Source organism: Camelus ferus, chromosome 23 (assembly GCF_009834535.1).
Source record: "Camelus ferus isolate YT-003-E chromosome 23, BCGSAC_Cfer_1.0, whole genome shotgun sequence".
NCBI classification, from domain to species: domain Eukaryota; kingdom Metazoa; phylum Chordata; class Mammalia; order Artiodactyla; family Camelidae; genus Camelus; species Camelus ferus.
This window is the reverse complement of record NC_045718.1, coordinates 24710174-24763057: the sequence shown is the minus strand read 5'-3', so window position 1 is coordinate 24763057 and position 52884 is coordinate 24710174. Positions and strand designations below refer to the sequence as shown.

Genomic DNA, 52884 nt, shown 5'->3' with positions numbered 1-52884 from the left:
CACCGACTGGGGTTTTATTCTGTTCAGCTACAATCAGGTCGGAGGATAGGTTCCAAATTGCCCCTGTTTCCTGAAGCATCTGTTGCTTGCCAGCATACCTCTTACAGATAGCCACACTGCTAGGTTCTGTGACGGGCAGAACAGTGCCTCCAAAGGTGCCTGTGTCCTAATCCCTGGAACCTGGGAATCTAAGTAAGTCGCATGGCAACGAAGAATTAAGGATGCAGGTGGGATGAGTATTGACAATTGGCTGACTTTAAAATAGGGCAACTATAGTGGATTATCCAGGTGGAACCAACGTAATCACAAGGGACTTTGAAAGTGAAAGAGGGAGGCAGAAGAAGGGAGAGTCAAGGGAAGAGTAGTCGGAGAGCTGCCATGTTGCTAGCTTTAAAGATGGAAGAGAGAAGCCTCAGAAAGCTGGGAAAAGCCACGGAATGGATGCTTCTCTGGAGCCTCCAGACAGGAATGCAGCCCTGCTGATACCTTGATTTTAGGACTTCTGACTTCCAGAACTGTAAGTATAATTTTGGGTTGTCTTAAATCACAAACTTTGTGGTAACTTACTGCGGCAGCAGTAGAAAACTGAAGCAGGTTCTTAGTTACAAGCACAAGAAACTGAATGACTTTTGAGTAGAGGAGGTTTATTAAAAGATTTATTAGATGGCTCACAGAATCTCTGGGAGGGCTGCGGGACAAGCCCTGGGGGCTCCATGTCTGAAGCCACACCGCAGTTTTCCTGGGGGACGTCATGCTGTGAACTGCAATCGCCCGGGGGCTCAGCCATGGAGCTTGCCCTGCGGATAGCAACACCCAACATGGGGTTTCAAACGCTGTTCCTAGAACTGCAGCCTCTCTCTGGAAACTGAATGTAGGTGCTGTTACGTATCATCCTTTCTAGACGTAGATTTTGTGCAGTCTCCACTTCCTTGGGTCGTTAACTTCTAATCAAATGCTGGAATCGAGATGTCTGTCCTGGCTTGGTGTTCATGCTTATACCATAGCTGTGAGGGAGGTTGAGAAAGTGAGTATCTGGCACAGCTGTTTTTTCTGCTCTGCTTCCAAGGTGGTGGATTCCTTACATAAGAAGGTGATTCAGCTGCGGGTTCCCAAAAAGAATGACTAATGTCTACCACGGCATTTACAGTTCTAAAAGGGGAGAGATTCTGTCTTCCAGGGTCTGATTCAGTCTCTGAGATAGATTCTGATTGCCTTGCCTCCGTCCTTTGCTGGCCCCTGTAACCAATTACTGTTTTAGGTGAGTAGAGATTCACTGGTTAGCTGGTTTTGGTGGAGATCGTTGATTGACAGCCTTTTATGGAAAAATGTAGGTACCCAAAGGAAAAGTGTTTCAGTGTCCGGAAAAAGTGGAAAAGGAAGCAAGCCAGTATGATAAAAAGATCTTTTGATTGTACCTAGACCCATCTGAGTTCAATCCCAGCTGTAATGCCTGCTAGCTTGCAAAGTCTGATTTACTCAAATGTACCTGCGTTTTACCAGAGGAGTTGAGAGTCCTGAATCTGGTGCCAGATTCCCTGATAGGTGTCCAGGTTCTGTCACTGCTGCTAACTGGGTGATGTTTCAGTGTTCTCATCTGTAGAATGGGTTACAAGCATAGCACTTCATGGAAAAGTTTTAATTAATACGTGAGTTAATAAATGAGCTTGAATAGTGCCTTGCACATAATAACCATCATTAAGTATTATTATTTTAATATAACTCAGACACAAAGAACGGAACTTAAGATTATTTTTACATAACTGATCTCATCTAGTTTTCATACTGTTATTTTTGCTAATGGTGGTGGGGTGTGGGTGTGGGAGGGGAACTGAAAATTGCTGGTAAGAGGTAATTTAAATACCATCTTTTGGATACAAATTCAATAAGTTTAAAACTCAAACTCCCTATGAAACTGTCTCCCCTTCTTCATGGGGTCTCTCCCTCCTCTCCTTGCCTTCCCTGAAGTGAACGAGATGCAGGAAGAAAAGTCGATCATCATGGTGGTGGGAAGGAGTGGCATTTGGGCTGCCTTCTGTGTCCTCTCAGATGTCCATCTGACGGGTGTGGCTGGTCAGAGCTTGCCCGTGGGATCTTGAGCTGGTGGCCTTTGAAGGATGGCTGGTCCTATCTGTCACCTTCCCCTGAAGAATTCTCACCACAGCCTCTAGAAACAAAGTCCCTTGCTCATGATCGCCCTTCATCCTGACTCCAGGCTGCTTGGCTTCAATTTTCCTGGAATGCCCTGAATTTCCATGTTTTCCCTCTACGTTTTGTAGTATGGGTTACCTCCCTGTACCATTCCCACACTATTAACCTGGCACCATGTTGAGAACAGCGTGTAAAATGCCAGTCGTCTTTAAGGAGTTTGTGTTTTTTAAAGACTGTTCTTTTGAGAAATAAGGAAAAGGTCCCTCTGGACTTGGATTCCCCTAGGCCTAACTGGGTGCTTCTGTTCCCACTGGCATCCCCATCCCAAGATTTTGATCCTTAGAGGAGAGTCGGGATGCCGGCATCTGAGCTTCCTTTTCTCTGACTCTCTCCTCTCCTCTCCAGCTCCCTCAGTGACAAAGGTTTTCTTTCCTCCTTCCTCTGAGTTGAGAGTTGTACTATATCTTGAATTCTTTCTGGCTTTGTTTCCCTGCTTTGTCTCTCAGGCATTGGGTCTTTGTATTTCAAGGAAATCCCTTTGAGTTTACAGAATTCCATTTCTTCTCAACAAAACCTGGTGATCCAAACTGAAAATGGAAGTAACAAATAAAATTGGCAAGTTAAAGATGAACAGTAACTTCTTGGTTCTTTATCCCTCTTCTGAAAGTGTTAAGTATTCTTGATTTTACTGGATGGGGAGCAGGGAGGCAAGTTCACCATTTTAATATTTTCACAGTATTATCCTTGTTCCATCAGCTATGCAGCGGATACTTGGTAACAAGCTATTCTCGTTATTTTATGTAAATACACTTGTTCAAATGAAACCAATAATAATGCTTAGCTTTATGTGTAAGTGTTGGAGTTGCTCTGCAATATGGTAGAGCCCTACACCAGTCATTTATTCCTTCATTTATTCACTCAACAAATATAGATTGATAGCTTGCTCTAAGCATTTCATAACTTCCTTTTTAGAATTTAGGCCAAATAGTTGACATTGCTTGTAACAGTGAAATTTTCTACAAAGCACCCCTAGATTCTCTAGTAACTAAGTGCGATATGGCTCAAGATCAACCACATGTATACCAAACCTACCCATTAACAAATAATAATTTTTCAATGTAGTGTCCCGGTTGAGTGAGGTTCAGTTGCTTCCTCTGCCCCCTGCTCAGTGTTAGCTAAGCATGAGGTGAATGATCAGGTTGTTGGCAGTGGCCCTGTAGCTCTTTCTGCCTGACCAAACCCAGCCCAGCACGCTGGCCAAGTTCACTGATCTCATGTTGGTTTCCTTTTTCTTATCACCAGCCCTGGCCGAGAGCTCTGACATTGGCCTCGGCGGCAGAGGGTTAATGGCAGTGATGAGTTATACCAAATCCAACGAGAGGTATGCTTGGATCACTGATTTTTGGAGTGGGAAGCCATTGGTAGAATTGATGTCTGTAACCAAGGAGGAAAGTCACTGCTCCAAGTAGCAGAGTCCTATGTCTTTTGGACCCTCTGTTTTTTGTTTCTGCGTAAAGCATGGAACCAAGCTCATTGAGAAAGCAGATAATTGGCAATATCTTGGTTATACTATGAATATCATGTATAAGAATATAGGTGAGTTGACTATAAAAGTAAACTTCTATAACAATTTTACCAGTTCTCAGTAATGATAAAATTATAACCAATTTTCCAAAGATCATAAGACTTTCTTTTTATGTGTCAAGGAGATTTTTTTTTAACTGTTTGGCTGCATGTGAAATGGCATTTTTTCATGTGCGAAAGCAGCTTTTAAAAAGATAGCAATAGATAGGTCAAGATAAAACTGAAGATGCTGGCTGTGCAGGAAAATGTCACATGTAGCCAGACTAGCTGGTAAGATGCAGAAGCTTCTTAGAGCTCTTGAATCCTTGGAAACAGTCCTAAGAAAACACCTCGGTAGCTCACCTGTTGTGACATGCCTGCTGTGAGGGCTATTTCCTTGGAAAATGATCTCAAGTTACCTATACTTCTGGGGCTACTAAATCAAATGCCTGAGAAACTTTTTGGAACCAAGATGACTGAGGCATTTTCCAATTTTTGAGCTGATTCTGTGTAGCATACGTGTTCCTAAAAAGCAGGTTTAAACTATGTGTTTATCAGTTTAATCATTTTCAGTGCACTAAGGGATCTTTTTTTTTGTTAACTTTTTATTGAAGTGTTAGTTGATGTACAATATAAGTTTCAGGTGTACAGCATAGTGATTCAGTTGTACATATATATATATTCCTTTCCATACTCTTTTTCATTATAGGCTACTGCAAGGTATTGAATATAATTCCTTGTGCTACACAGTAGGTCCTTGTTGTTTATCTATTTTATGTATAGAAATGTGGGTCTGTTAATCTAAAGGATCTTATTTTTTAGAGGAACTCCCAAGCAGTTATCCAGAGCAAAAATCATCTTTCACTCTACAACCTAATCTAGCTTATATATATATGTGTGTGTGTATATATATATATATATAGTATATATATATAATTTTTTTTTAGAAAGCAGGACATACCTGGTTTATATTTCACAATATAAAAGAAGGTTTTGAAAATGCTAGATTTGTATTTATTAATGTATAAAGTGCACAGATCTTAACAGTACCTTTTGATGTGTTTTAACAAAGGTATGCACCTATGACTAACATCCCGACAAAGATGTAGAACATTTGCACAACTTGTAAAATTTCCTTCTGTGCCTTTGCACTCAATCCCCTTCCTCCCTCCAACCATTGTTCTGATTTCTATTCCCATAGTTTAGTTTAGCCTAATCTTGAACTTGCTGTCAGTGGAATATTCTCTCGCATCTGGATTTGTTTGCTCAAAATGTTTTTGAGATTAATTCGTGTCGTTGTGGATATTAGTACTTCATTCTTCTTTATTGCTGTACAGCCTTCCATGTGGTGATTACACCACTGTTTGTTGAACCAGATTTCTATCGATGGGCATTTTAGTGTCCAGTTTTTGCCTCTTATAAATAAAGCTGCTATGAACATTCTTATAAAAGTCTTTGTGTGGAAATGTTTTCATTTGTCCTGGGTAAGTTTTTAGGAGTGGAACTATTGGGTCTTAGAATAGGGATATATATAATTTACAAAGAACCAAAAAATGATTTTTTGTGATGGTTGCTTCATTTTTCTCTCCCACCAGTAATGTGAGAGTGCCAATAGTTTCACATGCTTGTAAATATTTATATCGTCAGTTTAAAAAATTTTAGCCATTTGAGTGGTAGTATTTCCCTGTGGTTCTAATTTGAATTTCCCTGAAGGCTAATGATGTTGACTACTTTTTCATGTGCTTCTTGGGATTTATAAGTCTTGCGTTTCCTTTTTTTTTTTTTTTTAAAGTATTTTCAAGCTTTGCCTATTTAAAAATTAGGGTCATCTTTATTATTAATTTGTGACCATTCTTTGTACATTTTGGATATAAGTTATTTCTCAGATATATGTGTCACAAATATTTTCTTACTTTCTAGGTTTTTTATTCACTTAATGTGCCCTTTAAATTTTTAAAAAAATTTTTAAAATTAGTATTTTTTAATGTCCCTTTGAGCAAAAGTGTTTTTTTTAATTTTTTGGAGGGGGGAGGTAATTAGGTTTATTTATTTACTTATTTACTGGGGAGTGAACCAAGGACCTTGTGTGTTCTAAGCATGCCCTCTACCGCGGAGCTATACACTCCCCTACAAAAGTTTTTAATCTTGATAAAGTCGACTTGATTTTTTTTTTATGATTAGAACTTTAAAAAAATCTTGTTTACAAAATATTTGCCCATCCAAGATTGTACAGATAGTTTCTTGAATTTTCTTCGAGAGGCTTTAAAGTTTTAAGTTTTATGATCAATCTCTAATTTTTGCATGGTATGAGATAGAAGTTCAGACTACATCTTTTTACACATAGATTTACATACTTTCCTAGCACCATTTGTTGAAGACATTCCCCCCATCCAACTGCACTGACACATTTAGTCAACAGTCGGTTTTCCATTTAGCACTGATCTATATTTGGACTCTATTCTGCTCTACTGATCTATTTGAATATCTATACATTAATGTTACACCATCTTCATTACTGTAGCTTATAGTAAATCTTGCAAGCAGGTAGTGTAGGTACTTTTAATTTTATTCTTCTTTTTAAAGATTTTTTTGACTATTTTTAGTCCTTCTCATTTTCATATAAACTTTTAGAAAGAATAGCTTGTTAATTCCTATTTTAAACAAAAGCCTTGTGGGGTTTGAATGTGATTACTTTAAATCCAGACATAAGTTTTGGGGGGAAAATGCCATATTAACAAACTTGAGTCTTCCAACCCATGAACATTACATATCCCTTCATTTATTTAGGTCTTTTAAGTTTTCTCAGCATTATTTTTTTAAACATTTTTTTGAGTTATAGTCATTTTACAGTGTTGTGTCAAATTCTAGTGTAGAGCACAATTTTTCAGTTACACATGAACATACATATATTCATTGTCACTTTTTTTCGCTGTGAGCCACAAGATCTTGTGTATATTTCCCTCTGCTATACAGCATAATCTTGTTTATCTATTCTGTATATGCCTGTCAGTATCTACAAATTTTGAAATCCCAGTCTGTCCCTTCCCACCCCTTGTCCCCTTGGCAACCACAAGTTTGTATTCTATGTCTGAGTCTGTTTCTGTTTTGTATTTATGTTCTTTTTTTTTTTTTTTTAAGATTCCACTAAGTGAAGTAAGCCAGAAAGAGAAAGAAAAATACCATATGAAATCGCTCATATGTGGAATCTCAGCAATATTTTATACTTGTCACTATAGAAGTCTTTCACATTTTTATTAAATTTATTCCTAAATATTTTTTGATCATATAATTGGCAATTAATAATTTTTAGTTTTATTTTTCAATTGTTTGCTGCTAGTATATAGAAACATAACTGATTTTGTCATATGGACCCTGTAACCTGAAGTCTTGCAAAATTATGTTAGTTATACTAGCTCCTTAATAGATTTCTTAGGGTTTTCTGTGTACAAAACTGTATCATCCACAGATACAGAGAACAAACTAGTAATTACCAGCAGGGTGAGAGGAGGGGCAGTAAAGAAGTAGGGGAGTGAGAGTTTCAAACTATTAGGTATAAGATGGGCTCAAGGATGTACTGCATGTCCCGGGGAATATAGCCAATATTTTGTAATAACTGTAAATGGAAAGTAACCTTTAAAGATTGTATAAAAATTTTTAAAAAGTTAAATTATGTCATCTACAAATAAGGACAATTAAAATTTTTCTTTTCTAATATTTATACCTTTTAGTTTTTTCTTGCCTATTGCACTGGCTAAAGACTTCTAGTTCAGATCTGGCTGGTGTCAGGGCATTGGTCAGTGTTGGGGGAAAACAAACCCACACATCTGTTGTCAGAATTGTTGGTGAAAGCAGAGGAAAGAAAATAGTAGTTTATTTCTATGCCCTTTAAGCATCTATTTAAGATGCTGCCTTTCTAGTCCTAGTTTTCCAAATTAATGAATTTGAATTTTGTCATATGTTTATGCTTTTAATGAGATGCTAGTATGATGAAGTACACTGAATGACTGATCTTGCATTCACAGGAAAAGAGGCTATTGGTCATGATGCATTATAATCTTTATATATTACTAGATTTGATTTACTAATATTTTGTTAAGGATTTTTGTGTTTATATTCCATAGTTATGGTATGTACTTTTCTTGCAATATTCTTGTCAAGTTTTAGTATCATGTTTATCCTGGATTCATAAAACACATTGGGGCATTTCTTCCTTTTTTTCTGAGTTTGTATAAAATTAGTATTAGTTCTTCCTTAAATGTTTGATAGATAGTTTCATTGCTGATTTCTAAGCCTTGCAGATTCTTTTTGGGAAAGTTTGAATGTTCCCATACACAAAGTTGTATGTCTTTAACATTTACAGGGCTGTTCAGATTTTTTTAAATTACTTTTTTGTGTCAGGTCTCATAATTTGTGTTTTTAATCAACTTTTTTTTATGTCATCTAAGTTGGAAAATTTACTGGCATAAAGTTGTTCATGGTATACCCCTATTATTCTCTTAAGGTCTGTAGTCATGTCCTTATTCCATTCCTAATATTGGTAATTTGTGGATTTTCTTTCTTCCTTTTTATTTCTTAATCAGTCTTGATAGTTGATCACGTTTAAAAAACTTTTTCAAAGATCTAGCTTTTAACTTTAAAATTTTATCTGCTGCTTATTTATTATTTCACTGTTTTATACTCTTTTATATTTTTTTTCTCATTTGAGTTTAATTTGTTTTTTCCAGCTTCTTTACATAGAAGCTTAGACCATTATTTTAAATTATTTCTTCTTTTCTAATATAAGCATTCAAAGTTAGAAGTTGCCCACTAAGCACAATTTAGCTACACGCCACAAATTTTGACTTCATTACCATTTTGCTTGAGATGTTTTCTAATTTACGTTTAAATTGCTTCTTTAACTTTTGGATTATTTAGAAGTACGTTTGGTATTTTCCAGATTCTGTGGTTTTTCTCTTGGTAACTGATTTCTAATTAAATTTTGCTGCAGTCAGAGAAATAGTCTGTGACTAAATTCTTTGAAAATTTTGAGATTTATGCCCCATTATATGGTCCTTCTAAATATTTGTTACATGTGCGCCTGAAAAAATATTTTATGCAGTTGTTACGTTTTATAAAAATCAAGTAGATCTAGTTGGTTGATAGTGTTGGTCACATCTTCCATGTCCTTACTGATCTTCCCCATTTGGTACATTAACATAGTGACTGAGAGAAACTCTTGTCTATAGATTTGTCTTTTTCTCCTTCAGTTTTGTCAGTTTTTGCTTCATGTGTTTTGAAGCTCTGTTACTAGGTGTTCACACGTTAGACTGACATATGTTCTTCATGAATTGACACTTTTATCATTGTAGAGTGGCCCTCTGGATCTCTGGTAGTTTTCCTTGTCTTGAAGTCGGCTTTGTCTGATATTAATATAATCAGTAAGAAAATGATAGACTTTTAAATGCCCTGTGTTCATTTCTCTCATCTGCCGACGTAGTGTCCCTCCTGTTGTCCTTTGCCAGGCAGTGTTGGTACATTGGTGGGGGGTTACAGATGGTACCAGGTACTGCTGATCATTGCAGTTTACTTAAAATTGGGCAGTACTGAGACCAGTGCAGGACCTGGAACACAAGAAGTTTATTGGTCTCAGCCTGTATGAATAGGATGACTTGGCTTTATCTACCTTTGGAAATGTTTTTGATCTTTGCTTCCACCAAGCTGCTAGAGGTATTATTTTGCCCCAGAGAGATTAAAACTGAGGAAGTATTTTCCAGTGGGATCAGCTTGCTAAGAACTGGGGAGTCTATTTTTCTTCAGTTGTCTTTACTTTCAAAATTTTTACATAATAGAGGAATTCTGTGGCATTTTGATTTGAAGAGATTGAAGATTCCCTGGTCTGGGATTCCAGTCTGGGAGTCATGAGAATGGTATATTCTTGGTGTTTGAAATTCCAAATATATGACTTAAGGCAATTTTAGTTCTATCACCGCCCCTCTCCCAAACAAAGGTAGTGATGTTTATCATAACCTATAACTCATGGAATTTTGTAATTGGATATGACCTTAAATATGATCTGCTCCTACCCAGTTATTTTACGTATAAGGAGACTGGGACTTCGGGAGGCTGAATGATTGACCTAAACAACGTTCAACGTTTTCAGAGCAGAGCTGGAATTTGAACCCTGGCTTCCTGTTACCAGTCTAATGTGATTTTTACTCAAATGTAGAGAACATTTAGAAAGATTCTAAGATTCCAAAATAATGACTCTATACAAATTTTGACGAATAAGATGTTAAATGATTTAAAACATTTAAAAAAATGCTGTTACCTGTTCCATAGCTGGGTTTAAATTGAAAGAGTATGTCAGAAGAGCCCCATGAATCCTTGTCAAGTACCAAATACTCGTATTTAAAGAAGGTAATTCTTTTCCTCTTTATGTTTGACTTAACAATATCAATTTGCATAGCTTTCAAAGATTACAAATGTTTCATTTGATCCTCACAAACAGCACTGGAAAAATAATACCTAGTACTTAGTGCTCGCTGTGTGCCAGGAACTCTTCTAAGTGCTTTGTGTCTATTTACTTTGTCCTAAAACAGCCCTGATTACTGTTATTTCCCTCATTTTATAAATGAGGAAAGCAAGACACAGAGTTAAAGTAACTTGCTCAAGGTCACACAGCCTTGCGGGCGAGCTGGAAGTGGCCCTAGAATGGATACATTTAGTCACGTTACCATGGAGCTGCTTAGGTAAGCAGGGCAAAGGTATAGATTGTTCTTTGTCTTTTTCCCAGTGAGGTTTTGTTTTTTCCCCCAGTGCTGCTGTTCACCTGGGACTCTTTTCCCAGGTATATTTTCTAAGGCCACATGATGCATTATACAACTTGGCACCTGGCCCTGTCTAAAGGCATTAAGGAAAATGTTTCTCAAGGTATTAATAAAAATCATAAATTTTCTTGTAGTTAAAATGACATCTTGAAATTTTTTGACTTTGCTATATTTGAAATTTCAAATTACAGCAATTAAACCCTTAGGTAATTCATCTTGTTTTCTACTCCTGCTTTATTACAAATAGCTCTTTCCTCTGTTACACTATTCAATTTGCCAGAATTTTGGGAAAAAAATTGTAGTTTCATATTCTTTCTTTATATGCTGAAGAAAATCAAGAGAATGAGAAGACAAGCCATAGACTGTGAGAAAATATTTGCAAAGGACACATCTGATAAAATCTGTTATTTAAAATATACGAAGAATTCTTAAAGCTCAACAATAAGAAAACAAACAACTGAATACAAATATGGGCCAAAGACTTTAACAGACACTTCACGGAAGAAGATACACAGATGGCAAATAAGCATGTGAAAATGTGCTCCACATCACATGTCACAGGGAAATGCAAAGTAAGACAACAATGAGATGCCACTGCACACCTACTAGAATGGCCAAAATCTGGGATTCTGATAGCACCTAATGTTAAGGAGGATATGGAGAAATCGGATATCTCATTCATTGCTGGTGGAAATGCAAAATAATACAGGTACTGTAGAAGACAATTTGACAGCTTTCTTACAGAGCTAACCATATTCTTACCATGCAACCCACCAGTTGCATTCCTTGGTATTTATCCAAAGGAGTTGAAAACTTCTGTCCACAACAAAACCTGCATATGGATGCTTATGGCACCTTTAATCGTAACTGCTAAAACTTGGAAGTAACCAAGATGTCCTTTAGTAGGTGAATGAATAAGTAAACTAAAATACACCCAAACAATAGAATGTTACTAAGTACTAAAAAGCAATGTGCTATTAAGCCATCAAAAGGCATGGAGGAAACTTTAAACACATATTAATGAAAGAAACCAATTTGAAAAGGCTACATACTGTATGATTCCAATGCTGTGACATTCTGGAAAAGACAAAACTATGGACACAGTAAAAAGATGAGTGGCTTTTAGGGGAAGGGGTGAATAGGTGAAGCACAGGATTTTTTTGGGTAATGAAAATGCTTTGCATGACACTAAAATGATAGATACATATTCTGTACAGCAGCAGGAGAACAGTAGTGTGAACTGTGGACTTCAGGTGATCATGGCGTGTCAGTGTAGGCTCATCAGTTGTAACAAGTTTACCACTCTAGTGGAGGATGTTGACAATGGGAGAGGCTATGTGTGTAGGGGTGAAAATCTAAAACTGCTCTAGAAAGTCTTAAAAACTGGATACGAGCAGAAAAAAAATCTCAGTTATGAGCAAAACTAAGTCACCCATTGGATGTAACGTAGATAGAAAAAATGAGGATGGGTCTGAGTGAAAGACAGAGGTTTGCAGGTGGAGATAGTTCAGTTTTTTATTTTATAATGTTTATTTATGGAGCACTTACTATGAACCAGGTACTATATGAGTATTTTATAAGTTAATTTCTACGACCACCTTAGGAAGTAGATACCATATTTGCCCCATCCTGTAGATGCGGAAACTGAAGCTTAGAGAGGATTCAGCAACTGGAGTCTTATTAATAAGAAAGAAACAGCTGGGACTTTTGAATCCAGATCAGTCTGGCTCTAAGAGATGAGCTCCTTACTATGTTGCCATACTGCCTATGAGACGTTTGTGGGATCATCTTGGACAGATGTCCACGGGGCAGGATAAAAAAGTCTGGAATCCAGGATTGGGAATAAATTCTTAAGTAACTATGGAATGAAAGTGGCCATTGAGTTGGAGATGAACTGAAAAGAAGACAAAGGCTTGACACTGGATAAATTTAGGTGAGAGAGACACTTCATAATAGAGAAGACGAGGAAATGTGCCAGCGTAATTGGTGTGCAGGCCCAGAAATGCGTTAGTCATCTGTTATGGATGAGTTGTTACCCGTCTCCAATCAGATGACCCACACCAAGACAAGTCTAACAGACAGGATTTTACTTACAGTTGTCTGTACACAGCAGCTGTCTTATGCACGTTAATCATTCTCCAAGCCGTCTTCTGTCTTTTGGGGAAAATGCTGTGGAAAAATACTTGAATCTGGATATGCACTCACTATGCACCAGTGCTGTATGGAAAATGCAGTATTAGAGCCCTGGTCTGCTGAAAGCTCGGGGGTCAGGGCTCTGTGGCCTTGATCTTAAGATAATAACATAAAGTGTGAAAGCAAAGAATGCAACTTTTATCTGGTTATGTTCTGTTTCTTTACAATTGTTTAGTCTTGAATGTCAGTGAAGCCCCGTGACTTTTTCAGCCTCCCACCTCCCATTAAACTAATCCAGACAGTTTTCTTTATTTCTCTGTGCTGTTGTCATTTTATATAGAGATTCAAGACAGTCAAAAAACAGCACCCAAATCATACTTTTTTCATCTATCCTATTTTTAAAGAAAATTTTTATATCCAAAAGCATGTGAATTTTGTTTCCAAGAAACAACCTGCAGTAAGTTCAACCTTCTTCCTTTCTACTTTTCTTCTTGCAAAGAGCTGCCTTGGGTCAGAGTCCTGGGTTTCATCGTAGTTCTGTCAGGGACTAGCAGTGTGGCAATGGGAAAGGTACTCAGATACACTGATCCTTAATTTCCTCATCTGTGAAGTGGGGATAAACCAGTGCTTTAGATTGTGAAGATGCAACGAGCTGTATCTTCCATGTCTAGCAGGTCCCCCGGTCTATAGTCGGCATCTAGTACATGCCTGTGTTTCATCTTCTCTCCCTCCCTTTGTAACTTCTACTGCTCTTTGTTTTCTTCCTGCTGGGAGAGAACTGAGGCCAGTCCTTTCGTCTCTGGGCTGGTCTTCAGTAGAGCATAGGAGTATTTTCTCTTGATTCTGCCTCTTTCTTTGCTCTCCATTGCAGCCCAACCTGGCCTCGTGCCTCCTGGTTTGAGATCGTGCTCCACGTGCCTGTTACCTATTTCTCTCAGATCTTTTATTCCTTCCCCCATTTCTCTACTTTTTAGAGCAGGCTCAAGGATTGTGACATCTAAGAAAGGAAAAACAATACATATGGATAGTTAAAAGGGTGGGATCAGATTGTCCTTTGAAAGCCTCTGCTGCCATTCTGCATATGTCTGGAAACTGGGAAGGGCACAGTCTTTGCCTGGAAAAGTAGTTCTGTAGCGTGGAGATCTTCAGCCTTTTTTGTGCTGAGGTGGACATTTGAATGACATTCTCGCGCTTAGCATCCTTCCTTGGAGGCAGAAGTAAGATGGGTTGCAGGTTATGGACAACCCTAGCTGTATCTTCTCCATATTCCTCCCAGTTTCTCTCTTATACAGGAAATGCAAGTGAACTTGAGACGATTGTGGGCACAGCCTTTAATCTATCCCTGTGTATTTAAAAAAAAAGTGAATCGTCTTCCCTGCTTAGTACTTTTTAGTAAGTTTACTGCCTCTTCATTTACTCTGGGTCTCAAAACTGCAGTTGGTTGGTGGCAAATTGCCACTTTGGAAAGATCTGTTCATTGTCTATAAAATCAGATGGTCAGTTTGGTGATTTCCAGGGTTTCTTTGAGCGCTAACATTCTATGTTTTCCTCACATTGTGCCACAAGGTCCCAGATCATATTGGTGACGGATGGCCAGCCTGCTTCTGAAAGACCTGGTATTGTAGGGTGGGTTGTGTCCTCCCAAAAGATTCATTGGAGTCTTTACACCCAGTCTCTGTGAATATAATCTTATTTAGAAATAGTGTGGGTTTTCTTTTCTTTTTTTTGGATCAAGTTAAGGTGAGGTTATACTGGATTAGGGTAGAACCTAATCCAGTGACCGTGTCCTTGTAAGAAGAGGGAACTTTGGGCTTGGACACAGACAGGGAGAGAATACCGTGTGAGCATGGTGGCAGAAACTAGAGGGGTGCATCTGTGAACCAAGGAACGCAGAGGATTGCTGGCAACTCCTGGAAGCCAGGAGAGGGGCATAGAACACATCCCTCCTCAGCACCTCCAGAAGGAACCAGTTCCCCTGACACTGTAATTTCAGGCTTGTAGCTTCCAGAACGGTGAGACCATCCGTTTCTGCTGTTTTAAGCCACCCAGTTTGTGGAAACTTACAGCAGCCCCAGGAAACTTGATGTACCTGGCCAACTCTGGCTTCAGTTGATCCCGACCAGTGTGTCAAGTTCTGTGTTCAGTCACCCCTTGCGTGTGCTCTGTGACAGGACGTGTCTCTGCAGGCTTGTGCCTGAGCATGCGTCCTGTGCTCTGTGGGCCTGGTTGTCCTGGCTTCTCCCCATGGGAATCCTGCCGTCTTTCTACGGTGTTTGCTTTTTGATTTGCCTGGTAACTGGTTCCCATAACCAGCTCCTCTTATGGTCCTTCTGTAAGAGTGACTTCAAACCTAGGTTGGAACTGAGATTTTAGAAAACTATTCTTGGCTTCCTTTAGCTGATGTGATTTTAATTTATAATTTTCATGTCAGAGTGATCACCAGGAATTTTTTTTTTTCAAAGACATTACCCAACAATCTTATGACAGTGTCATTTTATGCTGATGGAGTAATTTGTCCCTTAAGAGAGCGCTATTTCTTGAGTAATTATTTTGGGTGCTAAGTGACAGGCTCAGACTATTTTAGGCTTCTGTGGCCTTGTCTCATGACACGCATCTACCTTGAGGATAACGTGGGTGGCAGGTCTTGCCCGTGACTCACTCCTCTTCCAGGAGCTTGCTGCACTATTCATGTCTTTAGCAGACAGAAGCATATGACAAAGAGGGCTTGGAACATTTGCTGCCAGTGGGATTTTTATGTAAGACTGGCATAAAAGGTTGTCCTTGTTCCTGACTATGCATCTTTTCACTCACACTAGACTTTTTGGTGACAGCCCAGGAAATTCACTAGATGTGAAGAAAGATGTGATAGCCAAGAATTACGTTTGATAGTTTTATATAAGTCTTCCAATGTGAAGCTGCTTCATTTAAACTAACATGGGTTTATATAAAGTTATCTTCATTTATGGTTCACCAAATGCAGACTTAACCAGCTGTGTATTATTGTGTACTAAAAGGAGTAGAGAGACATGGACTACTTAAATTTTATCTTAAAATTTTTAGGAAAACCCTTCTGACACTTGCAACACATAACACGTTTTCAGGGTGATGACAAATGCGTTAAAATAACATTCAGATCTTTTAGCTTCTCCCTTGTCCCCATCTTTGCCTAAAGTGCCTGACATCGCAGGATCTGTTGTGTATGCCACCTCACCTTTCTGGGGCCTGAGCTGTAATGACAGATTTTCCACAGGTTCTCTGTTTCAAACCCACAGCTAAAGTGCCAAAGCTTTCCAGGGCTTAAGAGACAGAAATGCTACTTTAGTAAGGCTGCGTTTTGAATATACAAAGCTCTGTGAGGACAGGCACGGAGTGTCCGTTGCCTGTAAATGGTCAGACTTGTAATTGTTACCATCTTCCTTTCATATATGAAGAAACTGATATTCAGGTAGGTTCCATTACTTGCCCCAAAATATTTAAAACAGCAGCAAAACAGGAAGATTGCTCTGTTCCAAAGGCCCACTGATTTTATATCAAGAGTTTGAGAATCTGCTCTTACAAAAAAAAAAACACATTTGGACAAAGTCAGAGTGTAATGCAATCCTACTAATTAATGGATTTTTTACAGTTTTGGCCTGTCCACAATTTAATTACTTTACTGACTATTAGCTACAAACCTTTTAGCTCCTTGGAGGTTTTTAAAAAGTGAAGAAAACCTCAAGCCAAAGAGCCCAAAGCAAAACACACTGTTTTTGCCTGATAATGACATTTTCCAGACGTGGTTTTTCCTGCTGTCAGAGTGTGATAAAAGGCTTGGGTTTATAACTTGACCTAAGCCTTACCTTGGTCTTGCCCAGCAGAAATATGTGTTTAACTAAATTGACAACAGATCCTAAAGCAGAAAGAAAAGTCAAGCCTCCAAAAGTCTAACCTCCAAAGTCAGTATTTTGTCCCCATAATCTGCAGGTGTATAAGGACCACAGACATCAGTTAAACATCAGTTTTTCCAGTTTTCTTTCCTTGGCTTCTCAGATGGCAACTGCTGGTTTCAGTTTGGGGATTTCCTCATTCAGAGCTGTTAAGAATTTTAGTTGCTATTAAGAAGAGAACTCTGAAGATAAAGTTTATTGATTCATTACTGCATTCATATAGAACACTAATGGAATTTTGAATGGCAGGAAATGTAAGAGTTAATGGTTCTTACACTCAAAAAATGAGAATTTGTGTATAATGAAAGTAATACCTAATATTTGTGTGGTACTTTTCAGTTCAAATGGTGCTTTCATTGAATTCCTACAGTAATCCTATGCGATGGCTGAGTTGTTGAGCTACAGTGATACCCAACACACACACACACACGATCATATGTACACACAGATACATACACATATATGTTCAGTTTTCTCTCATATAAAAACATCCTAATTCTGCCATTTCTGTCTTCAAACTGTTACCCCTACCTCACACTTTATTAATTTCTAAAATTCTTGAAAAGGTAACCGTGTTCCCATGATTGCTTTCAAATTCCTTACTACCACTCCATGAAATCCGTTTACTCTTTACCATTATAGAAAAGCTTTTGGTACAAATGACATTGTTCACATGCTGATACCCACTTCGGAAGTGTCCACATCACTTGACCTCAGTATCTTCTTTCTGGTAACATATATGAGAAGGCAGGCGAGTGAGAGTGGTTGTTGTTTAGATCACCTTGCATCAGTTTTAATTTAGGAAAAAATAAGTAAATTTTTTGCAAACGTCAGTACTTTAACCTTTATTAGTGACAGATCACTGGAGACACACCTGACAATTGACTGGAACACATTAGTGTTTAATGACAACATGATTGGGAAGGGCTGATAGGTTAGGTGTTCAAATGATTGTTGCATTGATTTGGATTCAGTATTAATAACCTTAGAGTTACTTCCTGGAGAATTTTGAATCAACAAAATTAAATTATTCCCCACCCCCCCACAAAGGCTCTTTCATTTATCTACCTATTTATCTTACAATTAGGTAAAATTTCTGTTCTTCAGCATACTGGATGGAAGGGGCCCTGTTCTCAAATTCTGAGAACTGAGCAGTGAGAAAAATCATTTTCTTGGGTCTTAATGGTTTTAGGTATCCAAGAGTTCTATATTACAAAGAGCAGCTTCTAAGGGAACTAAGCTATCTTTCAGGTATTAAAGAGACCTCTTCATGGATAAATTCCCTGGGAAAGTAAATGTCTGGAACCTGGAAAGAATGAACTGAATAAAATGCCACACATTACCTGGAGTTGCTATGTTAAGTTACAATATCTTGAATCTTGGCTAGGAAAAGATTAGACATTTATGTAAATCAGGGCAGCTTAAGTCCTGAAATATTGTATATCTTCTCACAGTGGCTTTTAAGATAGCTTTGAATTTCATGATGTCAGTGATTATAAAATCTGAATGGAAAAATAATGTTCTCTATGGATTTATAGCAAGCCCATTCTTTTATTTTTTATAATTCGAAGTACATACTTCAGTCACAATGAACTATTAGATCTACTTTGTCTTCAATAATTAAGACTCCGAAGGCCAAAATTTAACCTAAAAATATACATTGATTCAGCTCATATTTACTAATATTACCTTTTCCCCTCCCAGCTATCCCTATCTACCTCTATTTTTAGCTTATTTCAGTAAAAGTACGCAACAGCCCTCCTATAGCAAACACATCAACTTACCTCAGCAACTTGTATTAGAAGCTTTTTAAAAGGAAGGAACCACGCCTTACACTTCTATTCAAGTACTTTTAACACAGTTGATATGTAATAAATAATTTGGAAAGTTTTTGTCCCATCAACAAGTAAAACATTTATAGGAAATACAGATTTCTATTAAAGAAAAAAGTATTCATTATTCCTATTAACCAGAGATAATACTGGCTATCAGCAGTTTAGCAGGAACGAGAGGGTGGCAAACTTTTTCTGTAAACAGACAAATAATAATTGAGGCATCTCAGGCCCTGTGGGCTGTTTCAGCCACGCAGCTCTGCTGTTGTGAAAGCTACCGTAGGTGATAGAAGACAAAGTAATTCATAAACAGTATGTGTGACTGTTCTGATTAAACTTTGTTTACAAAAACAGGCTAGTTGGATTTGGTCTGCAGGCTGTAGTTTGCTGACCTCTGTATACCCTATCCTTTAAGCCCATATATGTGTATGGAGTATAATAATACATATGTAACATAATATATATAGTGGTTTCTTAAAAAGTGATAGTCATAAAGAGATTACTAGGTAGCCTTTCACACACTGGAACCTCTTGGGATAGTCTGTCCTACAGGGCATAGATATTCAATTGCCCCAAAGGGGGCAAATTTTGTTCTTTAGGAGTGGAAAAAATTCTTAGTTATTACAATGATTGGTGGCTCTCCAAAGTTCAACTCTGCCCAACAAAATCTTATCCCTTAGTGTTTGATTTGGGAGAGGGGAGGAATAGGTAAAAATGTCTAAAATGTCTCCTTGGGAAGGTAATAATGAAGAAAAGATTGAGGAGTTCTGCTGTAGGGATGTGAACCTTTGTCTTTGATTAGTGTATTTTCCATTTCTATAGTGTGTAGATAACTGACAAATTATTGCAAATGCAAATAATTTTTGTCTATAGACTTGCAAATGATTTCTGTACGGTGGAGAGAAACCCCACCCCCACTCCTCATCACCAGGAAAAAGCCATTTTATGTCCATGTGTACATTTATCTCAGTGTTCATTCATCCCATGTACATTTGTGGTTCTTTACTTTCTCCTTTGAAATTGGTTGAAACTCTGGCCTGATTTCCTCATTTAGTAACAGTGAGTTAAATAAAAATCTCTGACAGGTGTATATGTTGTATCTGTATGAGAGTCACAGGTTTACTTTTTCAAAAAAATGTAATTAATAATTTCCACTGGTTTGTAGCAGTTGTTTTTCACTTGACAGTGTATCAAAACTCTTCCCACATCACTATATATATATTTTTAACCTTTTTTATTGATTTATAATCATTTTACAATGTTGTGTCAAATTCCAACGTGAAGCACACTTTTTCAGTTACACGTGAACGTATATATCTCTGTGAGCTACCATAAGATCTTGTGTATATTTCCCTGTGCTATACATATTTTAAAAGTTGTAAATACTGTATTACATGAACATTTTAAAAATGATCTTTCACTGTTGGAAAACAATGAACAATCATTTTATGAGCAAGCATAGATTCCTCTCTTAAAAACACAAGAATATGGAAAGTCACAAAGTGTGTCGGAAGCCTGTTACTTAAGTATTTTGGCGTACTGCTTGTTTGCTTTTCAGTTCTACGTTGACTTTTTCGAGGACGTGGGCCAGTGGACATAAAGGCCAGTGCTATTTTCATGGCTCTGTTTGTTGACAGAAGGTTGCATGTGTTGCTACTATGAATCTAAGATCATTTTGGGGAAAGCACTGTGCCCTGGCCTCGTGAGAGGGACACATGAGGCGTAGGACACTGAGTACAACCCTGTGCTTTACTTGGCTCAAAGTTCCTGGTGGAGATTCCGGTTTGGCTTGCAGTTTATTTCAGGAACATGGAAAGGCCACTGTTTTCCTGGGCTCTACGTTACGTGCACCTCTGGGTGCACAGACCCCAGCTTCTAGCTCCTATAGAAATGTTTTCTGTTTTTTAAAAAGTTTAAAATTTAAGCCAACATTTTCGAACTGCATTTTCTCAGATTTTATCTATCCTGTTGAACTCCTTTGTTAAGCCAGCTTCCCTCCGATGCCCGCTCTGGCTCTCCCTCAGCTTCTCACCATCTTTACAATTGCCAAGTGCATGGGCAGCAAGTGCCAATTCTCAGAAAAACTTTTAATAGTTTAGAGTTTTTAACTTCCTTTCAGGAAACCAAATAAATCAGCGTGTCATACACAGAGGGGAAGGCAAAAGGTAAAGTCAATTTTACAAAGTGGATACTAGTTATAGGGTCATAGTGAGGTGGAAGTCACCTCCCCTAATAGCCTATAAAACAAGCCACTGTTATAAATCTGCCACGGCCGTAGAGCCAATCCAATAGTACTTTTTTCTCATTCTGCTACAAAAAAAAAAAAAAAAAAAAAAAAGCGGAGTGCAGCACTTTTAAGATCAACCAGCACTTTGTAAGAGGATACCACATTACATTCAGAGGCAAGAAAGATAATCTAGATTTCTGATTTTAAACTGAAGATCTCTGATTTTAAAACTTCTAAATTTTACCTTCTAGTAAAATCTATTTAACATTTAGGGATGTACTCCTTTGAGAAGTGTCTAATTCCTTTGGTAATCTCTCTGCCTACAGTAGCATCTAAATGAAACACTTGCTTTTTAATATGATAATGGGGTTTTATATAAATGCACCTTGAAAATTAGTAACAAAATGACAATTGCAATAAAAATTTGAGCAAAGAAACTAATCCTAAAGTCAAAATGCATGTTATAACATACTCAACCTCACTAACAAAACAATTGCCAATTAAAATGTGTGTGTTTGTGTGCGTGTGTGTTTTAACATCTTAACCATTTTTAGGTGCACAGTTCAATGGCAAAAAAAATACCTCCATATTGTTGTGTAACCATCACTGTTCTCCATGTCCAGAACTTTTCATCCTTTCCTCAGCCCCTGGTGATCACTCACCGTTCTACTGTCTTCTGTCTCTGTGAATTTGACCACTGTACATAACTCCTGTAAGAGAAATCATGTAATATTTGTCCTTTTGTGACTGGCATATTTGACTTAGCATAATGTCCTTAAGTTTCATCCACGTGGTAGCAGGTGTCAGAACGTCCCTCTTCAATGTACTTACTCATTTCCTCTACTACCGATCTTGTAATTTATATCATGTAAGTTAATGTCGAATGTCTTAAAACTGATGTAGGACTGAATGAGAAGTCACCCAGTCCAAACACTTCATCTCAGGCTAGGATTTCTCAGGTATCCAAGTGTTTGTTTAGCCCAGGAGTTCTCAGCGTGATTCCCTGGGTGGGCCCAGCAGCATCAGGTGGGAACTTGTTAAAAATGCAAATTCTCAAGTCTCTCCCTGCGTCTACTGAATAGAAGCTCTGAGGTCAGGCCCGGAATCTGTGTTTTAACAAGCCATCCAGGGGATTCTGATACTCTGGATGGAGAACCACTGATTTAACCTTTGTTAGCTGGTGGAGGGAGACATTAGCTAATAGAAGTGATTTCAATATTTGAATGCCTATTGAATGTGCTTGAATATCTCTAAGTGATGGGGGCACTCATAGCCTTATAAAGCAACCCAGTCATTTTTGGGAAACTTTGATTTATATTGGTCTGAAATCTAAATCTGACATCTTCTTAAGCATCGCTCATATTTAGCTTCCTGGCATCACAGGGAGGAAATCACATCTCCCTCCCACATGACAGTCTTTAAAATATCTCAATATTACTACATTTGCCTCTCCTTGCTTGTCTCTTATCCAGGCTAAAAGTGGCATGACTTCTGAGCCCTTTCATGGTCTGGCTTGCACACAGCTAAACACAATTCTGTTTGTTTACAGTTCTCTTTAATGAGCTCTGCACAGAGCTGAGTGCTGTGGTTTAAGATCAGACAAGCTAGAGTGGAGTGATGAATAATTTCTTGCTTCCAGGTACTGTACTCCCATTAATCTGGGCTAAAATGGCCTTGAGCTGGTTGGTTTTTTTTTTTTTTTTTTTTGTGGCCACGTTGTTAATACATACAAAGCATATTGTTAACAGAAGTTCTTTATTGTTTTTCACCTCTGTCTTGGTCTTTTATTTTTTTTTAAACAGACGCTAATGCTATATCATATCTTCTCTGTTTTATACCTGTAGGGGCAGTTCCTTGGATGCAAGTGTGTAACTAACTCTTTTATTATATTTTTTCTTATTTGTTCCTTGACCATCTGATGATTAACTGACATAATTTACTCTTTGGGGGTTATGTATCTCCCATCCCTTGAAGTATGTCCCAGATGGCATAGTAAATACTCAATAAATAATTTAGAAATATTTTATTGATGTATTGACAGAAATTTTCAATAAAAGAGGTCATCTTGAGTTCTATACTGCTTACATTATAGTCAACAAAAAGAATATGCAACTGAGCATACAGTAGAACCAAATACTTACGGTTCATGTTATAAGAAAGATACACTATAAAGATGAAGAAAATACATGAAACACAGATGTATTATGGTGGCAGAATGGGATTTTATTTGGCCAGACAATAGCAAGCCCTCTCCATGCTCTTGGTAGATGGCAGTTTGTATACGTGGGGTGGGAAGAAGGAAAGTGTATTTATATGAGGTGCCAAGAAACTTTCAGAAATCAGAGAGGTTGAGTGCCTCATCTCTTCCTTTTTGAGGTTTAATATTGTTAGAACATCTCTTGACCTTATGGACTGAGGTGCTTCAGTGAAGTCATTGGTCAGGAGAGGAAACCAGATTTCTCCAGCCCAAGAAGGAAGTCGCTATGAAGAAGGGAGTGGGGGAGGTGGTTTAAGCTTGTGAAACATGTCTCAAATAAGGTCCTAGATGGGACAGGAAGACTGGTTTGGGGTTGCTCATTGAACCCTCACAAAAACTCTACAAGGTAGGATCTGAATATTATCTCTGTTTTTCACGACAAAACTAGGCTTAGAGAGGTTAAGAAATTTGCCTGAAGTGAGAATGGCAGGAGGTAACTAACAGCTGGGACTTAAACTTGTCTGTCTCCAGGGTGCTTGCATCTCACCACTGCACTCCATGTCCTATCTGAGATCTTTATATGGCTTTTCTCTTCAGTTGACAAAATAAATGCAAGTTGGTGTTAAGGATTAAGACAAATAGTCCAGTGAGAAAGGTACTGGCAATTAGAGGAAGAGAACCTGAAATGGGCCTTGAGGTTTCCTGGCCTCCTGTGGGAGGGTGATGATTATGTGAAGTAATCCACATTCTTGCCTGACTTCTGGAAATAAAAAAAAAAAAAAAAAAAGAAATTTTCAAGATGCTTGCCTAAGATTAAAGGTCATTCTGTGGCCATGTGTAGCTGGGTTTTTTCCTATGAAAACTTGATCTTTCCGGACCTTAATGATCTCATCTGTGAAACAAGAGGGTTGTACTAAGTCATTGTTTAAAGTTCTTTCCATGCTTTAATGTTTAATGTTCCAGGAATTTATAAGCTTTTTCTGGTATTTAACCTTTGACCTCAGCCTCTTTAGCACTGTGATCAAAACTGATCGACTCAACTTGAAGATTATGTGACAGGTGAGGAAGCTGGGACAAAGGACTTAAGGATGGTTATGAAGCAGGGAGTATGGCAGCAAAAGGTTTTACAGCAATGTGTTAAATGGAGTTGAAAGGGAAAGATTCAGGATCTCAGAAATCAATGGGTAATTCCTCAGAAAAGGCTGACGTTCAGAGAAGGCTTTCAGAGGGATTACACAGAGAAATGGATGAGATCTGGTTGTGCCTTAGATGTTAGCAGGCTGTAATTAGACTGACCAGCGTGAGTTAGAGGAAGAGATTAGGCATCACAGGGGTGTATTTAATGCGTGGCTGTCTGGCTCCTGCATCTCATAAGCCCGAGCCTGTGTCTCTGAAGCTGGTGTAGCTGCAGACTCCATCACCAATAACTCTACTCCCAACTACACAAAGCTTTCTTAGTCTTAGTTTGGGTGAACCAAAGAATAGACACTAAGTAAAAGTAAAAAAAAAAAAGAAATCGCAAAAACATAGATAGGAGCAAATGGTACCGAACGTAAGTTTGTAATTTGTTGGAGAGAGTCACCACTTTCTTGTCCTCCTCTTTCTTCTTTTTGCTCATCCACCCATTTCTTTCTCCTTCCTTTCTCTTCAATTCCTTTTCCTCACCTCTTCATTTTTTCTGCCTCTACTCCCAGCACTTATAACACCATGTTTAAAAGTCCATGCCAGCCACTGTGGCCGACACAAGACAGAGGAGGCAGAGTTCTGTTTCTCACGTTGCTCTCAGACAATGAGGGAGACAGACACACAGAGTGTGGTGAATCAATTTCAGAAGAGTCCTCTCCCTGGTTTCTTTTCCTCACCCCCACCTGGTCTGTGCGGCCTCATCCCAAAGCTGCTAGTGTTCTCTCCCCCTACCCCCCTTCTAAGGCCTGCTCTGAGGGTTAGATGACTAATGGCTAATGATTTTCCCTAAACTGGGAGAAAACATCGCCTAAGGTTCACTGTGTCATATATCAAGCAAATTCCAGACATGATGATCACTCACTAGCTGGGGCTTCCTTTGCTTTTTATTAAGACAGGTTCACAGAGGGTTTAAAAAAAAATCACTTTTAGCATTTGGTCTTTTTACTGAGTAGTGATGGTATTTCCAGGACTTTACAGAGTACTTACCATGTGCTAGGTACTGACATGTTCTTTCTAATTCTTGTATTATCACTCCCCTACCATCAGTTCATAGATAACTCAGAGAAGTTAGGTGACTAGTCTAATGTAAAACAGCCAGAGGTAGAATTAAAACATAAATCTAACTCAAAAACCTATGCTCTTTTCACAACCTCTGTGCTTTAATGACAAAGGGGTTCCATGCAATCCTTTTTTTTTTAAAATTGAAGTATAGTCAGTTACAGTGTGTCAATTTCTGGTGTACGGTACAATGTCCCAGTCATTCTATACAATCTTTTTATTCCTCTTCAGAAGAGTTCTATTTCCGAGTACTGTTTTTTTGTTTACTTTGGTTTTGTTTTTGTATTTGTTAAACTTACTCATGACATACAGGGTATGTTTAAAAAGCTAAGTTACTAGCTTTGAGATACAGCTGGACCCCTTCTAGGTTATACGGTGAGTCTCTGATCTGTTTTTGTCATCAACTGTGAACTCTACTGTGGTATTCAAGTTAAATTCTGATTAATTAGAAAAAGTCCGAGAGTGGTATAAGTGCTTAAAATTAAGACCTTTCCTCTTAAAAACTGACCAATGCTTACTTATAAAAACACAAAATAAAGTACATTGTATGGTTTTATACTTTAATGTTCATAATGCAAAACATATGAGGACTTACACACATTAACAAAAACAAAAGGCAGTTGTAAGTGTTCTTACTGCTTAGTATCATATACAAATTTAGTGTATATTCACTTGACTTATAGAAGTTTCCAGAAAAAAAAAAAACGACTTTCATATTGTATAGCTTAAACATAACGTTGTGAATTTTATAACCAATTCAATTCAAAAGACTATAAGAGAAACCTAATGGATTGTTTGTTAATTTTTTGTATCTCAGCATTGATGTATCATTCTTGCTGCATTCCTATTAATTTGCAATGAGAATATTATGACGATATGCTTTTGTTACAAATCAATAATAATAATAACAACAAATAATCAATAGAGGAAAACTTAATATTGAATTGAGATGAATTTTAATAGATTGGGACATTAATTTGTACTCATCCTATCATGGAATTTGTATCAAATTATTGAATTTATGCAAGTTGTGTCCATACTACAAAAGACCCTCATTCCATGTCTGTATGGTGCGTAGATATTAGAGGCAGCGTTTAAACAGTGCTTCCTTGAACCTCCCTGGGTGTCAGCTCTCTCATCCGTAGGAATAGGTTATATTGCAGCACAAGAGTGCCTGGCAAGTAACTAACATTCAGAGTGGCTTTACTATTATAATTTATGAACCCTATTTTAAGAGCAGGAAAATTATTAGTAATGTTGCCTCTAACAACTGCAGTTGAAGCCAAACACACCAATGGTCAGAGCTATTCAACCTGTTTAAATGTAGACCTACTACAGCCTACAATCCATGAGAGAGGTTTGGAGAGAAGGACTCTGACAGCATTTGACGGGTGGGATCTTCTAAGAAGGGAGAGCAGGGGAAACATTCAGATGCCAGTCATCAGTTAAGCTCTTCATTTTCCAGGTTTTCCAGACTGTCAGTCCAGGGCGTGTTTAGGAAGAAACTTCAGTGCTCCATCCAATGAAACTTTAAAAATATTACATAACCTACCCTCTTCTTGGAGATTCACATTATTCATTTGCATAGCAAAGGCTTAGAGATATGCAAAAAAGAAGCCTGTTTTAACTTAGTTTCACCCAGCTCTTCTCAAACTTACAAATGAAGGCCTTTTAAAATATACCACCTTTAAATAGCCTGTACAGTTAGTCCTCCATGGAACACATCTAGAGAAATGCTGATATAGGGAAAACTCAAAACTCTGCTGCTTTTCCCTTTTAAAAACCCGTGGGTTTAAGACCAATTGTGCTGACAAATGGCCTCCCAAATTTACCTTTCCATACGTATTCAGGTGTAACAAAAACTTACCAACCATGAGGTAGCTAGTGAGTTCATAAAACCCAGATAAGGAGATGAGAAGCCATGTACATGCCAAATATGTCTCTATCTAATTTATTTTTTTGAATGACTTTCTTTCATTCTTCCTGTTCTTGTTCTTTCTTTTCTTTCCCTCCAGTTTTCTGGAGATACAGTTGACACACAGCACAGTAGAAGGTTATGGTGTACAGAATAATGATTTGACTTACATCACAAAGTGATGATCACAAAAAGTTTAATGAATATCCATCATCTCATGTAGATACAGAATTAAAGAAGTAAAAAATTTTTCCTTATAATGAGAACTCAGGATTTATTCTCTTAACAACTTGCATATATAACATAGAGAAGTGTTAATTGTATTTATCGTGTTGTACGTTATATCCCTAATACTTACTTACCTTATAACTGGGAGTTTGTACCTTTTGATGGCCCTCATGCAGTTTCCCCTCTCCTGACTCTCCCCTCCACCACCTCTGGTAACCACAAATCTGATCTTTTCCTGAGTTTGTTTTTGAAGTGTTATTGACCTACCACACTGTCTTAGTTTCTGTTATACAACATAGCAATTCAATATTTCTGTACACTTCAAAATGATCAATATGGTAAGTCTAATTGTGATATGTCATCATACAGAGATATTACATAGTTATTGACTGTGTTCCCCACATGCCACATTTCATACCCATGACTCATTTATTTTGCAAGTGGAAGTTTTTACCTCTTAATCTTCCTCACTTATTTCTTTACTCCCCCACTCCCCTCCCCTCTGGTAGCCACCTGTTTCTTTTCTGTTATCTAAATTCTGTTTCTGTTCTGTTTGTTCACTTGTTTTATTTTTTAGATTCTACATATAAGTGAAGTCAAACAGTGTTTGTCTTTCTCTATCTGACTTATTTTATTTAACATAATACCCTGTAGGTCCATCCATGTTGTCAAATGGCAATATTTTGTTATTTTTATGGCTAAGTAATAAATACACCATTGTATAGATATACTATGTCTTCTTTATCCATTCATCTGTCAATGGACAATTAAGTCACTTCCATATCTTAGCTATCGTAAATAATCCTGCAGTGAACATAGGGGTGCATATATCTTTGATAATTTGTCATTTTTTTTCAGGTAACTACCAAGGAGTGAAATTGCTAGATCATATGGTAGTTCTATTTTACTTTTTGAGAAATTGCCATACTGTTTTCCATAGTGGCTGCACCAGTTAACATTCCTACCAGTAGTGCACAAGGCTTCTCTTTTCTCCACATCCTTGCCAACACTTGTTATCTGTTCTGTTTTTTATTAATAGCCATTCTAACAGGTGTGAAGTGATATCTCACAGTGGGTTTGACTTGCATTTCCCTGTTGATTAGTGATGTTGAGCATCTTTTCATGTGTCTGTTCACCAGCACTTGTTTTCTTTGGAAAAAGATCTATTCAGATCATCTGCCCATTTTTAATTAGGATGTTTGTTGGGTTTTTTTTTTTTTTTGATGTTGAGTTGTATGAGTTCTTTTTATATTTTGGATATTAACACCTTATTGAACATACTGCTTGCAGATATCTTCCCCCATTCAGTAAGTAGCCTTTTTTGTTTTACTGAGAGTTTCCTTCACTGTGCAAGAGCTTTTTAATTCAATGTAATCCAATTTGTCTATTTTTGCTTTTGTTTCCCTTGCCTGAAGAGACATATCCAAAAGCATTACTAAGACTGATGTCAAAGACCATACCGCCTATGTTTTCTTATAGACGTTTTATAGTTTTAGGTCTTACATTTAAGTCTTTAATCCATGTGGGATTTATTTTTCTGCATGGTGTGAGAGAGTAGTCTAGTTTGATTCTTTTGCATGTAGTTGTCTGTTTTCCTCAATACCAGTTATTGAAGAGGCTGTCTTTTTCCCATTGTACATTCTTGCCTCCTTTTTCATAGATTAATTACCCATATAAACATGGGTTCATTTCTGGACTTTCTCTTCTGTTCCTTAATCTATGAGTCTGTTTTTGTGGCAATACCATGCTGTTCTGATACTGTAGCTTTGCAGTAAAGTTTGAAATGGAGGTTGATACCTCCATCTTTGTTCTTTCTCAAGGTTGTTTTGGCTATTCATGGTCTTTTGTGGTTTGATACAAATTTTAGAATTATTTGTTCTAGTTCTGTGAAAATGCCATTGGTATTTTGATAGGGATTGGATTGAATTTGCAGATTACCTTGGTAATATGGTCATTTTAACAATACTAATTCTTCCAATCCATGAACATGGCATATCTTTCCATTGGTTTGTGTTGTCTTCAGTTTCTTTCATCAGTGTTTTAGAGTTTTCTGAGTACAGGTATTAACCTCTTTAGTTAGATTTATTCCCAGATATTTTATTCTTTTTGATGTGATGATAAATGAGGTTGTTTTCTTAATTTCTTTTTCTGATAGTTTGTTGTTAGTGTATATAAATGCAACAGATTTCTGTAATTTGTATCCTGCAACTTTACAGAAATCATTAATGCACTCAAGTGTATATATATATATATATTTGGTGATGTTTTTAGGGTTTTCTACGTATAATATCATGTTATCTGTAAACAGTGACAGTTTTACTACTACTTATCCAATTTGGATTCATTTTATTTCTTTTTCTTCTTTGATTGCTGTAGCTAGGACCTCCAATACTACACTGAATAAAAGTGATGAGAGTACGCATCCTTGTCTTGTTCTTGATCTTACAGGAAATGCTTTCAACTTTTCACCATTGAGTATAATGTTAGCTATGTGTTTGTCAAATGTGGCCTTTATTATGTTGAGGTATGTTCCCTCTAGGCCCACTTTCTGGAGAGTTTTTATCATAAATGGATGTTGAATTTTATCAAAAGCTTTTTCTGCATCTATTGAGATGATTATATGATTTTTATTCTGCAGTTTGTTAATGTGATGTATCACATTGATTGATTAGTAGATACTGAACCATCATTGCATGCCTGGGATAAATCCCACTTGATCGTGGTGTATAATCTTTTTAATGTATTCTTCAATTTGATTTGCTAATATTGTGTTGAGTCACTTTACATTTATGTTCATAATGAAATTGGCTTTTTTAAAATGATGTCTTTGCCTGGTTTTGTTATCAGGATGATACTGGCTTTATAGAATGTGTTTGGAAGTGTTCTGTCCCCTGGAATTTTTTGGAATAGTTTGAGAAGCATAGTTATTAACTCTTCTCTGAATGTTTGGTAGAATTCACCTGTGAAGCCATTTAGTCCTGGACTTTGGTTGTTGGGAGTTTTTTTTTTTTTTTTTTTAATGACTAATTCAATTTCACTACTGGTAATTTATCTGTTCATATTTTCTGCTTCTTCTTGGTCCAGTCTTGGGATATTGTACATTTCTAGGAATTTGTACGTTTCTAGGAATTTTTCCATTTCTTCTAGATTGTCCATTTGATTGGCATACAGTTCTACACAGTAATCTCTTATGATCTTTTTTATTTCTGTGCTGTTGGTGGTAACTTCTCCTTTTTCATTTCTGATCTTACTGATTTGGGGCCTCTCTCTTCTTGATGTGTCTGGCTAAAGGTTTATCATTTTGTTTATCTTTTCAAAGAACCAGCTCTTAACTGCTTTTTCTTATGTTTTATTGATCTTGATTTAATTTATTTCTGCTCTGATCTTTATGAGTTCCCTTCCTTCTACTAACTTTGGGTTTTGTTTTTTTCTTCTTTTTCTAGCTCCTTTAGGTATAGGGTAGGTTGTTTATTTGAGATTTTTCTTGTTTCCTTGGGTAGGCTTGTATCAATATAAATATCTCTCTTAGAAATGTTTTTACCCTGTCCCATGGATTTTAGATCATTGTGTTTGTTTCCAGATATTTTTAAAATTTCTTCATTGAACCAATGGTTGCTCAGTGAATATTGTTTAGCCTCAAAATGTTTGTGTTTTTTGCAACTTTTTCTTGCAGTTGATTTCTGTCCAGTCTCATAGAGTTGTGGAAGGAAAAGATTCTTATATGATTTCAGTTTTCTTAAGTTTTCTGAGTATTGTTTTGTTGTGTAGCATATATCTGTCCTGGAGAATGTTCCATATGCACTTGAAAAGAATGTATATTCTTCTGCTTTTGAATGGAATGTTCTGTATGTGTCTATTAAGTTTATCTGGTCAAATGTGTCATTTAAGGCAAGTGTTTCCTTATTGATTTTCTGTCTCGATGATCTGTCCATTGATGTAAGTGGGGTGTTAAAATCCTCGACTATTATATTAATGTCAATTTTTCTCCCTATGTCTGTTAATATTTGCTTTATGTTTTTAGGTGCTACTATGTTGGGTGCATGTATGTTTATAATTGTTATATCTTCCTAGATTGATCCATTGATCAAATCCAATAAAATACTGAATGATGAGATAAAGTTGTACTTACCTCAGTTCCTACTAAAAAGTACGCTGTATTTATTTGGAAAGAATGTCTTGATAATCTCTGTTTAGGTGGCAGAAGAGGTCTGGAAGACAAGTGTCAGTACTTTGTGTTCAGGGTGTTGCCACAGAGTGGAGTTCAGAGTTCACAGCCGTGGAATTGACTGGGCTCTGAGCAGAGTTAATTAGATCTAGATGTCTGAAGGACAATTGCTGACATTGACATCTGGGTTATTCCCGTTTGTCATATGGAGAGTCAAAAATAACCTACAGCAAAAGCTGTAGTCATATGAAGGTGTGACTGGGGCCAGAGGATCTTCTTCCAAGATGGCTTGCTCATACAGCTGTTAGCAGGAGTTCTTCATCAAGTGGACCTCTCCATAGGACTGCTTAAGTATCCTCATGACATATCATCTGGCTTTCTCCAGAATAAGTGACCCCGGGCAAAGAAACAAGGAGGAAGCTACAACATCTTGTATGATCTAGTCTAGGAAGATATATACCATCACTTTTGCTATATGCTGTGCATTAGATGTGAGTCATTAAGTCCATCCCACACTCAAGGGGAATAGTTAAGTTTCACATCTTAAAGGAGTATCAGAGAATCTGTGGACATATTTTAAAACCATCACAAGATATTAGTTGTTTTTCTTAGCAAAATAAACCATTAAAAACAAGGCAAAACCAAACAGACTCCCTAAATATAACTAGTCCTTGTTATTCATTAGAAGAATACATTTAAGAACAAATTTACCCATGTCTCCTTTCATTGACAAATGAATTATTCACAAATATTCAAAATAAACACATGCCTAAGAGTCTGAATTTCAGGGTATTATATTTGAAAGTCAACTCTCAAAAGAGCAAATTTTAGCTTAACCAACTCTGGAAAAATTGAGGAAAGGACACATAAGAGAAAACTTCTAACTCAGCAGTTTATAATAAATAGTTAGCTTTTAAGAATTAAATGAATCAAAAAAAATTAAATGAATCAAAGTGATTCATGATACAGTATTTTAAAGATCTAAATCCTAAAAGTTTTTCTTCAGCTAAAAAGGATCATTCTGTTATACTTGTTTGCTACAGAGCATGTAAGATTTTCTACAAATGAACAGATGTAGCAAAAGAGCAAATATAAATCCTTAACAGAATTTACACTAATCTACCATCTCACTGCTTTCCAGAAGTTTCTAGCCTGAAGGTTGCCCTTTCTCTCAATTCCTGAGGTGGAGCACAAAGGCAAGATGAATAAGAGATACTAGGTAATGCTAAATAGCTTTGACATTAAAACCCTTCCTTTCTTCTAGGGTCAACCTCTATTAGGATTGCTTCTGAATTCTTATGTTGTCTTGAACTGGGGACACCTTTCCAGAGGGGGGAGTTCAGAAAGCTTCTTTTTTTTTCATCCACTTTAAAGACACCTGCTACCCCCAGAGAGGTTTGGAAAGTGGAAATGTAGAGAGATGCTTTAGCTATAACCATTGACGAGGAGCTGTTCTTGGCTATCAGTGGTAACATGCTCCTTATCACAAAAGGATAATCTCATACCACAAATAATTGTCAGGCCTCAAATGCCAATAGTGACTCCAGTTAGGAAACCTCTCCCCCTCCTCTGTCCAGTCCTGCCTCTAGTTTAGGTTGTAAACTCTGGGAAAGAAGGGATGTGGTGGACCCTGTTTATTGCCCTAACATCCTATTGCCTAGAAGAACACATTACTGCAGTGGATGCTTAGAAATTTTCATTGAAGGAATTGCCATTTTTAAAGACAATGATTGGTGGACAATAAGATAAATAGAACAAAAACTTGCTGACCAAAGTTCAGTTTCCTTAGGCCTTAAATTGTATGACATGGTGTTGGGATCCTGGATACACTGGCTTTTCAAGTAAAGTTCCTGTTAGATCTTTGTGTATGTCAGGTTTGAGTCTATCACTTTGGGGAATGGTTGCCCTGTGTGCCGTAGTTTACTGTGACTATGGGATGTGAATATAATCTCAGAGGGCTATGAGGTATCATGGATTTAATTTTATCTTGTGTGTTTGTATTTAGGGGAAGTTAAAATGTAATAGGTACTTTTTGGGTAACAGCTTAACACCAAATTTATAAACATACTCTTTTGAAAATATGGTTCCCTAGATATCCTGGAAATATTTGGAAATCTTGTAATTACGCTGAGTCTTGGAGTCTGTTTTCGGTCTGTAAAGTGTGATATTCAAAGTTAAAAGGGGTAAAACAGGTTGTGAGGCTTTGGGTAGGTGTAATTAATCCTTCCTGTAAGACTTTCCAGAAAGCAGAGTGGCTGTAAATGTTGGACTCTGTTCCCTAAAAATACACAGAAATTGATCAATCATCAGAAATATTGCTTATATGTAATTTGAAACTACATTAAAAGAATTTCTTCTCAATATTTCAAAGGAAAAATTTCCTATTTATTCATTTGTCGTTTCTCATCTTTCTTCTCAATGTTAATTTTCATGTTATAAGAAAATTGCTCCCTTGATTAGCATTTAAAATCCCTTCCCTGGGGATGTCTTTGTTTTGCCTTTCTAGTTATTTATGCCATCAAAGAACAAATTGTTTTTAAAAAAGCATTAACTTTATCACAAAACAAATATTTACCAATTATTTTTTCTGGTGGCATTTAGTGCTTATTTCACCTTCTCTCCTCCTTCTGTGTTTATAGTATATTCACACACTAGGTACTTAACATTCCTTCGTGATTCCGCAACAGAACTTCTTTCCCCCCAGACATCTAATTAGTGTTTTCTGTCACAACAGCGTATTTTTTTCTGGCATAAAATTGCACATTTTTTTTTCTTGGTATTGGAGAGGGTGTTTTAACTGGGGGAATTCACTGACTCTGTGGATCTGTCTTCAAGGCTGGGTTCACAGCAGCTATTTCCATAATGGTCCCTGATCAATCCTAGTTTCTAATTTCTTTTTGAATGGAATAACACGTCCTTTGGAAAATAATGGTAGCCAAATAAAGAAAACCACTCTTTCAGAAACACCACTTTCCTGGGAGTAGCTACCATTACTTATAGGCTGGTGTTTGTCTGGTTAGTTGATGTTTACCAGTACGCACAGTGGCTAGTCTTATCAGAATCTGTTGTCCTAGGCATTTCCCCTCCCTCTTGGTATGTAGAATTGTTCCCTTTTGGTAAATATTTGGATGTTCTGAAGCTAGCTCAATCAGCTGTACCTTATTTTTGAGTTGGGGACAGCTGGTGAGTGTTACGCATGCGTGTGTGGTTGGGTTGTTCTGTCCTTTCCTTTCCTCTGAAACCACCTTTTTGAAATAAACTTTATATGGGGAGGGGACTTGGAGGAGGAAGGTACGTACATTCATAGTCTTTTCTGTGTTAACCAAAAAAAACTTTTCAAGGTAGAGCCTGTAGTGAGGTGAGAGAAGAAGAAGATTCTGAGAAATGGCCACAGGAGAGCCTTGAGTTGGAATTTGTTCTTACCTAGATGGGCTTTGGCATGTCTGTGGAATTCTTGATAAGGCTTTGTCTGATTTATAGGAATGAAACAGCACTAAGCAAAATTAAATATCTAAACTCCTGTCCCTTCATATCGCCAAGGCTTGGGAAGTGGAAAATACAGGGTTTGTTTTCATTTTTTTCCCTCAGGTAAAGTTATCTCAGAAACAAAGATTAGAGTGGGCCCCTCTCTCCCCTGCTCTCTGACTGGGGGGCTTTGAGTACAAAGTCAGTTATGCAAAATGAGTAAGTCCTCGGGATCTGCTGTCTAGCGCAGGGCCTAGAGTTAGCAATACCATACTGGGCGCGTAAACATTTGCCAAGGGGTTAGGCTTTGTATTCAGTGTTCTTATCCACACGTACAAAACATAACCAATAGGAGAGTGGGCGGAAGCTTTTGGAAGGGATGGACAGGTATATGGAGTAGATTGTGCTAATGTTTTCATGGTTTTACATTCGTCTCTAAACTCACCAAGATGTATACATTAAATGTGTGCAGCTTTTTGTGTGTCAGTTATACCTCACTGAAGTGGTTAAAAAAAAAGAAAAAGTGAGTGTGGAATTTGAATCTTCTCTGAGTTTGCTGGTCCTTTTGCTTTTGCTAGTTTCCCTTCTTACCATATCTCATTCACTAGGAGTGAAGTGGCAGAGAAAGTGTCCCACTGTTACAGGGAATTTTTAAGAAGAAAGAAGAGGTTCAGCTTTATCCTCTGGCCCCCAGCATGGCAGGTACAGCCGGTGAGCCTTCTGAGATTTGTGGAGCGTGGGTGTGCCAGGGTGATACGGTTTGGGTGAGAGGGACAGAGCCTTAAGTCTCCCACAGTCTTGCATTAAAAATGGAAGTTATCTTGATCAGATTAGTGTTCTTAACAGTTACCAAAAGTCCTCCTGATTTTTCGGAGGGTTCTTTTTGTCTTATGCTAAGGAAGACATACCTCTCTATAAAAAATTGGATCAGAGCTCTGTTGTTCAAATCGTGGCTTCTGGATAGGTGCTTCAGGGGTTCTGCAAACATTTGATTCAAATATTATTCCCATATTTACCTTAACCATTATACTATATAAGAGTAAATAATGCTAGCTGCCATAACAAAGTTCCAAACCTTAGTTTCTTAACACAGTAAATGTTGACTTCTTGCTATTTCAAATCTATTATGATGTTCCTGGTTTGCAAGTGGCCTTCTCCATGGTCCTTGTTGGGGAGCCTGGGCTCCTCCTGTCTTAAGGCTTTGTCCTCCTCTCTGGGTCCTCAGAGTCCTTTGCAGCCAATGGGCTGTTGAGGAAAGGTTTCACTTTTTGTTAGGTAGCTCTCAGGCAAGTGGCTACCAAGAAGGCTAGCATAATGCTGTACATTAGAAATGGACACATTATAACTGACGATACTTCAATGAAAGTGCAATAGCAAAAAAAAATATGAAAACGGTTATATTTATATGTGTGTGTAACTGAATCTCTATGCTGTACACCAGAAACTAACACATTATAAGTCAAACATATTTCAATTTTTAAAAATGTTAAAAGAGGCAGACAAAAAAGTGTACAATCTGTATAATTCATCACTCTCAAAAGCGCTTGCAAAGAAAATGCAAAAAAAAAAAAAAAAAGATTCTGAAACGGATGTAAGTTTGCAAGTCTGCTCTAAATCCTGATCTCATTCATCCAAAAAACTTTCCTGTTCTTAGTGACTAACTTTATAGCAGTTAACAGAACTTATAAATTTATATCCATAAAATATTTCTCTCATCTGTTCTGGATGCATTGAGGTTGAATGTAAGATTTATCTTTTGAAAAAAAAAGGGTTCCTTTAGCAAATTAGAAACAGTGATCTCTAGAGTCTCTTCCAGCTCTAACATTCATGCTTTCTATTTTTATATGCCATTGAAAGAAGACTAACTCTTAATTGCATGTAAATGGTTCAATGCAAATTACTAAAATTCTTTCCTTAGTAGGAAAGTTAAGTTGCACTAGGGAAATTCTTGCACAATGTGCTTCCCCAATTTGTCTTACATCAACTATTTCTAGAAAATCCTAGTGGCTTGAAATCTCCAGAGGTGCTGCCTGCTAGTTGATAATTCATGCTTAGAGTTTCCACAATTTACTTGAAATTTTGCAATTGAAAGATGGTTTTTTTGGCTTGTTTATATCCACTCTCACCCCTCTTACATTGACTATAGTGTCAAGTCAGGGATCTGTTTAAGTCAAGAGCCACAGGCCTGCCAAAGACCAGCAGAGATTCTTTCTGCCTTGGATTCCTTCCTGATTAGGTTGGGATATCTGCTTTGGGACTTGCTGGATCGCCCACTGTCCCTTTAGGGGAGCAGCCCCCTCCCTGCCTCACTCAGGGGCTGCCTTGGGTCTGAAATACACAGCCTGGCAATTCAGCCATTAATTAGATGTTGCTGAAGCTGGAGGTGCTGGGGCTTTTGTTTTCAGGGTTGCAGTTGAAGTGAAGGTCATAATTCCTGTTCCCATGACTGCTGGCAGCAGCCGCAGGGTTGCTAAGGGAACAGCCACAGACCAGACCGTGATGGGAGAAGTGAACTCAGGTGACCCCACCTGCTTGCAGAGATGGAGCCACATGGAGATGTGCCTCCCCTAGGGAGTCCTTGTAGAGGGCCAGGCTCCTGGATCCACCCTTGCCCTCTACTGGATCAGCGCTGGCATCCTAGATGCACAGAGGGGACTTTTGAAGAACAGAGTTAGCCTTACAGAACTGAGCCCTGAGGAATTGGAGACTGCAAAACTTATCTCTAACTTCACCTGTGTGCAATTAGCCAGGGACTGTGGTTTGCTTGGTTTGACATCTGCTTATACTGAAACTGGTCACATCTGTAAGATCTGCTAGATGTGGGTTGTGCTTGATTTGCTACACTTGCAAAAATTACCGTTTTGAGTTTGAAAGCAGATGCATTTAGATCAGAGACCAGAGAAGAAAAAAATGGTTTCAGAATGCTGAAAAGGGCCTTGGCAGCTTAAAATGGTGTTTTCATTCAGGGCTGAGCATGTATGTCAATGCAGATATAGGAAAATCCCTTAAAAATTTCCCTTACAAGTGACTATTAAAATTTCTATTACCGTTAGTCTTTAAAAAGCAGAACAGTGTGGAGCTGGGACAGTGACACTCAGATTCGTATTTTCTTTAGCCACCCAGTGTGTCCTTTGTATCCCCTGCATCACTCATGTTAACCTTTCCATAATTTCTGTCTTCCCTCCTATTTTCAATCTCTTTTGGACTCACACCCCTATTTTATTTTTTTAACCAACCCACTGCAAAGAGTGACCAACTTGAAATGCCACGGAAGAAAAAAATGTAAAGTTATGAAATACATGTTTTATATACTCCTTGGAGAAAATACAGCAAATTCAGATGAGAAAAAAAAGGAAAACTAAACCACCCGTTTGTTCCTCTAGATCCATCCTTCTCCACTCTGCTGAGTGCCTGGCAGGCTGACCTGCCTTCAAAGCCCCGCAGCCTTCTGCTTTCCCCTCGAGTTTTGCCAGTGTGAGTGAGGTGTTGGGCTGTTTCCCTCGCTCCTCCCTGTGGTTGCCGCCTGGCTGGCTGTGGGTCTTGATTGACACGCAGAGCGCCTATCAGGCAGCCCTCTCAGCAGTTCTCTCTCTACAGGTTCAGGAAGCAGTTCCCTCCCCAGCCCCTCCGAGTGTAGGCTGGTAATGGGGTCTACCCTGGAAGCCTGTACCATCCTGCACTTATATCTTGCAAATAGTCTCTTCGTATACTCTCCTTAAGTCACTTGGTTTAAGAGTTTCATCTCTTTTCTACTGAAACCCTGGGTAGTACAATCATAATTATGACACAGAGAAGGGAGGGTATAGCTCAAGTAGTAGGGTGGGTGCCTGGCATGCACAAGGTCCGGGGTTCAACCCCTAGTACCTCCTCTAAGAATAAAGAAGTGAATCTAATTACCTTCCCCCTCCAAAAAAAATAAAGCAAACAAACAAAATTATGACCCAGAGATAAGCACTGATAAGCATTTTAGTATATTTCCTTAGCTGCCTTTATTCATGGTCCTATGTATGGGCAGCAGGTTTAGCATTATTCTGTGTATACATCTTTATGTCTTCTTTTCCCCCAGCAATTACTTGTGAGAGTGATCCTCTGTTAGCAAAACCTCCCGTTCCCCGAGTCATGGCTTCTGTTGGCTACACTTTGTCCCACTGTATGCGTATAACTTGAATTTGTCTTAGGGTGCAAGAGCAGCTCTGTGGTCTCTCTGTTCGTCCCTTCAAACTGTGTCACTCCCTATTTCTTACCTGTGTCCATCTCACAAGGTAGAGGATTTGATTGGGTCCGTGTCCCCACCCAACCAGGGACACCCCTATTGGGCACAATCTTAAGCCAAGTTTCCTCATGGACAATCAAGCCTATTTATGTTCAACCCTCACTCACCTCAGTGGTTAAGTGACTTCTCCAAGGTCTTACCCTAATGAATTGCAGAGCTGGAACTTGAACCGATGAATGCTGCTTCTAAACCCAGGGCTTACCTACTCCAATATTTTAGGTTTACCTACTTGTAAAACTCACACTCTGTAACTCTAACCGTGGAGACCACAGTTTTAACTTAAGGAAGAAGGTCAAGTTTAAAAAAAAAAAAGTGTGGTTTTAAAGAAATGAGCTATCAAGCCATGAAAAGACATGGAGGAAACTTAAGTGCATATTACAAAGTGAAAGAAGCCAGTCTTAAGAAGCTGATTACTGTATGATTTCAGCTCTATGACGCTTTGGTGAAAGGCAGACTGTGCAGACAGTGGAAGGATCAGTGGTTGCTGGAGGTTGGAAGAGATGAACAGGTGGAGCCCAGGGGACTTTTGGGGCAGGGAAAGTACTCTGTGTGTTACTACAGTGGTGGGATACGTGTCATCGTGCATTTGTCCGGACCCATAGAATGTACACACCTAACAGTGAACTGTAACATAAACTGTGGACTCTGGGTGATGACTTGTCAGTTCAGATACATCAGTGGTAACAAGTGCATGTCTGTTGTGAGATGGTGGAGGAGATGGAGTATGCGTGGGGAGAAAAGGGTGTGTGGGATCTCTCTCTCTTTCCCCTCTAGGAACCTAAAACTACTCTAAAAAACAAAGCCTATTTAATTGGCTTCTTTTACTTTATTTCATTTTATTATTATTTTTTAAATTGAAGTACAGTCAGTTACAACATGTCAGTTTCTGGTATACAGCATGTGGTTCCTTTTAAGTAGCCATCATATTAGTTTTTACTGCCAACACATTTGCCGTGTCTGACTCTAGTTTTCCTTTAAGAAAAATGAGCAGCAAATGTCTGCAGTAAATTGACATTCCCATCTCTGGGGCTTTCCCACTGGCAACCGATTTTCCTATTATTATTTTAAAGCAGTATCGGTCTGCTATTTTCAGGTAATACAGACACATAATCAGTTATAAAATATATCTAGCTCTGAGGATGTTTTCCTGCTGAAGAGTTTCATACCCAAGCCTTGTAGTGAATATTGAAGAGATCATTTTTATCTGAAGCCCTGGAGATTTAGAGGAATAAACTAAAAGCTTAACTTGAGACTTTCAAAATCCTGAAGTCTATCCAGACATCCATCATACATGACAGAATGATTATATTGTGTTCAGAATTAGATGCAGAACTATATGTATGCTTCACTGAGTTAATCTGACTCTCAGTTCCAATGGACACCATGTATATCTTTTCTTCAATATATCTCCAAGTACAGAAATGTAGAGGTCAGAGCTTTGAAATGCCTGTGCATTGATTTCTTTTTGTTTAAACGGTATAAGGAAATACTCTTCATTAGAAAGGATCATAATGAACATATGTGGATAGGTTGCCTTGTTGGTTGCTCAAAAACTAACAACTGAGACCAGAATGTAAACAAGAGTCTTTGATTTAAGAAATGCACAAAGGATCAGTGACTAATTTGCAGTGTGGGAGTCCCTAGTGTGTATATTGACCATTCACCCTTTCAGAGTGCCCTTCCTGTTGATCAGAGGTTATGACAATCATGTTTTGGAAATTTGGTCACCTCCTGGTTTGTAGAATTGGGCACAGAGTTTTGTTTTTTCCTTTGTCTTCTGAGATAGATTCATAGGCAGCTCTTATTATTTACACTAAAGGGGGAGGGGAGAGATGTAGATGTATAACATTGAATTATCCTAAAAACATTTAAGTAGCTTAAAAAATCTGGATTTAGAATTAATTGTTTATTTTCAAGTAGACGATATACTGTATTCACTTTATTTTCTTTGGACCAACTTAAAATTTGTATTACTTGAGCATACAGTGGTAAAAGGCAGCAGAGGCTTTTCTGGACCATGCAAGGCAGCAGGGGAAGAGAATGAGATTTAAATTTTGCTATGGGTATCGCCATATTGCTCACACACACTTAGATAACTTGGTTCTGTGATATTGGCTCACTGTGCTGTCTTTAAAAAGTTATGTTTTAGATAAGGAAGAAAATAAAATAAGATTCTATTCCTGCTGTCAATTTGCTATTTGGTCAGTGTAGGCTGGGGGTGACCAGCTATCCCTGTTTGCCTGGGACTGAGGGGTTTCCAAGGATGTGAGATTTTTAATTTTAAAATCAGGATGAATTGTTCCTTTTAGCTCAGGGGAGTAGCTGTGAATAAAGGAAGGGTGGGTTCTCCTGGTGGCCTGGGCCAGATAGATAGTGCTAAGTGTAGAATGTCAGGGACAGTGAGCAAAAATAGTGGGTTAAGGAAGGGGCTAGAGCAGAGTTAATTAGAGAGGCTGAGGTTAGTGGCCAAGTCAAAGCTTGAGAGAGTGAAGGGGTGCCCTTGTGTTAAACCAAATGAATTTAGAACAAGCTAGGCCCATTCTCGGTGAATAATGAGGCTTGCTTCCCCCAGGATTTCCAGAAGAGCTGGCTTCTGTAACTGTCTTCTCTGATTCCTCCTGCTGCAAGGCTGGGCCTGCCCAGGCACTTCCAGGGCCAGCACTGGAAGCCAGCACTGTGCTTCAGGGCAGTAGGCAGTTTCCATCCTATGTGCGGGATAAAGTAAACATTTCATCTGAGTAATGAACTCTTGTTACTCATTTTCATATTTTAAAAGTGCTGAGTATTTTATTTTACGATTGTAGAGGAGAATCGGGTGATACTCCATGACACTCTGAAATGCATACTCTAAAAGTTACCCTCCCAGGGATGAGGTGGTCTGGCAGCTGACAGGTGGTCTGTGATTTCACTGTATTCTTTCTCTATGAGAAGAGAGGCTCAGATCCCTTTCTGGGTCTGCATGGGTAGGATTCCTGTCCAGCCCCAGTGGGGTGTGCTTGCCTCTCTGCATCTGTGGGTGGGAGAGGTGCTGCCCTGACCCGTGGTATTTTTACTACTGTACCAGTATTAACTAATTCAAAAAATTTAAAAGTGGGACTTCTTTTTTTTTTTTTTAACATTTTTTATTGATTTATAATCATTTTACAATGTGTCAAATTCCAGTATTCAGCACAATTTTTCAGTCATTCATGGACATATACACACTCATTGTCACATTTTTTTCTCTGTGAGTTATCATAACATTTTGTGTATATTTCCCTGTGCTATACAGTGTAATCTTGTTTATCTATTCTACAATTTTGAAATCCCAGGCTATCCCTTCCCACCCTCCACCCCCCGGTAACCACAAGTCTGTATTCTCTGTCTGTGAGTCTATTTCTGTCCTGTATTTACGCTTTGTTTTTGTTTGTTTGTTTTTGTTTTTGTTTTTTAGATTCCACATATGAGCGATCTCATATGGTATTTTTCTTTCTCTTTCTGGCTTACTTCACTTAGAATGACATTCTCCAGGAGCATCCATGTTGCTGCAAATGGCATTATGTTGTCGGTTTTTATGGCTGAGTAGTATTCCATTGTATAAATATACCACCTCTTCTTTATCCAGTCATCTGTTGATGGACATTTAGGCTGTTTCCATGTTTTGGCTATTGTAAATAGTGCTGCTATGAACATAGGGGTGCAGGTGTCATCCTGAAGTAGATTTCCTTCTGGATACAAGCCCAGGAGTGGGATTCCTGGGTCATATGGTAAGTCTATTCCTAGTCTTTTGAGGAATCTCCACACTGTTTTCCATAGTGGCTGCACCAAACTGCATTCAAAGTGGGACTTCTTGAATGCAGAGAAAATAGGGGGAGGGAAAGAATGATGAATCCAGGAATGGATCCAAAAAATATGTGCTATGATGTTTAGTAGGATGGATGGACAAGGGCCACAAGTTGGCTCTGTGCCCAGAGAGAAACATGAGTCGGTGGCCTTAAGAAAAGAACAAGCCAGAGATGGAAGAGGCGCACAACACTTCTTTGAACCAAAGCATTTATTCCAGGGGTCTTCTCAAGGAGGACACTTTGAAATATAATGAGTAACCTTCTCAGCAGTACCTTGATAGGCATTTCATAGAAGTGCTTCCTGTAATGTTCTTCAAATAAAGGCTAGTGGTGTCAGTCCACGGTTCAATTCAACAAAATACAGACCTTAAAATTTTTACAGGACAAAGTGAACTATAGATATAGCATTTTAAAACAAAACTAAATAAAATTCATCACAAGATGGAAAGAAAAAGATAGAAAACAAACTGTGGTTCCCAAAGGGGAAAGGGTGGGGAGGGATATAAATTAGGGGTTGGGGGTTAACAGACACACATTACTATATATAAAATAGATAAACAACAAGGACCTACTGTATAGCACAGGGGAAAATATTCAATTTCTTATAATATATAATGGAAAAAAATCTGAAAAGAAAATATATATGTGTGTATGTGTATAACTGAATCACTTTGCTGTACACCTGAAACTAACATTGTAAATCAACTACACTTCAATAAAAAAGTAAATAAATAAGATGGAAAGAACTAAATGAGACAGTCTAGATATGAAAATCAATCCAAGGATAGATTTTAGAGTATGAAGAGGAATGCCTGGATTTTCTATCCTTCAGGCAAAGCTCCACAGTGATGTTTCCCCCGCAAGTGTTTGACGTATCAGAAGGAATGAGTCTGATGAGAATTCTGCCTGACAGATACCTCCTGGAATGCTCTCTGCTATGTGGCCAGCTATGCCTAGAACCCAAGATAGAATTCCTCGGGCAAATGTTGAGGCTTCAAACATGGATGTCACCTGAGAGGAGAGGCCTTTTATTGGGAGTGGGCCAAGGAATGGTTGTGGTAGTGCCAGAGCTCTCCTTACCATTCGGGTTCTGTTCCAACACATGGCTGACTGGAGGCACTGACATTCTCTTATCTGTAAGACAGTGTGGTGAGAATGCAAGTGTGTAAAAAAGGTTAAGCTTTGGGTCAGGGAGAACTGAGGTCCTTTTATGGCTAGACCTCAGATGAATCTCTTTGGCTTCATTTTGACACTGTTCTCAAAATCACCTCAGATACCTGTGTTTCACTCACTCTCTGAATTTTACTTTGGTTTTCAGAGCACTGCTGAATGTCACCAACTCTGAGCATCTTGGCCTATGTTTTTTCCAGAACTCTCTATTTTCTTTTTTTTTTTTTCCTTCCCTCCTCCCCTCCATCCACTCTTCTTTCCTTCTTGACTCCCTGCCTGCCTCCCCAGCCCCTGCTCCTTAATTCATATCTAAATTCACAGACTCCCTCAGAGCTTTAAAAGAAAAGTATTTGTCTTCTCTACCTGCTGCTTAAACTATCTGGGGATACACAGCTCTAATTTCTAACAGAATTTCCAGTACTTTCCCAAATTAAATTTTGATATATATTTTCACACAATTGTTTCTTAAGAAACATATATGAACAAAAACATAACTGTGTATATAATTTATTTCAGTCCAATGATTCTGATTCCAGATAGTCTGAAGACACCCCCAAATAGATAATGATTTGAGGGTAGAGTAAACTGTGTGTGTTTTGTTTTTTGTTTGTTTGTTTTGTTTTGTTTTGTTTTTTACTATATTCTGTCCTTAACAGGTTTCAGAAGGAGAACTGGACACCATGGGAGTTACATGTTCTTGTTAGTAATTTTATCTTGGGATGCTAATCACATTGTGTACAATTTCCTATTGATCTAATGTTTTCATAATCCTTACAAGCTGGCTATTTCCATGTCATTGGTGAAAACTGATATTTGAGATAATATTTTTAGTTTGAGAGTTTTCCAGAGACAGAGATTGTTTTAAAATCTTACGAGCTATGAGACATTTTATTTACATCGCAGTTTTTCAGTAACTGTTTTACTGATACTCCATATTTTGTGTCTAATTTTGTCAAGAGACATACTTTTTTGACCAAATTTCTCATGTTCTATTGGTAACCTTGAAGCTGATCTCTTTCCTATTTCAAAATTAGCATTTGGCACCTATTTATAAATTAATAAAGCTGAAATGCCACTTTCCATATCGTGCAATGTTTTTTTCTTTCTTCTTTGGCATTTCTAGCTACTTTTTTTTTTTAAAGTGTCCTTGGGGTAGTCATTTATTTTGGATCTTAAATATCAAGCTTTCAGCTTTTGTCCTTTTAGAGGCTGTGTCACGAGGCTGAACTCTAATACTTGAAAATGATTAGTGTTAAATACTTCACAAATGTTTGGGTAGTTTATCACCTGCATTGCCTCCAGCTGGTTCTATAACTTCAGGTATTTAGTTCCTGACTCTGCTTCAAAACGTTTTGACATATTTTAGTAACTAAACAAACCACACAGTGAGGAAGAGGTGCAAACAACTTGCTTGTGGTTGTGGTTGTCAAGGAAACCATTTCCGTATATAATGTTTGACAACAGCCCTATTTTTTTTAATACTATAAAAACAAAGTTTGTTTAGTAATGTGGAGAAGTAAGTATACAACGAAATGAGCCACAAGCCAACTGGAAGTTATAAGAATGTACCAGACTGCAAAATGCTAGATATTAATTAATGTGTTGTTTGATAACATAGACACAAAGCTCAAAGCATGGTAGAATGGGAGTGGGAGTAAAATTTCCTTGTTGAAACAAGTTCAGGTTCCTGCTAGGTTCTCGAAAGATACTGTATGCATTTTTAGGGGAATTGTTTTATTAAACAGACAGACAACCCCATCTTTGCCATGCACAAATTCATGGGATGGAAGTTTAAACCGATTTGATAACATAACCAGTTGGAGTTTTGACTGTACTGCCCAGTGAAAGACTGGGCCACTGGAGACTACAGGGACTGCAGGAAATGGACAGCCTGTTGGGGCTTTTTTTTTCTGGTTTATGCTACGTTTTGCTTTAAAAGGGAAAAAGTGAGTTGTGGTACATGGTGATGCTAAAACTCCTTATAGGGGGGGAAAAGATCCTAGAATGTTAATAATAGATGAAGTCTATTTTGTTTAGCCTTTTCTCAAGGTCTGTATGTGTAGAACAAGACCCTAAAGAGGAAAAGATGATGTTGGTTTAGACACTGTAGCTTTGGATTCTGAAATTTTGGGGTTCCAGTTTATAAATCATGAATGTAAAGTGTGATAAGATGAGGAGAATGTTGAATTGTAAAGTGAATGGTTTTGCAGAGAAAAGTGGTGAATTGAGCCTCATTTGAAGCTATTCAACCTATGAAAAGGGATATATTAAGAGATGCGATTTGAAATGTTGGCAGTCAGATGAAAGTCCAATTGGAAGAGATAATTTCCAAATAGATTCTAATGGTTAGAAGAAATTGTTTCTTTCTTGACTGAGCAATTTCTTTCCTTATTTTATAAGCTATTGTGCTATGTATGTAAACAAAAAAAGAGTTTAATACCTCTCTCTTCCTTTACCTTTGATGTGGGAAAATAACTGCGGCATATGATACAGTAAAATGCTCTTGTTTTATTTTCTTTACAACTTGCCACAAAGGAAATATTTAGATGACTTAAGATGTCCGAAGATAGAGCTGGCTCATCACTGCCTGTGGCCACACATATAAGTACATTTTACTTCGAAGAGACTGTGAAATACTTATCTCACCCCACTGCCCAGCACATCATTTTCATAAGTAGTTTAGTACAGAGGAATACAAAAAGCAAAACAGCATTAATACATTGTAAGGGCATAATAACTGACCTAGTGAAAGAGAATGCTTACAAGAAAGTAAATGGGAATGAACCGGAGGAGGTGAAGAAGGCATCACGAATGAACCGCAGACCCCTGGGGCATTTTGGTTTGTATAAAAAGGTCCTAACCTGGTGCTTAACATGCAGGTGATGAATTTGTCCTCTTCTGTTACCGCACCTCCTGGCACTGCCAGCCGTAACTTTGTTTTCTTACCTTTTCTGTTCTCTTAGAGTTGCTGTTTTCTAATCAGTCTACAAGCATGAGAATGGCAAAAATGGTGAAGTGTGTGGAAATCGTGTATAAGCCTCAGTTAAAAGGAAAGGAGAGTGTGTGTTTAAAGGGCTGTCACATACAAGAGGAGTTTAACATGTTCTCTGTGGCTTTCACAGATGGAACTAGGGGCAGTGGGCAGAAGATACATCTCAAAGTAGACGTTGTTTCTCAGAGGTGCTAAAACTAGGCTAGGCTGCTTTAGTACGTGGAGAACTCACCACTGTTGGGGGTGGACTTAGATGATTACCTACCCTGTGGTGTGCTTGGGTTCCATTTTGGCAGAGGGTCAGGGGAGTGGTTTTAGGGTTTTCCCTGCACCAACTATCTCCTTTCTCTCAAATGGCTTTCCCCCTTACACTAGAATTTCTCATGTCTCTCTCTTTAATCCAAGCTATTCTCCTAATTTCCTTATCATCCACACTTTCCATCTAAGGGAGAAACAGGTACCCAGTCCTATGGGTTTGATCTCCCTCCTTACTGCCTCTTTTCTGCCCTCTTCTTTCTGTTCCACTGCTGCTCCATCATAGATCTTGTCTTTCCCTTGAGACATGAGCCCCTTGAGGGCATGTGTTGCCTTTTATTATTAGGTTTTGTATCCCTAGTTAGTTAGCATAATAGCTTGGTACTCAGTAATACATACTCACATGAATACATGACTGTCAACAATTTACTTTGAAGCCACTTGTGTTGAGAGGCACCTTGGTCTATTCCTTCAATAAATATTTTTGAGCATCAACTCTGTGCATTGGGGATATATGAATGAATAAGACATAGTAATTACCCCCCCCTCCAAAGATCGTGGTCTAGTTGGGAGGAAAGTATGTAAAGAAAAATTGATTTTGCTCAGGCAATGTTATGAAAGAAATATATACCTGAACAACTTAATTGAATCTCCAGGGTATCAGGTTCCCACCACTTCCCAGGGACCACACGGCTACTTGAGGCACGTGTTCTTTGGGAAGCCAGGTCAAGGTTGGGGCTTAATAGGACTGAAGTAGCTCCTCCTGGAGGTGACACAGGACACCAATATTTGAGGGGGTTAACTAAGAAGTTTAGAAGGCAAGCCAGAGTTCTGGTTCTGACTCCCAGTCTCTGCTTGCTGGGGACTGCCTGCCCTTAGTCTAGAGATTCTCATGTTTTTAGTTTTCTCCTTGGCCTCATCTGTTTCGACATCAAACTCTGTTCCACACTGGTTCACCCTCAAACTGATCACTTCTTAGAATTAGAGGGCGCATACAGTTAATGGAGCTTTGATTTTTCAGCCTGCTATTTTGTAGAGTTCAGACTTTCTGCTTGGCTTCACAAGCATAGTTAGCTGTTTTATGATCCCCTAGGTTATTTATTCTCCTGCTTCCAGTTTTATGAATCCAAGCAAATGCACCAAGTGTCAGACGTGGGAGGCTCCTCCAGTGTTACGTAGTCTGTTAACCAGCTCATTGGAAATGCTTGTAAATGCCTGCACCTTCCCTGTACCAGATATTCTAGTCAAAGTGTTTTTTTCCCGAAGCTTTAATGAGAGTGGTTTTATAGACCACACTGGATTTAAGAAGGAAAAGAAAACATTCTTGGCTGAGTGTGGCCTCTAAGACTTTCCCTCGTTACTGTAATGCCCTTCGTTCTCGGCTTCTTTCTGGTCTCTAACTTCTAAACGTCCTCAGGCTGTAGTCCTCCTGCAACAAAATGTGATTTTGTTATTTCATCTGTTGTATGCGCCTCCTACACAAACAGAATAGATATTACTATTTGAATAGAGGAGGAGGAGAAATATAGGAACTGTGTCTATGTGTGCATTTATGTATATAAATATGAATGTACTTGAGTGCCTGTGAACACGAGAAGCAGAAAAGTCAGGGGTAAAGATCAGAAGAGTGAATAAGAGAAACAAATATGGAAATAAAACTTGTTTTTTTCCATTTGTGACCTCACGTTTTCCTTTCCTTTCTTTTTGTCTCCAATTTCCTTCTGTTTAATCTCTTACTGTCCTGACATTCAGGACGGCAGGCGTCTGACATGAGCTTCGTCTTGTGAACCCTGATTCCCAGCTCCACCATCTGTGACTGACGCCATGTGTTGAGCTGGTGACCTGTGACACACCTAAGCCACAAAATGCCATCACATCACAGTTAACTGAGGAACAGGTAAAGTCTAAAGTCTGTGAGTGGAATTGTGAAAGATACCCTCAGGTTATTTTCCAAAAGCATTTGACTTTTTAAGAAATGTCTATATTCTGATTTTATGATCTGGCCGTTTACTCATTCACCAAAAATGTTACATGCCAGTGATGCAAAGCTTACTCCATTGAGTTATTCCACTGCCGCCTTGTGATGATTGGGTGTGGGATGGGCTGGTAGGAGAAACTCCAAAATAACATGTGTTCCACTCTTTCCAACTCATTTAAAAGTTCCAGTTAGTCTAGCAGGCACTCGTTTGGGTTATTACTTTCCTGTTCGTGAAATCTCCTATACACGTGCCTGCGCTAATTTGGCGTTTCTCTCCATCTTTCCACTTTCAGTCAGAATTAAGCAACTAAATTCTGCTATCATTTATTGTTTAGCCTCTGCATATCAGCCGCAGCATCGCTAGTGTTTTCTGGCTTCGCAGGAATGGACATGCCCTGGAGTAAATGCCACCTTCCAACCTTGTGTTCATGGAAGGCTTGGATCCCAAACTCACTTAGAACTCTTGGGCTCAAGATCACTTAGATTTTTCCTCAGTGGTTCATTCCAGAGTTGGATAGTAAAGAACTACAATGTGATATGGCCAAGTCCAGATTATTAGGAAAAAAGATTTTGGCCTAGATAAGCTCAAACTTAAAATATGTCAACTTGCATAATGAAAATTAGGCAGAATATTTAAGTCAGGCATGAACTAATCATCTTTTTAAGCTTATCCAATTCTCTCTGAAAATTCCTGATTATGTGGGAGTTGCTGATCTGTTTTTCAGATTCTCTGGGGTCTCCTAAGGTCATGTTCTGTTCTGGGATTCAGATTTCTATGCTTAAATAGAAGGCCACATTCCAGGCTGCCATTTCTAAAGAGGGTAAGGAAGAGATTCCCCCAGTCCCCTGAATCATGAGAACCGGTGTAGCCCAGCTCTACCTTGGGGCAGATGAAGTAGTCGCTAAACTGCCTGTCCTTGGAAGCCTTCCTGAAAGCACCACCTTACCTTGGTCTGAAAATCTCCTCTAGTGTATTCTAGGTGGAAACTATTGTCTCCAGATGACTATTGTCAAAACAGCAAGGAAGAGCCAGAACTGATCACTGGTATATAGTACATACTGAGTTCAGGGCTCATATGTGTTTGTCCAATGGATGGATAGTTCTTGTGGGAGAAGGAAGGTCCTGACTAAATCTGATTCCCTAGTTAATGCAAATAGACAGTGTTTGTGACCAGAGAGAGTGTGGCTGGAGAAAGACATTCATGACAGGCAAATGGTGATGGCGTGGAGGGAACTGTGCTGCACATCTGGATACAGATGCTGGGAACAAAACCCTCTAGCAATACTGAATCAGGATCTTTGGGGAGTCAGGCCCAGGAATATGCATTTCCCCTCCCCATACTCCACAGGGTATTTAGACACAGCCATAGTTGAGAATTATTCCAAGAAAAGAAAGTTTCCTAGACCAGGCTTGAATTTAGTACTTTCTGGATATGTGGAGAGACAATAAATGCTTGCTGACTGACTGACTGAAAGAATGAATAACTCAGGGACCAGGAAGAACCTGAGTCCTTAGTTACAGTCACAGCCTTGCTGCCCACATTGCATTCAAGCCTGGACATCTTTACCAGCACTACCACTGGTAGCAGTCCGGAGAGCAACGAGGCGGCTAGCTGAAGGTGACAACTGGCACAGCATCTTGGGATGTTTGGGGTTCTGTTCAGCCTCACTCTCCTCCCCTAAAAGAGGTAGATTGACATCCCATCTTCTCCAGCTGACTTATGGCATGAGCATGATTGAAAGTAATTTATGGCTCCTTCCCAGGCTCAGCCTTGGAGCAGGAAAGCTGATGCAAAAATGGTGCATGTGACAGAAACATGGCCTTGCAGGACCCCCGAGGAGCTCCAAATCAGATCAGCTGTCCTTCATTAATCAAAAGTTGGCTGTGGCTCACTCCTCTATTTGGAACAAGTCTACCTCTCCATCATTATGGCAGAATGGCAGCTTCGTGAAGAAGGTTTTAGCATGCAACTCGTTACACACTTGTTATTGTAATCTCACCCTGTGAAAGGAAATGTCTCAGAGGCTGAATCGAAGCTCATGATCTGCAGTACCACCTTTAGACCATCTTGACGCCTTCTCCTCTATTTTTGGATTGCTCTCCTCCTCCTTCCAATGCAAATTGTGGCTGGTGCTCAGTGAGGATGTCCTTATGCATTCAGCTGGAATCTCCAGCAACAAGTTAGGACAGGGACTGTCTTCAAGGAAGAAGCACTGGCAGAGGGGAGAACTTGAGATCAGTGCCATTTAGTTAAGCCCTACTGGCAAGTGCTCTGCAGCACAGAAATTCATTGAGACAGATATTACTAACCCCACATTACAGACGAGGAAACTGAGGTTCCAAGATTTTGAGAAACTTGCCTAAATTTGCATACACAATAATGTCAGGGGACAGTTAAGAGTAGAGGGTGAGAGGTAGAAGTGACGAGGAAGGCACAAAAAAGGAGAGGACATGAGAATTAGTGATAAAGCAAGAGGAACTGAGATGTCACAAAGAACAAAGAGAAGGGTTAATTCAGTGCACTGTTTTGTTTTTGCCTTACCCTATTCACCCGGAGTTCAGCTACAGATCATTTGGAATTTTGATCAGTTACCTATATACTCACTGCTGATTTAAGGGTCTTGTCTATACATAGTATAGCCCCAGAATCCCAGTAGGGGAAATTCTTTGGGCTGAGCTGGCTCTGGTCTAGTGTCGGATCAAGCACATGGGGAATTAGATCCGATCAGGGGACCAGACATTCTCTACTGCTGGTATCAAGCCAGTGTGACCCAGTCTGGAGAGAGCTGTTCCCTGCCCCAGCCCTTCCCTCTTATATGCTCACCAGGCAAGGTCATGCACGTTCCAGGAGCCATGTGTCTGTGCCCTCCTCAGTCTGTCATTGCTCTGTGCCTCTTGCTTCTCACTGCAGCAAGTTGGACCGAGTCACGTCACGTCACATCACATCACATGATGCAGTCGGAAAAAATGTTCTGTTTGACAAATGTTTCTGCCACACTCTGCCTGCTCAGCTATAGATAAAATAAATGTGGCAGGAAAGTACTTGCAATGTTAATGATATATTTCTTCTTGTATCTTCTTGTACATGATGAACACTGAAAGTAACTTTAAAATAGTTGCATTTCTTATACACCTGGGCTGAGATTCACTACCTATTAAATAATCTTCAGCCACTGAGGATTTGGTGCTACAGCTGTGACATTTTAAAGCTGAACAAGTCTGATAATTTTAGAAGCCTGATAGTTATGCAAACTTGAGAGGGCATTACAGTTTGTTCATGGTGCCTTTATAACTCTCTGGCAGGTAAATATTAAAACTGTGTTTTCAGTTAGGGACCTTGTTTTCATTAACCAGGTCCTTGAACATTTAATGAAAGCCTGGGAATTGCCACTGCTTGTACTTCTAGAGAAATTTTTGTCATCTGGGAGCACAGTAGTGATAAGAGACTAACGTGTTCTTAAGGTCCTGACCCTTGAATTTAACTGCATTATGATTATATTTTTTCTTTGGTAGTAGGAAGCAAGGCTCAGAAATAGCTCTTC

At 38.5% G+C, this 52884-nt stretch overlaps 1 long non-coding RNA gene across 1 annotated transcript; it reads right to left on the bottom strand.

Moving 5' to 3' along the window:
* Positions 1-41612: 41612 nt before the first annotated feature.
* On the bottom strand, positions 41613-52544 carry LOC116659240. The gene is made up of 4 exons (XR_004314479.1): positions 52167-52544; positions 51343-51555; positions 44027-48792; positions 41613-41827 (listed from the first exon to the last, which is right to left on the bottom strand). It is a non-coding gene; the product is annotated as an uncharacterized LOC116659240 (long non-coding RNA).
* Positions 52545-52884: the final 340 nt, after the last annotated feature.